The 65,745-nt window shown below is 51.0% G+C and overlaps 1 protein-coding gene across 11 annotated transcripts; it reads right to left on the reverse strand.

The window, feature by feature from the left end:
- Positions 1-18,041: 18,041 nt before the first annotated feature.
- On the reverse strand, positions 18,042-58,802 carry TNK2 (tyrosine kinase non receptor 2). 11 transcript variants are annotated; one of them, XM_037033718.1, is made up of 19 exons: positions 58,030-58,802; positions 57,800-57,904; positions 46,006-46,141; positions 45,007-45,180; positions 37,625-37,805; positions 36,585-36,655; positions 34,420-34,641; positions 33,322-33,474; positions 32,538-32,815; positions 31,029-31,155; positions 30,472-30,618; positions 30,293-30,387; positions 25,189-25,383; positions 23,692-23,783; positions 22,627-22,671; positions 20,614-21,962; positions 20,418-20,513; positions 20,134-20,261; positions 18,042-18,824 (listed from the first exon to the last, which is right to left on the reverse strand). In XM_037033718.1, exons 5-19 carry the CDS (start codon positions 37,785-37,787, stop codon positions 18,818-18,820), a joined length of 3,168 nt encoding a protein of 1,055 aa, XP_036889613.1. In that variant the 5' UTR covers positions 37,788-37,805; positions 45,007-45,180; positions 46,006-46,141; positions 57,800-57,904; positions 58,030-58,802; the 3' UTR covers positions 18,042-18,817. The 11 variants fall into 11 exon arrangements, with proteins under 11 accessions (XP_036889613.1, XP_036889611.1, XP_036889614.1 ...); XM_037033716.1 differs by lacking the exon at positions 45,007-45,180 and having other exon boundaries at positions 58,030-58,801; XM_037033719.1 differs by lacking the exons at positions 45,007-45,180; positions 46,006-46,141.
- Positions 58,803-65,745: the final 6,943 nt, after the last annotated feature.

Below are 65,745 nucleotides of genomic sequence, written 5' to 3' on the forward strand. Positions count from 1 at the left end.
TCTCACTAGCAAATGCGGCCCTTCTGGTACTGATTTCCAGGTGAGTGGGTTTGTGTACATTTTAGGACCCTATGGGTCACTCCAGTGAACTCTCCTGTGAGGCTGGGAGTTTCTTCTGCTGCCACCACACCCATAGGTTTTTTCAGTCAGAGATTCTGAGGCTTTCTTTTCCTGCGCTGGAACCCTCGGCTGCATAATCTTTCTTGCTCTCCAGTTGTTCCTCCTGGGTTATCCGCACACAAATGTGGGACCATCCACCCCGCCAGCTGCCACATCACCTGCCCAGTCCTCCAGTACCTTGCTGGGAGTCTTCTCACCCTAGCTGTCTGTCTCAACCCCTCCTACGGGTCTGGATGAGTGTTTCTTCTTTAACTCCTTGGTTGTCAGACTTCCATACAGTTTGATTTCCTGGAAGTTCTGGTTATTTTTTGTTTTTAAATTGGTTGTTATTCCTGCCTGGCTGGTATAGCTCAGTGGATTGAGTGCGGGCCTGCAATCACACGATCGAGGTTCGATTCCCAGTCAGGGCACATGCCTGGGTTGCAGGCCGGTTCCCAGCAGAGGACTCACGAGAGGCAACCATACATTGATATTTCTCTCCTTCTCTCTTTCTCTTCCCTGCTAAAGATAAATAAATAAAAATCTTTTTTAAAAAATAAATAAAATTGGTTGTTATCCTTCTTTTGGTTGTGTAAGGAAGTGAAGCATTTCTAACTATGCCTCCATCTTGGCCAGAACCTCCCAACATTCTACTTATTTATTTTTAGAGGGGGGGGAAGGGACAGAGAAAGAGAAGAAGAGAAACATCAATGTGTGGTTGCCTCTCACACGCCTTCTACTGAGGACCTAGCCCCAAATCCAGGCACATGCCCTGACTGAGAATCAAACTGGTGGCCCTTCAGTTCACAGGCTGGCACTCAATCCACTGAGCCACACCAGCCAGAGCATGGTTCTTATGGACCAGTGAAAATTTGACCCAACCAGCACTGGCTCCAGAGTGCACTTCAGGAATTGCCTCTCTAGACAAGGATTCCAGAAATTGGTGGTTCCTCCATTCTCCAATGTCAAATTTCTGTAAAAATTAATTTTCTTCAAATTATGAATGTGTTTCTGCTCCCCGCGTGCAGGAAGACACATATACTATCTTTCCTCCAGTCGTGGCTGCAGTCGAGCAGTAAGCTACTTTTGAGCATTCATCTCTTAAAAACAAAGATCTGACCAGGTCATATCCCTGCTTATTCTCCTCCTCCTTTGTCTACAAAATCAGCATTTCACACCAGTGGCTTCATGGTCCAGGCCTGCCTCACTCACCCAGGATAACCCCCAACACACAAACAGATGGGTGTTAGCCTTGCCGAACGTCAGCACTCAGCCGGTTTGCACCTCCATAGCTTCGCACATGCAGTTCCCTCCACCAGCAGTGTTTTCAGGCCTTCTCACCTTCCTGGCATATGCTGGTTCTTCCCCACCAAGTCAGCCCAATGTCACCTCCTCCAGGGAGCCACCTCCTCTGCTCTCAAGACACCTGGCATATAATCACCTGAGAGCAGAAATCATCTTGCTATAGTGTCTCAGTCTGCTGGGGCACGAATTATCTGTTCAACAGCATCCCCTCTTCAGGGCTTAACACAGAGAAGCTGCCCCGTGACTCCTCACTGATTTATTTAGCTCTTGTATTTTCACGACATGCAAATCCTCCCCATGGAACAGCAGCAGCTATGGCCAACATTAGACCAAAGGCTTTCTTTTTCCTGGCCATGGTCTTCCCCGCTGAACTATGGGTAATATTTAAAATAGCAAGGCCATGAGGGTCCAAAGCCCCAACAGTGCAGTCACCTCCCTGGGGAGAGTTTCTAAGATGTAAATAGGCAATTACTTCTGAGAGTTCACAATGGGCAATTACAAAGTTGTTAGGAGTCCCACAGGGTGAAATGAGACCTGGAGGTGTGACAGTGGTGGCCGTATTCATGGAATTGTATTCTTGAAGGAGTGCGGAGACAGGAGGCGAAGTACAGCTTTTACAGGGGCCTAATTTCAGCTCTCGAATATGTTGCCCTACAGGGGATTGTGAGAATTCAGGTAGGACTCCCTGAAGCGGTTTTCCTAACATCCAACTCGTGCTTTTGAAGTATCGTTTTTCCCGATGGAGTGGGTTGTGTCAATGCAGGTGCTATTTGGAGTGCAATTAAGATCTAATATAGTATCTTACCCTTATTAGGTAAGATACTATATTAGGTAAGATACCATCTTACCCTTACCCTTATTAGGGTGAGGTACTATATTAGACCAATTTCAGGGCTTAAATATGGATTCCACAGTTAAAGAATTGAGGGAACTTGGTGCTGGTGAGGGAGGCCAAGCCCCCAGTGGATGGATCAATAGCTCCTACATGAGTTTCACTGTAACGTGGAGCGCATCCCATGGGTTGGTTACATATAAGGGAGGTGGTGGTATAATTGAAGGTCTTCGGGGAAAGAGGTGTTAAGCAAAAACGTGAAAGGGGGAATTCCATTCCCCTCTGACCTTTAAAGAAAGGAAGGGGGCGTGATTGAACAGCGGCGGGGGAATTTAAAGCCTGCTGAAAGGAGTTATTACTAGTGGGGTAGATTCTAATTTGAGTATGTATTCCGGAGGGGGACTCCAGATTAGGGTAGCAGATCCAACAACACCTGGCCAAACTTTCCCAGCAACCATGATTCTAGAGGCATTTATTAGAGAGTTGTTGTCCCAGTCCTTAGCATGAGATTCAGGCAAGGCTGAGACAATTAAAACTAGAAGTGGGAATGGTGTGAGCCCATGAAGCCCATGAAGCCCATTCACAGCAGTGTTAACCTGGGCTGATATTTAACAGTGTGGCAAAGCAGACGTTGCTTACTTAGCTTTCTTGCAACATGGTAGGTCCTCTACTGACTCATGAGTATAGATGGGCTTCTGGGTCCTTTGCCGGTTCTGGGATGAGTCCAAGTTGACAGGCACTGGCTTCGCCCAGGAAATATAAAGCCAACTATCGTCCCCTAGTAGCTTCACGGACATGGGGGTACTTAGGATAGCCTAGTAGGGTCCCTTCCATTTTAGGTTAAGTTGATCTGTAGGGGATCCCTCTCTCCAAGTTCTGAGAAGTACCCAATCTCCCAGAGATACAGTAGTCTGGAATTCTCCTTTGGGAGTTGGCAAGACTATTTCCATATTCCTATAATGCCTTTTGTGTTTGTCCTAAGTTTATTACATGCTTAATTCCTTGATGGGTCTTTGAATCAAATATTAAATCTGGAGTTGATAAAGGCCTACCATAACTCATCTCAAATGGACCGAGCCTAGTAGCCTGAGGAGAGTCCCTGTTCTCATGAGGGCGATAGTCACTTAACCCAGTTCTCAGAAGTCTCCTGACAGAGTTTTGCTGACGTTCTTTTTAAAGTCTGATTCGCCCACTCCACCTTCCCAGAAGACTGAGGGAGGTCTCTAAGCAGAATGGAGGTAGTATTTTATGCCTAATACTTCAGATACTGATTGAGTGATCTTAGCTGTAAAGGATGGCCCATTATCACTTTGTAGGGAGCGTGGGAGACTAAATCAGGGCATTATTTCTTCTAAGAGAGCTTTTGCTATTTCTGTGGACTTCTCCATCCTTGTTGGAAAAGCTCTCTCAATCCACCCAGTGGAGGTGTCTATAAAGACTAGTAGAGGTTTAGCCCCGGCTGGTGTAGCTCAGTGGATTGAGCATGGGCCTGTGAATCACACGATCGCGGTTTGATTCCCAGTCAGGGCACATGCGTGGGTTGCAGGCCAGTTCCCAGCAGGGGACACATGAGAGGCAACCATACATTGATATTTCTCTCCTTCTCTCCTTCCCTTCCTCTTTAAAGATAAATAAATAAATTAATTAATTTAAAAAAAAAGACTAGTAGAGGTTTATATCCTCCACAGGAAGGTATTTGGGTAAAGTCAATTTGCCAGACTTCTCCCAGGTAGGTCCCCCTTCGCCAAACCAGCTTTAGCAGTGAGGGAAGGGATGGCTTTTGCCCGGGGTTGTTGTACGTACAAAGAATAAAGGCCTGTCAAATATTCTTTACAGGTGTTCGTCCTTTGCCTGCAAATGATTTGTTAACTAATGTTGTAGCTTCCCTTCCTATGTGGAAGGGGTCATGCAGGGCCTTTCAAATTTTTTCACTGAGAGGCCTGGGGAAGAAGTGACTGGCCAGGGCCCTTCCCAGATACCCGCCTTGCTCTAGCCCAAGATTTCTGTTTAAAGGTGTGCTCAGGCTTCAAGTTAGACTTGTCTACAGATGGGGATAAGGCTAATTCTGTGATAGGCCTGGGAGCTGCCTTCTTAGCCTCTTCGTCTGCCTTGCTATTTCCTTTGGTAAGAGAGGACACGCACTTCTGGTGGACCCTACAATGTATCGATGCTACTTGTTCAGGGAGTTTAACTGCTTCGAAGGCTTAAAATTTCCTGTCTATGTTTTATGGGGGAATTCCTTCTAGTAAGGGGCCCCCTTTCTTTTTTTAAATTATATTTTATTGGTTATGCTATTATAGTTCCCCAATTTTCCCCACTTTTTTCTCCTCTACCCAGCACCCCTACTCCAGCAGGCAATCCCCACACCATTGTTCATGTCATGAGTTTACGTTCTTTGGCTTCTCCATTTCCCATATTGTACTTTACATCCCTGAGGTTATTCTGCATCTACCCATTTGTACTTCTTAATCTCCTCTTCTCTTCACCCATTCTTCCCCACTCCCCTCCCATCTGGCAACCATCAAAGCAATCTCTGTAACAACGATTCTGTCTCTGTTGTTTTTGTTTGCTTAGCTTGTTTTTAAAATTCAGTTGTTCATAGGTATGTGCTGGGAACCACTCGGCCTGGTTTCAGGACTTGTAACTGCCCCCCATGGCGAAGGCTGAGTGAGTGACCTCTGAAATTCGAGCCACCAAGGAGACAAAGCTTGTCTCTGGCAGCAACGCTGCTTCTGCTTCATTTCCTGCCCCCAGCACTTGGTCAGTTAGTCTATGACAGGTAAGACCCTTCAGAGGGTGGGCAACCTAAGCCAGACATGATCACTTGGGAGGCCATCAAGGAAGGACTTGGGGGCTGCAATAAAAAGAGAATGATGGACTCTCACCCCCTGGCTATTCTGACATAGCCCAAGTCCCCATTTCTATCTGGGAGAAGCGCTTCCTGGCTCTAACCCACTTAAGCCTAAAAACCTTTGACCGAGAGGGCAGTGCAGTCCTCTGCCAGCTAGAGCAGGTTCCGGGGTCATCGGGCATAAGAAAAAATTCATTAAGTCCTGTGAAGCCTGCTTTGCTAAGAGTGTTTTCATTCATATAAGGGTCAGAGCAGGAAATGAGTATGTCTCCCAAAGTTTTTGCAACCCCCCTTTACCTGACAGACAATGACTCAGACTAAGCCCTCAGATTTCTTTGAAATGTTATCTACTGTTTGGTCCTTGACGCCTGACATTGATTGATGAGCTTTACCTGTATTCCTGTGTATTACAACCCAATAAAAGCCATTGAAGAAGAGGTTCTTGGTCTTTCTCCTCTGAGAGATTGACCACCTCCCCTCCCCAAGCAGATATGTCTTGGTAGTTTCACTTTCATCCGTGGCAGATGGGGATACTTTCTGGCAAAGTTGCCCCCACAGGTATGTATTTATTGTCATTTTATTGTTCACTGTTTTGATCTTTTTCTTAATTAAGTCCCTTTACTTTTCTCTTGTCTGGGAAGCTCTTTAACTGCCCTTCAATTCTAAATGATAGCTTTGTGGGGTAGTTGTCCCAGAGGCAATCTTGGCTGTAGGTCCCTGCTTTTCATGACTGAATATTTTTTGCAAGTCCCTTCCAGCCTACAAAGTTTCTTTTGAAAAATCAGCTGACAGTTTTATGGGAACTCCCCTGTAGGTAACTGATTGCTTTTCTCTTGCTACTTATAAGATTCTCTCTTTATCTTTAACCTTTGGCATTGTAATTATGATGTGCCTTGAAGCGGGCCTCTTTGCTTCCATCTTGTTAGGAACTCTCTGTGCTTCCTGGGTTTGCGTGACTATTTCCCACACCAAATTAGGGAAGTTTTCTTTCATTATTTTTTCAAATAGAGTTCCAATTTCTTGATCTTTCTCTTCTCCTTCTGGAACCCCTATGATACAAATGTTGGACCTCTTGAAGTTGTCCCAGAGGCTGTTAACATTATTCTCATTTGGGGGGATTCTTTTTTCTTCTTGTTGATCTGCATGGTTGCTTTTTGTTTGTTTATGTTCCAAATCATTGATTTGATTCTAGGCCTAATCCACTCTACTGTTGCTTCCCTGTACATTGTTCTTTATTTCTGTTAGTTTACCCTTCATTTCTGACTGAATCATTTTTATGTTGACGTCCTCACTAAGTTCCTTGAGCAACCTTATAACCAGTGTTTTGAATTCTGCATCTAATTGCTTATTCCCATTTTGTTTAGTGTGTTTTTTTCTGGAGTTTAATCTGTTCTTCCATTTGGGCCACATTTCTTTGTCTCCTTGTTTTAGCAGCCTCCCTGTGTTTGTTTCTAAGTATTAGGTAGAACTGCTAAGAGTCCCTATCTTGGGATGGTGGCCTAATGTAGTAGGTGTCCTATAGGGTCTAGTGGCACAGCCTCCCAGATCACCCAGCTATGTGGGCACAATACACAATACACAATACACAATCCTCTTGTCATTGAGCCTTCATTGCTGTTGGCAGGTTAATGGTTTGGGAGGGATTTGCCCAGGCCAGTCAGCTGCAAGGATTGACTGTGACCACTGACCACCAACCTCCACCCTCTGTGGAGGATCAGCAATTCAGGGGCAGGGTGGTGGTGCTCCATTGTGGTCTGTAGCAGTCCACTAGGTGCGCAGGCCCTGGGGTTTCCAGGATGGTGCAAGCCAAGGTCAGCCCTCACCTGTGTTTTTCCCAGGGCCATCCTGCCTGAGCTATAGACCAATCGGAGATGGTTGCTACTTGTGCTGGGCTTGGAGATTCCCAGGCAAAGCCAAACTGTGAATCTAGGCTGATTGTTCCTAGTACCAGGCCTAGGGCCACTTAGCAAGAGGTATGGAGGCTAGGGGTTCACTGAGACCAGCTGTTGCTTGTTTGAAAGTTGTGAAGCATGAGCCAAGACCAGCCATTCATATGGAAAAGCTACCATTAACAACAGTAAGTTGGGTGGAATGGAACCTCAGAGAACTGCCAGGTGGGGCAAACAGTGTTAGCCAAGTTCACAGAGTCTCAGCTATGGCTCCCGTCTGCAGGCTCTGTGGCTCTGGTCACTTTTCTGTTGGGGAGAAAGCTGTTCCCAAGCTCTCACCTTGATGCCATGCAGTTCATTTCCTCCCTGCATGCCACTGGTACTTTTCAAGCTGCTACCCCAGTGCTGGGGCTCAAAGGGAGTGAGTCTGAGTAAGTTTGTGTGTGGGTTCTTTCAGAGGAATGGCTTGGGATTTCAGAATATTCTTCCACCTACTCAATCCCTGCTGGTTTTTGCAGCCAAAAGTTGTGGGGACTTATCTTCCTGGCACTGGAACCCTGAGCTGGGGGAACTGGTATGGGGCTGTAACTCCTCACCCCTAAGATATCCATCCTGAATTTTTACCCGCTGCATATAGGTGTGGAATTAGTCTGCTCCAGGTCTCCATCCCGCCTGCCAATCTAGATAGATGCAGTTTCCTTAACTCCGTAGTTGTCGTATTACTATTCAACTCAATGTATGCTGGTTCTGGGTGATGGTTGTTCTATAATTTAGTTGTCGTTTTGATGTGGTTGTGCAAGGAGGTAAGCCATGTTTACCTATGCCGCCATCTTGATCGGAAGTCCCCTCTGCCTTTCTTTCCAGATGGCAGCATGAGTGTGCAGAACAAGGAAGGCATATGTGGAATCTGCGTAGTTATTAATCCTTTTTCCTTGTCCTAGAATAAGAGCTCGGGTAAGGACTGTAATTTCAGCCTTTTGGGCAGAGGTTCAGGGTGGAAGGGGTTATGCCCCAGCAGTGTCATAAACTAGCTACTGAATATCTAGCCTTTCGTTGCCGATTCTGTGCAAAGCTGCTTCCATCAATGAACCACCTTTGTCCTGGCTTTCTAAGGTTTGGTCTAATAAGACAGTTCTACTTAAATAGGTAAGATAAATAATCTTTGAGCAGGAATGAGTTAAGTCTGGAGATGATTCTGTAGACTTGAAGAAGGCTGGATTTAAGGTATTACAGGCTTTTACAGTTACTTCAGGATTGTCCAAAAGGGCCTATTATATGGTTCATCTCTTTCCTGTGTACCAGAGATGGCCTTTTATTTCTAATACACTAATGTGAAGTTAGAACCCCTAACTCTTTTGTCCAAGAGTAAACTTAGCAGCTTCTCCAGTTAACATGGCTGTAGCTGCAACTGCTCTTAGACATGGGGGCCCCCTGGTTGTTGCACTGTCCAGCTTCTTCGAAAAACGTGAAACCTGTCAAGGTTCATTTCCTAGTCACTAGACTAAGACCCTGAAGGCTATTCCCTGCTTCTCGGCTATGTATAAAGAGAAAGGCTTGATGAAGTTAGGGATGTCTGGGGTAGGGGCCTCAGCTAAGGCGTGCTTGATTTCATTAAAGGCCTTAATCATGTTCCTTTTCCCATATAATGGGTTCAGTGTCTGGTCCCTTAGTAGCCTCATATAAAGGCTTTGCAGTTAGTCCAAAGCTTGGGATCCAAATTCTGCAAAATCCAGCCCTTCCTAAAACAGAGTGGGGTTGTTGTTTGGCAGTGGGTGGTGTCAGCCCAGTGCTTGCTTTTATTCTCTCTGGCGACGGTTGTCTAGATCCTGGGGTTAGGATACATCCAAAATAGTTTACTTTCTCTCTGGTAATTTGGGCCTTTTTCTTAGAGACTCAATATCCCCAGTCCCCAAGGCAGTTCAGAATTTGGATACTGTTATGATCTGAGGCTCCCTTTGAGGGGCTACAGATTAGGATATCACCTACATATGGTCAGACTGCTCCTTCTTGTAGTTATCAATATCTCAGGTCCTTTTCTAATGCTTTTACAAACAGATGGGGGCTGTCTCTAAACCCCTGTGGTACTGTCCACATTGCTGTGGACAACAATATACCATGGGTATATTGTTGATGGGTCGTTGTTTAGGAGTCTGTCCACTCAAATGCAAACAGGTATCGGGAATTTGCATCCTGCAAAACAAGGCATCTTTTCAGTCTAAAACAGTATACCCTGGAGTGTAGTCCAGAACTTGAGTTAGCCTGGTGTAAGGGTTGGCCACAAGGGGATGAAGGAGAATGACAGCCTTAATTAACTAGCCTTAGTGACAGCCTCATTCACTAGCCTTAAATCCTGGACCAATCTGTACTCTCCTGTCAGTTTAAGAACGGGGAGGATTGGAGCCCTGCAGGGGGATTGACAGGGCACCAGCAGCCCGTGTGTTACGGATTTCCTGATGATATGCTGTAGACACTCCAGGGCCTCCTGGATGGGATGTCGTTTTTCTTGGGGGATGGCTGTCCCAGTCTTTGAACTGGTTGGACAGACTTGGCTTTCCCAGAAACCCCAGAGTCCTAAACTAGGGGGCCCACTTTTTGTAAAATTTGCTTTGGAATGCCATTTTCCTTCTTATTTTCATTGGCCAACATGATTTTAAGGATCTTACCTGAGACCTCCTGAAACTTCAAAATGGCCCCTAATCTGGCCAAGAGGTCTCATCCTAGCAACAGGATAAGGCATTGTGGAAAAATGAGGAAAGTGTTTTAATGATTGTGACAGGGGATATGAAAAAAAAAAAGTTTGAGATTTTCCTTCAACCCCCATGATACTGAGTTAGAGGAGAGAGTTCTGGTGTTGAGGACAGAGTAAGTGGCCCCGATATTAACAAGAAAATTAATTTTCTTACCTGCCACATCAAGGGTCACCTGGGATTCCTCAGCAGAAATCAAGACGCTGCTGCAGGCTGGGGCCAACCTGTTCCCCAGGCACCCTGTCCTTAAGTGCCGCCACGGCCGTAGGTGATGACCTCTTTGGGCTCTGGGAACGGGGGCAGTCTGCCTTCCAGTGCCGGGGCCAGGGTTTGCATCTTTGCACATCAGACGTGGCCCTGGGGGTTGGCCTAGGGCTGTCCCCTTGTCCAGTCAGTGTCCAGGGCATTTGCACTTAAAGCACCTTTAGCTTTTTTGCCCTTGGTCCTTTTGTGGCTTTCCCAGGTTACCTTGGGGTGACTGGATGTTGCCAATGGCGCTAACAGTCAGCATTAGTAGATTGGCCTGCTCTTCCTCCCTCTTTTCTTCACACTGGCTGCTCCTCCTTTTCCACCTCATCATGATTGTTAAAGACTGAGAAGACAGTGTCTGTCAGCTGAGCCATAGGAGTTTGTGGGCCCGTTTGTCATTTCTGTAGCTTTCTACAAATGTCTGGAGCTGGCTGGCTAATAGTGTTCTCACTGATACTGGGCCCTCCAGAGAGGTTGCTCCTAGATCAGGGTGCATCTGGGACGCCTCTGCTAGTTGCAGAAGAGAGCAGGGTTCTCCTGCTTTTCCTGTGTTATTCCTATGACTTTATCATGATTTGCAGGCTTTTAATACAATTTTATTTCAGCCCATAAGCCCTGTGTCATGGTGCTTTAACTTCTGTGGCCTCCTGCTCTGTTATAGTCCCAGCTGGGCTCTTGATCAGGTGCCATCTGAGCTGCTGGTCCTACATCATTGGGATTTTGAGCATGGAATTTGCATATTTGTGAGCCTCTTCCCAAATTTGTTGCTTCACTTCTGGAGAGCAACAAGTGTTTAAAATTATACAGAGGTCTTGCCCTTGCTGGTGTGGCTCAGTGGACTGAGTGCTGGCCTGCGCACCGAAGAGTCACCAGTTCAATTTCCAGTCAGAGCACATGCCCGGGTGTCGGGCCAGGTCCCCAGTGGGGAGCACATGAGAGGCAACCACACACTGATGTTTCTCTCCCTCTCTTTCTCCCTCCTTTCCCCTCTCTCTAAACATAAATAAAGTCTTTTAAACAATTATATAAAGGTCTCTCCGGGACACGGCAAAGGCAAGAGTTAGGGTTGGAAACTTACTAGTGAAGTGTGAGGGATCTTCAGTAATGGTTCCTAGTCTGCCTTTGCACTGCTGCGGGTCAGTTATCGAGAAGGGCACATGTACCGAACAGGGCCTTTTTTTTTTTAAAGATTTTATTTATCTTCAGAGGGGAAGGGAAGGAGGGAGGGAGAGAAACATCAATGTATGGTTGCCTCTCATGTGTCCCCTGCTGGGAACTGGCCTGCAACCCAGGCACGTGCCCTGACCGGGAATCGAACCAGCGACTCTTCGGTTCGCAGGCCCTCGCTCATTCCACTGAGCCACACCAGTCAGAGCCAAACAGGGCGTTCTGTGCCTGCTACTCCCCTTAGGGGCAGGGAGGCAGGAGAAGTGAGGAGATATGAGCCTCTGCTCCGAGTACACCCCTCTGGACTGTTTCTCTTCAGCTGGTGATTCTGGGAATGTTGGAGACTAGGGTGGAGGAGTCGGGTAGGAGTGGCTGTGACTAGGGGGTGGAGGCCCTGGGACTCTGAGACCCACTAGCCTCCCCCTGAGAGGCAGGTGGGAAACTAAGAGGGGGTCATCTAGAACACCACTGTTAGCTCCTGAAGGAGCAGCCCGCTTCAGCTCAGAGCAAAAAGGTGAATTTTGATGCAATACCATAAAGGCTTGAATGTGGAGGACCTCTGACCACTTGCCTAACCTCGGACAGAATGGTCCAACAGGAGTATGGTGCTGTAATTTTGCTCCNACTCTTCGGTTCGCAGGCCCTCGCTCAATCCACTGAGCCACACCAGTCAGAGCCAAACAGGGCGTTTTGTGCCTGCTACTCCCCTTAGGGGCAGGGAGGCAGGAGCAGTGAGGAGATATGAGCCTCTGCTCCGAGTACACCCCTCTGGACTGTTTCTCTTTAGCTGGTGATTCTGGGAATGTTGGAGACTAGGGTGGAGGAGTCGGGTAGGAGTGGCTGTGACTAGGGGGTGGAGGCCCTGGGACTCTGAGACCCACTAGCCTCCCCCTGAGAGGCAGGTGGGAAACTAAGAGGGGGTCATCTAGAACACCACTGTTAGCTCCTGAAGGAGCAGCCCGCTTCAGCTCAGAGCAAAAAGGTGAATTTTGATGCAATACCATAAAGGCTTGAATGTGGAGGACCTCTGACCACTTGCCTAACCTCGGACAGAATGGTCCAACAGGAGTATGGTGCTGTAATTTTGCTCCCATTTTCAGGCCATATTTCCCCATCTCCCAGCTTATACTGAAGCCAGGATGTACTACGAAAGAAAATTAGCCTCTTTTTCTTGAGATTTTCAGGATCAAATTTATCCCTACTTCTAAGAATGTTACAGAAAGGATCCCGCTGGGGGGCCCAGCTACAGTCACCAAAACAAGCCCCTCCCCTGGGGCCTTTCTGTACTGTGGTTCTTCTTGCCTGCCACCAGGTGTTAGGAACAGTGGCTCTCAATGCCAGAGTTTGGCAGAAAGGAAAGGAACTATTTATTTTAAAGTTATACAGGTTTAGAGTAATGGCAGAGTGTTGTCGCTAAAATCCCAGTCACTTTAAAACACCCACAAACACACACACACACACAGTCCTGCCTTCCCCTCCTTTGCTCAGTCAGGCCAGTCGGGGGGGACTGTATCTCAGGAAAAGAAACAGAAGTTTGCAGCTCAGCTAGTCTCCCGGTTCCTCCCAGTAATCTGTGCTCAGCAGGTCTGGCCTCCCGCAGTCCCCAGCACCATCAGCTGGGTCGCTGCAGCAATCTCCGCCTCTCCATCCCAAACCACATGGCACCTCCTCAAGGCCCACCGCCAGGAGTCCTTTCACCCCTTCCTTCCCACATGGTCTCACATTGTCTCCCCTTCATGGTGACACCCGCCCTTAGTTTAAACCCCAGCCTGACCGTCCTCAGTAACCCCATTTCCGACTCCTCCCACAACTGGCTACACATGCCAGCACTCTTGTATTTTCCTGCCTGTCTTGGCTGCCATAGTTAGTCTGGCAGGCGTGGCCCCCTGGCGTGGAGGTAACCATCTCTAAACTCTCACGCAGGCGCTGCAGTAAGGGGAGCTGCCTCCCAGCTGAGTTACCTCATGGGTCAAAGCCAGGCCCATCTCCCTAGTGAGCCTGCTGTTGATACGCAAAATAACTCTCAGTGGTCCATTTCCATTTCTCCCATCCCTCAGCCAGGCTTGTGGGATATCCTATATTCCTGGACACCCCAAGTTCTGGACCCTGTTACAGATCCCCTCTTTGGGGGGCCCTGGGACCTCCCAGCCTACACCCTGTTACAAGAATGTATCCCAACAGGGATCCTGTGAGAATAGAGGGAGCATTTCCCATCTTGTCCGTGGTGGACCTAGGAAAAGAAAAAAAAACCCTGTGGAACTCCCTGGCTCCCTAGAGGCGTCCTCCGCCATGTGCCCAAGTTTTCGAGTGGGTTACAGGGCGTCCCGTTATTCCACCATTCTAGGCTACCAGGTGTCTCTGGGGATACAAAGGCTGGGTGTGCCAGTCAGCAGAAGGCTAAGACTAAAACTGACCACAGACCAATCAGATCCCCTTTGCTGATGGTGAAACTGCAGGCTCCGATGAAACTGGATGCTCTCAGCAAATCTGAGTTTTTACATATTTGGCCCCGGAGAGGAGCTGGAGAGGGGACTGTACCAGTCGTTTGACACATTTCCGAGAAAGACTGGAGGCCAATGTAATATTGCTCAACCCAGTGAAATAGATCCCAATGGTGGCAAATATTTGCCACCTATGTGTCCTTGGTTCACTCTAGTCTTGGCAAGTCGACAGACTACAACACAGAAGGTGCCTAAGAGGGGGAGGTAAACCTGTCCTGTACAATACCAGAGGGGAAGTCACTGACCCAAATTGTCCTTGGTTCTTCACTGAGCAAAGAAGGGACCAGAGAGCTCGGCCTTATCTCTTCTTTCCAGGTATTTCACAAACCTGACCTGGGCTGTGGAGGTCCCCTGGGAGGACTCGAAGGCGGTCGAAACAGAAGGACTCCTGTTCACATTTAAGGTGGATTGTGGAGGGCTGAGCTAGGACTTGAATAGGGTGACTAGGGATGGCTCGGAGTCAGGTGAATAGTCTCAAGCTCTTAGACTCAATGTGATGAACTAGCATGAGGCACAGCCACCTTTGATAGCAGAGGACGAAGAGGGATCTGTTGATGACCTCTGGCCAGTGGCACCACAGGCCAGAGGTCATCAACTGGTGAGGCAATGGTGATATACACAGGAGGGGGGGTGACACCTCCTCTACTCTGGGATAAGGCTTATAACAGGGCCCCGTGGTCTGCAATCTCGGCCTAGCCCCAGAACCAAGGCAGCACTCGCCATGTCTGCAGATCCAGCAGGAAGGAAAAAGATGTACGGAGAGTGGCCAGAACTTTGAGAAGGAAGATTCAACAGGGTGGTCGTGGGTTTGCAAGAAAGGCTGAGAGCACAAGGTCAGCCTTAGTGAACGGGTACCTCTGGGAGTTACTCCCAAAGTGGCCCCTTTGGGGAGTTGAGAGTTGAAGAGACGGAGGCAGAACAAAGCAGGGAAGGAACAATGTTACATTTTACTGGGTCTCAGGAGACGGATATTGTCTTGTGCCGGGCAGGGAGCCTAGCACCTCTCCCCAGTCCATGACCAGGTAATCCTCACAAGGGAGTCTTTTCAGCAGCGAGCACCCTGTAGGCTCTTGACTGCCCAATGCCCACACAGTAGCAGCAAACTCTCTTCCAGGGGCCGGGGGCATCCACAGGCACAGGAAATGAAACAGAAAGGAGGCAGAGAGAACGTCTCCTCCATGCAGCAGGGTAGAAGGGGCTTGTCTTACGGCCCCAGCACTTCCACAGAAGACTCCCTGGCTGGCTCACCAAATGCTGCAGATGGAGACAGGGTCCAGGTTCTTAGTGGTCACAAATAAACAACTGAATGGACTATACAAAGAGTTAAGTGAAGCCAAGTGAGTTACTAAGAAAAGAACACTTCCCAAAATACGGGAATGGGCCACCTCTGACCAGAGTGGATCCTTTCTGCCAAAAGGATGCAGGCTTTATAGGGGGTTGTTTTTTTCTGAATTCCTTGTTTCATCTGGTGGGCTTTTGATGGTGCACACACAAGTAGTTATGTGACTTTTAAGCTTCTGTGCATACAATTTCTCACAATGCTCCTTGACAGGCCACTGGGGGGGGGGGGTGTCAAACCACAATGCTCATTTATTAAGATAGCATGATAATGGAACAGAGGCGAATCAGTGGTCAACTGTAGCTACACAGCCCACACGAGTCCCCTTGCTAGGCGTCCCCTTGCTAGGTGCTACGAGGCGTTTCTTGGTAACCAGGATGCCGAACACCAGACGATGGTGCCTTGGGGTTTCCTCATCCCTATTTTGTCTCCTGTCTCAGGAAGACAGGCAAGAACGTGAAGAAATAAAAGGTATGATTAGCATGGCCTATGCATTAAGCACAACATTTCACCCATCTGACCTCATTTAACCCTCACAGCCGTTCTATAAAGCAGGAGTCACTCCCCCCAGTTTATAGGCTCAGAAAGGTTAAGTAACTTTTCCGAGATCAAACAGCTGAGAACGGAACCCAGGTCTAGTAGCCATGCCCAAATGTTAGTTAACACTAGCTTTTCTTTCTTACACCATGTTTGACTAAATTTCTTAAATTGCAGTTAAATATAACTTACTTCCTGTCTTAGTGAACAGGGCAGGGAAGAACCTGTTTGAATCTGAGGGGGCCAGCCCTCCCAGGCCTCAGGGCCCACAACACAGACCAGCCTGGGGCAGAATACGAAGAAAAACTATCCCGAATGGCCTTCGTTTTGTTTTTAAGGAATCCAAGCCATCGTCTTAGTTTCTTATGATTGAGCTCTTTTCTTAAAATTCAGATAATATGGCAAAGCCCAAAAGGACTAATTTCTTTGATCCATTAAGTTTCTAAAAACCAGTGAGAAAGAGAATAATAATCTAATTTTTTTAAAGATTTCATTTATTTTTAGAGAGGGAGAAACAAAGAGAGAAACATCAATGTCTGGTTGCCTCTCACATGCCCCATATTGGGGACCTGGCCCGAAACCCAGGCATCTGCCCTGACTGGGAATCAGACCAGGAACATTTTGGTTTGCAGGAGGGCACTCAACCCACTGAGCCACACCAACCAGAGCAATAATCTAAGTTTTAAGGGGCCACGGATTTATATTTCCTTTGCTACGAGTTAACAGGTAACTCGCAGCAAATATAAATGGCCTGCCCTAGCTGGTGTGGCTCAGTGGACTGAGTGCTGGACTTCGAGCCACAGCGTCGCTGGTTCGATTCCCCATCAGGGCACATGCCTGCATTGCAGGCCAGGTCCCCAGTAGGGGGAGTGGGAGAGGCAACCACACATTAATGTTAAAAAAAAAAAGAAAAAAATATATAAATGGCCTAACTAAAATTTTTTATACGTTCCTTCTATTACCAAACGGGGGCCCTGGTCCTGAGCAGGTCTGCCCACAGCCACCTGGTAGTGTGTAGGTTATTGATGTTGTGTAGGAAAGATTTCACGAGTCCAGGTGACAATGAGTATGTTTATTAAAGTTGGAAACAGTGAGACAAGAAAGAGCCTAGGGTAGAAGCAATAGGAGAGATTCTATGCTGGGCTGCCGTAACTCACTGAGAAGTCAGTGAGTTAGCCTGACCCCTGGGGAGAGAGATTCAGGGGGTTAGCCTGGGATGAGATACTTCTGCCCATCAAGTTTGGGAGAGGCATGCCTGCGGGGGGGAAGAAGAGAGGAAGAAGGCAACGGCTCCAGCTGCTCCCCAGAGGGAGAGCCATGCTGAGTCCTCTGTCTTGAGGCTTTTATCTCTTACAGGCAGGAATTTTAGGGAAGGTCTAGGCAGAACATTCATCAGTTTTCCAGGTGTGTCCTTTCAGGGTCAAGGTCTCTGATTGGTCGGTGCCAGGGCAGGGGGTCGTTAGTCACTGCAGCTGGTCCTGGCGTTGCCCAGCTAGTTCTGCTTGTTTGGGTCTGAAGCTGAAATGCAACTGAGGCCTAGATGTTATCTCCAAGGAGGTGACCTTGTCAATCTGGCTATAAAATGCTTGGCCATTTTGTTCAGCTGTCTATTCCTCTATTCCACTTGCCCTGGCTTCTCACTACCCTGCCTTCATTCATTTATTCATTTGAGAAATGCAAATTAAAGCTAGAGAGACACTATTTTCCACTTGTCAGACTGGCTAAAACCAGAAAGCTCCATAAAACATAACCGAACTCTCACACACCAGTGGCTGGGACAACTGCACCAACCTTCACTCAGGAGAGCAATTCCGAAAGATGCGTCACTACTGCACACACTCTGCCTAGGACTTGCACGTCGGGTGCAAGTGAGGAGCAACCCACATAGCCATTCACTGCAGCAATGGTTGCAGCTGCAAAGGATTGGAAAACAACAAAATATCCCTTCACCAAAAGGGGCCTGGTTAAATACACTATGGTACATCCACACATCCATGTAACCCTAAACAACAAGGAAGCTCTTTCAGGGGCTGGGGAACGCTTCAAAATACTCTGAAGGGAAAAAACAAGAACACGAGAGAAACTAATGATTCAGTCGGCCTCTGGGGAGGGGAGCTGGGCAGCTGGGATGGGAGACTTCACTGTATACCCCAGTGCCTTCAGAATTTTGAACCATGTAAAACGTCAGTTCGTCAGAAAAAACAAAATTAAAAGACTTATACATACTGAACCCTTCCTTGTTACTAAAGTTTTGGCTCAGCTCCAGCTGAGTTACTGCGCTCTATCTTGCCTGACACAGCACTCTGGAGCAAAAACGCAGGGACTGGGAGCCAGTGACCACACCTGGTGGGGCCTCTGCCCCTCTGCCGGCCCAGGAAGCAGGAAACCCCTAGGTCAACCGGTCTGCACTTCCTCCCTCTGTCCACAGGTGGTGCTATGAGGCCTGCTGCTCTGGACAGATGGTGGTGGCCTGGGGAGCACTCAGGCTGCTGACCAACAGGCAAAGATACGCAGGGACAAATGAGTAACATAAAATAGAAACTAATTTTATTTCTCTGAAAGAAGCAAATATCCATTGCTGGGGCAGCAACTTTGGCAACAGAGGCTGGTGGCAAAACAAGGAACAGCACAGGGAAGAGCTGGGTGAGAGGAAGCACTAGGATCTCTCCGGGGCAGCCACCCCCTTGGTCTCCTTCCAACCCTGGGGCCTTGGGCCCTGGTCCCAGCCAGAGAACTATCCGGCACCAACACTGCTTCCTTAGCCACCTCAGGCTACTTCCAGGCACAAGATCTTAAGACCAGCCATGTCCCAAACCACTGTCCATGGTGAGGCCACAAGTCACATTCTGTTGGACACCCAAATGCCTGCCAAGGGCTCCCTGGAGAAGAGACAGCCCTGTGCTGGTTCACCTTGTGGTGTGGCCAACACATCCTCCTGGCCCAGGGTCAAACCTGGCTTTCCTGTCAGAAGGACTTGGGGGCACACTCCAGCCACAGGCCCTACCAGAGTGGATGAAGCCACAGGCAGGTCAGCCACAGGCCCTGCTGAGGCCCCCCCGGGGCTGCCGTCTCAGGGCAACTTCCTGCACCCAGGCCTGGGGCACCGTGAGTCGAACTGAAGTTGCAGGGGCAGTGCTGGGTGAGGAAGGGACAGGCAAGGCAGGGCTCCCAGCCTCCTGCTGCCTTGGCCTCGCTCTGCCAGTAGGAACAGCGGGTGCAGCGGGTTCTCCATCTTCCCACCCTGTCAGCTGGACAGGCTCAAGCGATTCCTCCAGGGCAGACCTCTGGCTCTGCAGACATCTCAGCGCCTAAAGGGGAAACAACCAGAAAATCTTTCCATCAACAGGAGCTGATGCAAGAGGATGGACTGACCAGTGTGGGAAGGCCTCTCCGTGACAGGCAAGTTGGTTGAAAACTGGTAGTTCCAGGCCAGGCAATGATTTTGGAACTTACATCCTGGGATGCCTTTTTTCTTTAAGAACTAAAAATAAGAGAGCAGCAGGATTGTGTATTACAGTATCCAAGGGTGACAGGCTAGCAAAGCCTAAGTTTATTTGGATGCAAATTAGTAAGAACTTCCTAATGGTGTGTGCCAGACACTTGCTGTTCAGGGTGACAGATGCATCCCTCATTAATTCTGATCGCGTCTGTGAGGCAGGCACTGTCACTCACACACATTTTACAGATGAGGCCCTGACAGATCGGGACGCATGCGGAGCTCGCACTGTGCCTGAGCCAGCGCTGGGTCCCACCCTCCACTGTTCGCCGCCATAGCCCAGCGGCTCCGAACCCCCCAGCCCACCAGCGCCTCCCAGAGTGGAGCTAGAACCCACCCATCTCAGCACTTTGTGACTTGATAAGACTTTCATAAATATATTTATACTACATATCACTGTATCTTATTTATATAACTTACTATGTTATATATACACATATACTTCCATTATTTATAGGAAAGTAGTAAGTTTTTTGGTTATTCCTTTAAAAAGGCACTAAAACTATTAAATGTTACTTAAAACTGAACTACGAAATGCAGAAATGAGAAATATTTATTAGGGCTGTGTATTTTTACTGATTTTAGAGGGAGAAAGGAAAGCGGGGGGTTGGGGGGAGGGAGAGAGGGAGCAAGCGAGCTGTTGTCCCACTGATTGATGCCTTCACGGGCTGGTTCTTGCAAGTGCCCGGTTCAGGGATCAAAACCACAACCTCGTTAACAGGAGCACGCTCTCACCAAGCAAGCTACCTGGCCAGGGCAGAAATATTTATTTAAATCACTGGGTCCTGAACTGCTGCTCCCTGGAAGCTGCTCAGGGCGCTGTGGAGGGTGGAGGGGGGGGGCAGGGAAGCAAGGCCCCTGTAACCACAGAGGCCCCAATGGGCCTCTTTGACTCATTAGTTCCATTTGAACCCTGAGACTAAAAGTCTACATAAACAGGCTCAGGAGAAACTGTTTTCACCCCCCACTGTCTGGTACCCAACCTCTCTCCTCCCAGCTGGGGAGCCCTGTGTCTCTTGGTTGTGTGTGGCCTGCGGAGGTGCTGAGCTTCTCCCTAGCATGGTGTGCTCCAGGACACCCTGAAGGGCACAGGGAGGTGACAGGGTGGGGGGCTCACTCACTTGTGGTGGACGGGGCCACAGGAGCCCAACAAGTGGCAGCCAGCTTGCTCCAGGTTCCAGTCGAACATCTCCAGCACTTTGTGGCACTCGCCTCTGGGCCGCAGGCCCAACCCAAAGAGCTGCTCCACCTGAGGAGCGGAGGGTGGTGCCATGGGGCGTATGGCACCACAGGGCGCCAGCCCAGGGTGGGGGCAGAGAACCAGAGAGGGGGAAGGAGTGACAGGGAACAGCAGAACCGGTCTTCAGGGGCCCTGCAAACCAGAGTGGGCAGGAGGTGGTGGTACCTTCAGATACTGGGCGGCCCTCTGCACGTTCCAGCTGTGGCTCTGCAAGGCCGCCTGGCACTCCTCTGTGGTCACCCCATGCACCATGGCCTGCAGCTGAGCACACCCGCCCACCTGGTCAGCACCATTCGGGCCCACTCCTCTGGGCCCTCAGGCTCCTGCCCCTCCTCACCCAACTGCAAGGCCTGGTGCTTACCATCTGGATCTTATCTGTTGGCCGTCCAGCCTCTGGCCTGACCCCGGGGCAGGCCCTCTGTGACAGCCGAGCAGTGGCCCTCAAGGATGGTGGCCAGACCCCTGGGTTGCTGTTGTTGGTGGAGAAGTTGGCCTTGGGGTCTGGGGCAGCCTGGGGCATGGGCCGAACAGTGGCAGTGGGGGCAGCAGGGGCTGGGGTGCTGGGTGGGGGCAGCAGGGGCACAGGCAGGGGGGCTGGCTCTTCGGGGTTCTGTGCCTCCCGCAGGAAGCGCTGGTAGCGGTCCAGGTAGGGTGGGCGCTCGGGCAGCAGGTAGTAGTGGGTGCTGCTGACCTTCTTGCCATCTCGGACGATGGGCAGGATGCAGGGACCAGCCCGTGGGCCAGGTGCCTGGATCACCTGTGGTGTGGCATACTTGGGGTCTGAGGCAAAGCTCTGGGTGGTGGGCATGGTCTTCCCAGGTGAACTTGAGAGCCGGGGTAGCAGCGGGGAGCTGCCACGTGGCACCAGGGGGCTGGGGGTCCTTGACCCTTGAGGGGACAGGGGTTCCCGAGGAGGCACCAGGGGAGGGGAGGCAGGTCTAGGCCACCGCCCCATCTCTTCCTCCCCTGAGAGGACTGGAGACAGCTCACCACGTGGGCGTGTGGGCCTTGGGGGGATGGGCACCCTAGGGGGCACCTGGGGCTTGTCATCTCCCACTGGGCTGGGGGAGGGCGCCAGTGAGCCAGCTGGGACCTGCAGCTGCCGCATGCACTCTCGCTGCAGCGCCTGGAAGATCTCTGCGGTCTGGGCTGAGCTGGGGGGCTTGCTACCCCCCTGGGGCAGGAGGAACAAGTTGTCCTCCAGGGGAGGGAGGAGCCGAGCCTGCTCAGGCACAAAGGCGTAATTGGTCTCACCCTGGCTGGGCCCAGGAGGGACCCCTGGGCCCACTAGGGAGCTGTTGATGGAGCAGACCTCAAAGTCATCCTCATCTTGGGCCACATCATCGTAGGCGGGAGGTGGTGGCAGTGGGCATGCATCCCAGTCCACCACAGGCGTAGGGTGCAGGGGTCGGGGCAGTGCCCTTGTGGGGCTCTGTGGTGGGGTCTTGTCCAACAAGGAGCAGGCATCCATGGCCAACTGTGCCAACGAGGGTGCGCAGGGCCGTGGGGAGGGGACCACGGGCTCCTCACTGAAGTCGATGAGTGTGACCTCACTGCCACTGCTACCACGGCCCGCCTTGGTGCAGGACACCCGGGCCGAGGGCTTCGCCAGCCATAGCCCACGGGGCAGGCTTGGCTTCCTCAGGCCCAGCTTCTTGAAGTCACTGGATAGGGGATCTTGGTCCTCGCTCACTGGGTCATAGGTTGGTTCTGCAATGGAGGGGAGACCAGCACAGAGAGGCAGGGTCAGGTAGGAGGACAGAAAGGTGGCATTGGGAAGAAAGTCAAATGTCTCCCACCAACTCCCCAGGGGACCCCTCAGGCACTACATCCTCAGTGCACAGCAACCCCTTGGAACGAGGCAGGCAGAGCCTTCTCTGGATGCTGTCAGCCTTCTGCATGGAGGGTGAACCCCAGCCTCCACCTCAGCTCCAGCAAATGACACCCACGCCCTCCTGCCTCTGATGCCCCTCCATCAGCACAAGACCCCAAAGGCCCCTGCCCCTAGTTAGTGACCCCTAGCGCCACCCCATTACAGCACACTGGCAGTACAGGCAGGGGCAACGGGCAATTCCCCACCGTCAAGAGCAACAGGCGCTCCCGACCCACCATCACAAAGCCCAGCCTCTGCAGGTCCCAGAGAGACTAAGGCAGGCCCAGCAATGGTGGAGGGAGGCAGACACCCATGTTTTTTGGGGGGGGGCAGGGGGGAGGCTTGAAAGGAGAGGAGGGTATGCTAGGCCAGGTCAGCAGTGCAAGCTCACTGCTCCTCCCACCCAAACAACCACCAGGGCTCTGTACCTTCCGGAAGAGAAATGAGAGGAGAGAGGGAGAGGGGGGTGGGGGCCAAGGCACCGAGAGCAGCCCCACTTACTCTGAGTGAAGATGGCAGGTTGAGGCGGGCGAGGTGGAGGCTCCCCTGCAGGAGGGCCATGCAGAGGGCAGAGGGGAGCAGAGCAAAACAGAGAGAGGACAGGGGAGGTGGGCAGAGCGAGACAGAGGGCAGAGCATGGACAGAGAGAGAGAGAGCACAGTGAGTAAGGGCAAGTGACGTACAAACCCAAGAGCAATGGGAAGCAATGGGGCGGGAGGATGGGGGAAACCGTGTTCCGGAATGATAGGCCCAGGATCCAGGGGGTGGATGAGGCTCCTGTCCAAGATGAAGCCCGTGGGGTGGTTTTGGCTTGGGACGGGAGAGCAGGATTAGAGTGGGTGAGGAAGGCCAGGTTCCGAGCACGGCGGGAAGGAGGAGGGCGGAGAGAGCTCAGGCAGGCCAATGCAGGGCTGACCAGATACCCACCTCGGCGGGTACAGCTGCCCTCATCTTCCACCCCACACCCAGAAGGAGCCTGACCCAGCTGTCCCCCTGCCGTCCTGACCCAGCCGTCACAGAGCCAGAACAGCTGGCTCAGGCCTGACCCGAGAAGGCAGTACCCTTGGGCAGCCAATGAACGAGAGGTTGCCAGGGAGTGGCGTGGGGGGGCTTACTTTTCACCCTTCCCAGATGCTGGGTGGGCCGGGAGGTGCTCAGTTCCACGCTCAGCAGGTCAGGAGGGNGTTCCGGAATGATAGGCCCAGGATCCAGGGGGTGGATGAGGCTCCTGGCCAAGATGAAGCCCGTGGGGTGGTTTTGGCTTGGGACGGGAGAGCAGGATTAGAGTGGGTGAAGAAGGCCAGGTTCCGAGCACCGCGGGAAGGAGGAGGGCGGAGAGAGCTCAGGCAGGCCAATGCAGGGCTGACCAGATACCCACCTCGGCGGGTACAGCTGCCCTCATCTTCCACCCTACACCCAGCAGGAGCCTGACCCAGCTGTCCCCCTGCCGTCCTGACCCAGCCGTCACAGAGCCAGAACAGCTGGCTCAGGCCTGACCCGAGAAGGCAGTACCCCTGGGCAGCCAATGAACGAGAGGTTGCCAGGGAGTGGCGTGGGGGGGCTTACTTTTCACCCTTCCCAGATGCTGGGTGGGCCGGGAGGTGCTCAGTTCCACGCTCAGCAGGTCAGGAGGGTCCATGGGATTTCCCAGATACAGTCTGTGGGGAGAGAAGCAGTGTGCAGTGGTGGCGGTGAGGAAACCTCTGGAGGAGATGCTGGGCCTGTCCCCTGGGGTCAGGCATCTGGGGGGGTCGCCTCGCCTCAGCCCCTTGCAGACATGGGTCTGAAGCACAAGACTTCTGACTCCCAAGCTGCAGAGCCAAGCTGTAACCAGGGGAGGGCACTGTGGAGAGAGGGCAGAGTAAGGACTCCTGGCTACGAGTCAAACGTCTAGGACTGTAGGGGCTCAGAGAACACCCTACAAGGGCAGAGCTGGCCCTCTGCAACCCCCACGGTGCCCCAACCCACGGCCAGTAGCCACCTGCTGGCACACTCTCGCCCCTCCTGCCAGGCCCAGAGGCATCCGGCTACACTCCCCGGTCAGGGTGGGCAGAAGACATCCTTCTGCCCCACTGCCTGGGGTACAGCCACCTGCCCTGCTCCCCGTTCACCCTAAACCCCTGTGCTGACTGTCAAGATCTGGGACTTAGTCACTGGGGCTGACTAAAGTCTGGAGGAATGGGGCGGGGCTGGCCACAGCCACTGGCAGCAGGGCAGAGGCCACCCGGCTTTCCTCGGGAGGGTGTTGGTGCTCCGCCACCCCGACTCTAGGGCCCTCACCTGGCTCTTGTGAGCAAGAGCCACACACAGGCTGCCCTCCCCGCACCGTGGGAGGTGAAGGACCTCCTTCGCCATGTCCCTCAGGGCAGAAACACGTGTCAGAAGTCAGAGGAGCAAGGATGCTGAGAGCAGGGGTCTGGAAGCCCCTAGGGCAGTAGAGAGGTAGGAAGCCTGGCCCCAAGAGCTTCCAGATAGAACTCTGGGGCGGTGCCCCCAGAGAGTGACTGAGTCTTCTCTGTGTCCTCCCCAGTTGCACCCCAATGACCTCATCCATTCACTTAAAGGAGACTGGAACCACCCCCCACCCCGGCTATCCCCAGTACAGAGGGAGAGGTAGGCAAAGCGCTGAGCTGCTGCCTAACATTAGCTCCGAAGTTTCCCCGCAGAGACTGCTCTCAGGGTCTTGGACCCCTGGGCCTGACCCAGTAAGTTCTCATGTCCCAAATTCCCTACTAGGAGAAGGGAAACTGACACTCAAATGTTGGTGGCCATGAGAAAAGCTTTCCTACTGAACTTCCAAAGGCCCCTGCTCAAGGCCCCCTGCTCAAGGCCAGTGTGTGTGGGGTTAACGCTGTAGCCCCTGTGGGTCTTTCCACCAGAGAGGAGTGTGGGTCCCTCCTTTGAAGCTCCTAGTCTGGTTCTGCCTACAGGGAAAACAGCTGGGCAATGAAAGACCCTCTGCCCCATGGTTGTAACAGGGGCCTTAGAAGCCTGAAAGAACCTGCGTGCCCAGGGAGGGGCTGCTGGTTGGGAGCCCCAGGTGGGGCCTTGCCCAGTACTCACTCATCAATCTTGTCGGGGAAGCCCCAGCAGTGGCGGGGGTCACTGTCGCCGTGCCCCGTGTGAATGAAGCTATTCTGCAGAGGCTGGCTGATGTCCTGGGCCGACAGGCCAGCCACAGAGGTCACCACATTTCGAGGAAAGGGCCCCACACACAGCGTCCGAGTGTTCTGCCCACGCCACCAGTAATTTTCAGCCCTGCCCAACAGAGATGACATGGTAAACGCCAGGGTGTGGTAGGACGGCCCCGAAGAGTAGCACTCTTTCCATACCACAATCTTTGGCTATGCTGTCTAACTACCTTAGGAGAAAGAAACAGGAGGGTTAAGGCCCAGGACGAGGCTACTCTGCCATCAGCTTGCCTCCTCCCAGCAGCCCCATGATTGCTCCCCCAGTACAGGGCTCGGCTCTTTGCATACCGCCTTACTCTAAGCTACCTAGGTAGGTCGGACAGCTTTTCCTAAAGTTTACAAAAACAAAACAGGTTCAGACAAGTGGCATGACTTGCCTGCAGTTACCAGACCCAGGATTCAAACCTAGTTGTCAGTCTGTAAAGCCAGTGCCTTTCTCACAGTATCACCCCATCTCCCTCCTCCCCTGGCAAAGCCTGGGTCCCAGTCCTTTTCTGGATACCTGATCGCACTCTTCAGCCCAGTTCCAAGAGCTCTGAGCTGCAAGGGCCCCAGGGAGCACCGTGGCCTCAGCACTGGGTTTGAGGCCAAGCCTTCCAACCACATGCAGCTCTTCACACATCTGGAACCACTTGGGGGAGCCCGCGACTTCCTGTCACCAGTTTGTGTATCCCCAGTGTCTTCTAGTAGCACCTGGCAGGGCTGTGGGGCCCTTGCCCTGGCACTATCCCCCCCTCCTTGAGAGGAGCCTGCCTCCCATCTTCAACAAGGCATCCAGGAGGGAACAGCCTCCCAGTGTGGCTGGGCCAGCTGCACCTTGATTTGACCTTAGACACAAAACCTGTTAGGCAGCCTAAGCCCCCTGGGTGGGGATGGGGGTAGGGGTAGGATGGCAAAAAGAACAGAGTGCCTTCCTGGACTCTGCAAACGCCAAAAGGCCAGCAGGGCATGAGGCTCCTGCATCGGCGGCTGGGACCCCTCACCCTGATGTCATGGGCAGAACCTGAGCTAAGGCAGAGGTGGTGACAGGCACACACTGCTGTGGACACATGTGACACCAAGCTGCATGCTCTGTCAGTCCCCCACCTGCATGTCTCCTGTCCACGGCCAGGAGTGTAAAGAAAACTGTAGCTGGACTGGAGGCTGAGAGGAGGCGGTGAGACTGAGCACCTGGACTCTCTGATGTGAGGTGATGTGACCCACTGGGGCAGCGTGAGCCCCAAACAGCCTCTTCTAGAGACCAAAAGTCAAACCCCATGAGCACAGCAGCCCTTGGGAATCCAAGAGGTAAGCTGAGGGAAGGAGAAGAACTCAGCCTTCTTATAAACAAGGCCACTGACCGGCCCACCACAGACACAGCAACCCTGAGATTACCACCCTCTGAGTGGGAAGGGCAGGAAAGGAAGGAAGAAGTGAGGACAACAGCCAGGAAGGGAAAAAAGCCCATACGAAAATTGCAGGGCCATTCCAAGGAGAAAAGTGCTCCCCTATCCCACCCCAGGGCTGGCTGAGGTTGAGGACCGCTGTGAGGAAGTTGGGGAGGCACGCCTGGCACTGGGGACCCTGCTGCTGCTCCCCCCAACACTCGCCGGCTCCCTGGGTTCTTTGTGCCCCGCCACAGAACTGTCCCAGACATCAGCCCCAGGGCTGAATGCCGGACTCTGCTCCCTGCACCTCTTCGGAGGTGCTCATTAACTTGGGTGAGAAACACAGCTGAGGTGGAGACACAGTACAGAGTAGAATGGACTCATGTCCAAGGCCATGACCATGCCCTCCTTGGGTGGACCCTGAGCAAAGCCAGACTGGCAGGAGGTCACTCTCCCCGCCCCTTTCCCTTTGCTAACACAGCCAAACTCCGTCCATAGAAGCCTGATTTGGACTCACTTCTGAGAGCAAGAGGGGATACCAAGCCCACCTCCCTTCGTTGCGGGTGCACGGGGTCCTGACACCACTTGTCAAAAACACCTTGCTCCTGGGAGGGGCAGTCAGAGTGCAGAATGTGTGTGAGAGAAAGAAGCCCCTTGGGAATTGCACCCCAAGCACATGGGCCTGGCAAGGCTCAAATGTGATCCTGAGAGAGCCAATGAGTTGGCCAGCGCTGCATCACACTGCACGCCTATCTCCCTCTGAGGCAGGGGGCTGAACACGGCCGAGGTACCAGCAGCCCAGAGAGGACAAGCCCAGTCCTTCCCAACAGCATGCACCAGCCACACCCTCCCTTCCCTGTCCACCAACAAGCCAGAGCCTCCACAACACCACCACCAGGGTCCGGCCCACCAGGCCACCCAGCAGTCACGACAGCAGAGACACACACAGGCACAGGGGCAGTTCCTAGGAGAGTGAGAAGAGGGCCCAGTACCCCCAGCAAGAATTTTCTACTCCCCGCTTCCTGTCAGCATCCCGGGACAAGCAGAATGTGAAGCAGCAACTGGGAAACCAAGGTCTGGGCTGAGAACTGCTAAGGTGGTCCCAGCTCGACTGGGAACCAGCCTCTGAAATCTCAGCCCCTTGTGCCCGTTCTGGCCCAAGGTGGTCCAGAAATGGCTGACAAATGTGTAAACATTCTGCTCAAAACACCACCCCACCCACCGCTTTCTGGGTGTCCCAGGAGCCCCTGCTTGAGGAACAATAAAGACCCTTGCTTCCCCTGCTCCGCCCACAACAAGAATCAGCGGCTCCAGGGACCAGGTCAGGCCAAGGACCTGCACAAAGATTCCAAAACCTCTGCCCCCCTTCCCAATTCTGTAGACACAGAATATATAAGTGCTGCCAGCCATCTCATCCTCCAAATAAGACCCCTGGAAAAGAACTGTCATCGTCGTTCAAGTCTAGACCAAATCTCACAAGTGTGGCTGACAGAACATCAACGTGCCTGTCTGCCTGCTGCCTGGGGCCGGGAGAAGCACTGAACCTGCAGAATCAGCCAGAGCCAGAGCAAGGGGGTTCCCAGACTCTGGACTAGGAAACAGATACAGGAGACAGCTTCCATCAGAAATAATCCAAGACTCACAGAAAAGGGCAGATATGGAGAGAGCTGAGCCTGGCTAGGAGGAGATGGAGAAAGAGCCAGCAACCACACATACAGTCACAGACCCAAAGGAACACACACGCACACACACACACAGTCCATCCACCCAGATACACGGAAACAGGGCCTGTCAAACAGAGACATTCAGGCACCGAGAAAATGAGGGGGCAGAGTGAAAGCCCTGGTACTACTGACACACAGGACCACCCCCAAAGCCCACCAGCTGTCACGGCCTCCTGTCTCTCACCTCCCACCTCCTGAGAAGCTCCAGGGACTGTGGCCCCAGTGGGCTTTGGCCCTGGAGGAGGGGCCCAGCAAGCCCACACTAGCAGAAGGCAGGGAGCCTGTGACACACTAGCAGAAGGCAGGGAGCCTGTGACAGGGCATGCCCACAGCCACCTGGGAGGAGTGACCCCAGACGCCTCCCTTACCCCTCACCCCGCCTTGTTCCAGAGGTGATCCAGGGCGCCAGCTTGGGACTCACACCTTAGAAACACAAGGAGCTCCTGAGTCATCCCCTGGGGAACACTGGGCCCTGGCACACAGAACCTCCGAGAGCAAGGGACAGGGGAAGGAGGGAAGGCCTAACTGGGGACCGTGGGGCACAAAGGGATCAGGGTCCTAAACTCCTGGAGGTGAGAACAGTTGCAGGCCCAGACTTCCGGACTGCAGTCCTGCCATGTACCTCTGGAGGGGCCCTCGTCCTCATCTTCCTATTTCCAGGATGTTCTCCAAAGCGCCAGGCCTGTAGTATAATCCCTGGCCCCTGAGCTCCAAAACACAGACCACATTCCTTCCCGCCCCACAGGCCTCACCCTAGAAGATTTCTGCTTCCATCCACTGCCACTGACTTGTTGGTACGTGATTCTTATTCCCCCACATTGTGCCCCAAAGCAAGGGGAGCCCTGGTCTAGGGAGAGGTGCTGGGGCCACAGCAGGCGCAGGCCACGTTCTTCCACTGCCAGCCTGGGGTCCAGCACCGACCTCATCACTGACTCAAACCCAGAGGCTGTCCAAGTCACTAAGCCCCAGTCAGCGTGAGGTTTAACCAAAGGCCCAGACCCCCAAACCTGAGGTCCAGGGAGAAAGGGCTTTGCTGGGAAATAGCCCCTGCCCTCCCCCCTGCCTGGCTCTGAATCAGAGCAGTTTGGACCACAGGGAATTTCCTCTGCCTCCCTCCCTGTCTGGCTGTCCATGCTCACCACTGACCACAACAGCACCTCAAGCCTGCCCTGCCCCAGCCAGTTCCTCAGACACTCCGAGGTTCAGATAACAGAGGGCGGGGTGAACGCTGGGTGGGGCTCCAAGGCAAGAACCCTTGGGGCTGGAAGTAGGAGATGGGATGCAGGAGATGCTGTCCATAGGCAGACACACGTGGCCAGGTGTGAAGGGGAGGAAAGGACCAGGAGGAGAAGGAAGCCTGAGGGCAGAGGCCAAGGTGAGAGGCCCAGCCGAGAATGGAGGGGAGCCCTAGGAGGAAGCAGTGAAGGACTCAGTGGAAGGGTGGAGGCTGCTGGGAAGAAGGGCAGCTGCTTTGGGGGCACTAAAATGCACCCAGATGTGTAGTTACAGAACCCGTATCCTGGGAGGAGGTGGGAAGAGAAGGGCAGGGCGAGGACTAGAGGAGGATGTTTGGGAGTTCCAGCATCTCCATTTGTGGCCCCACGGCCTGGCTGCCTCACTACAAAGGCAGTTGGGTCCTGACCCACACAGCTGAGGCTGGAGCCCAGTATGAAAAGGGCGGTGGAGGCGGCACTAGGTAGGGAGAGTCCCTCTAAGTGACAGACCTACATACTTGACCCCAGTCAGACGCAGACCCAGGCCTGTTCCCCTGCTGTTGCCCAGCTCAGGCCCACGACAGCCTGTGTGCTGCCACGCGGACCATTGAGGTAGCCCCTCCACCCCGTACCCTTCAAGGCAGTGCAGGTGCAGCCCCCTTGATCCCTACCTGCCTTCGATGACAGTGATGACATCATTCATTTGGATGTGCAGCTTGTCTGGTTCCTCAAAGTCCTGAAGGGCCCGCATGTCCGTGGGCTGGGCCTGAGGGTAGAGACAGGTCACTTCCCACTCTGGGGCTGACCCTTGCTTCAACACCCAAGCCCCCGCAGGCAGACCTGCCCTTACTTCCAGCAGGAAGTCCCGCAGGGCCACAAAGGTGGGTCTGTCCTCTGGTTTGTGAGCCCAGCACTGTACCATGACATTATAGATGTCTTGGGGGCAGTCTTCAGGCCGGGGAAGACGCTCCCCTTCCTTGTCAATCTTATGCAGGATCTGGAGGGGGAGTGCAGTTTGAAGACAAGCAGAGCCCCCAAATCTTCACTTCCCATCCTCCCTCCAGCCTACAGAACAACTGGAGCTTTGGGCTGCCATGCCTGTACCCCCCAAAAGAGGCCTTCTGAGGGCAGGGCCTATCCCCAGGCCTCAGACTCCACCCCCAGGTCCGGCCTCCCGACAGTGAGCTGTGGCAAGGGCTAAGAATGGGGGCAGGCCCCACCCACCCCTCTCCTGACTGCTAGAGACCCTTCTCCCTTCACTTTGCTTAGCGCTAGGAGGCCACATGCACACAGAGCCTGGGGTACAAGACTAGACAACAAAAGCCAGTTCTGACAGGGCCAGGTTGGGAGCCAGGAATCAAAGCAACCCCCACCCACCGCGTAAGGAGCGCATCTTCAGGCCCTCACCTGACTGCCATTAAGGCCAATCCAGGGCTCCTGGCCGTAGGTGAACATCTCCCACAGTGTCACCCCAAACATCCAGGTGTCACTGGCATGGGAGAAGGTGCGTGTCTTCAGGCTCTCCGGAGCACACCTGGGCAGAGGCAGGGGTCAAACAGAAGGCCTCTCAAAGCACCCCAACCCACATCAGCCCCAAAGGACACAAAATGCTCACTCAACAAGCACACTGTTGCCCCATGTGCCAGGCTCAACAGCAGGCACTAGGGACATGGTAGGAAGGGCGGGTGTCTTAACAAGGGCGTACACAGACTTGGAGAAAACCACCAGTGCTCAGGTCTCTGACCCACATGCGGCCTGGAGCGGGAAGAGGGTGAAGCTGCCAGGTCAGGAAAGCAGGGACGGAAGAAGGTCAGAGGCTCTGGGAGGGGAGAGGGATGCAGCTCAGGCTGTTCTCTCATTGAGGTGGGAGGACGACAACTTCCAGATTTGGGGAAGGATCCTAGCACTTGGGTCATTTCAGCAGGAAGGTGTGGGCGGGAAATTTGGACAGGGCCTGGGAAAGAACCAAAATGGGCGGAAACAGTCACACTGGCTGTGTCCAAATATCTGCACACTGCTCCTTGGGTGAGGAGAACAAATGTCGCCACAGGGAGGCTGCAAAGGGGTGTCCGGGGGCTGGGGCAGAGACTGAGGGGGAAGCCCCTCTGCGTGAGGAGCTGAAGGCACGCTCACGGGAAGGGAGAGCCAGCCCTGCCACTCAGAGGCGGGTGGAGTCCAAGAAAGTCACTCAAGATCTCTTAAGTCTCATATTCCTCATCTGTGAAAGGGAAATAACAATAAAAATTTGCTCACTTCACAGCTGTTTTCAGGGGGCTGCATGAAAACAATTGGCCTTATAATTTACCATCTGAACCAGGATCCTTGAGTATGAAAGGAGGTGCTATTAATTACTCCAGGATGACAGGCACAATCCGGGGTGTCTGGTCCCCGAGGTATAAAGTTTCTTACTTGGAAGGGTGACCACACAACCTGGATTAGAAGGGTTTTCTGGCAAGCTGAAGTGGACCAGCTCCTTACTTCCTGACCACCCTTCTCGGAGTGCCTTCGACAGCAGAGGACCTCTTCGTGTACAGGTGAACACTCCTGCTCACAGTCAACAAAGCCCAGCCTGGCCTGGCCCTGCCTGCCACCAGCTCTACCGGAAACATGCTTACCAACCAGTCTCTGCCTGGCTAACTTCTCCAGATATTTCAAGAGCTTAACACTGAGCTGTCCAGGAAGCCTTCATGCATCCCCCATGGGCACTGACCCCCGTGTACTCTAGTGCCCGGCACATGAGAATTCCTGGATGAATGAGTGCATAAATGGGAACACAAGAAGGGCACCTCAGGCCTGGAAGAGACAAGGGCTGCTGTGGGTATAAAGGCCTCAGATACTCTGAGGCTAGGTGTAAGGGGGACTCGGTAGGACAGGGTGGGGTCGAGGCCCTGGGAGCTGAGGGCACCTGCCCCTCACCAGGCAAAGGGCACCTTGCGATGCTCCTGCATAACGTAGTGGTCGTCGTTCTGGGGCAGTGCTCGCATTAGCCCGAAGTCCCCAATCTTGACCAGGTCGCGGGTGGCCAACAGCAGATTGCGTGCAGCTAGGTCACGATGAATAAAGCGCTTGGACTCCAGGTAGCCCATGCCCTCAGCCACCTGCACGGCATAGCGGCTTAGAGTGCCCAGAAGGAAGTGGCCCTGGTGCTTGCGAAGCCGGTCCAACAACGATCCCAATGGTGCCAGCTCTGTCACCTGAGGCCAGGAGGTGGGAGGAATCAGCATGGCTGAGCCCCGCCCCTCCCTCAGCACCCGATGCGGGGCGCCCAGGCCTCTCCTCAAGGCCTGCCAGGTCAAGCTTCACGCTGCACCCTGGCCTTCCCTCTGGGGACCTCCAGAAGTCCCACTGCTTCCCAAGCCTCTCCCTCTAAGCAATGTGAAAAACTAAGGCCCAGAGAAGCAGCCCAAAGAGGCTCATGTCAGAAATTCCAAACATGAAACTCTAGGAGCAGCTTCCCCCATAGGTGTAACTCTACCAGTGATACAAGCAAAACACAGAGATGGACATGGGCTCTAAGGAACCCGGTCAGTATCGGGCTAGGCCCCTGGGAGCTTCTTTGTCACATCAGGTGGGGGACCAAAGCAGGATCTGGGGGACCTCTGACCTTCGTCAGGATGAAGGGAGTCACCACAGCACAGGAAGGAGAGGAGGTGGACCTCAGTCCCAGAGACCACAGGCCCCTCCCACATGCAGTGCTCACCATCTTCATGGGTGGCGTGAGCACCACACCATAGAGGCGAATGAGGTTCCGGTGGTCAAGCGAGTGCATGGCGTTGACCTCCCGGATGAAGTCGTCCATGGCCTCTGGCTGGCTCAGCACATCTGGCTTCAGGCACTTCACAGCCACATTCACCTGCCCAGAATGGAGACTGTGGGGAGTCAGGACAGGCTGCAGCCCCCAACACTCTGAGCCAACCTGCTCCTCCCTCCAACTCAGCTCAAACATCACAGCTTCAGATCTGCTCATCTGGGTGGGTTAGCGAGTCACGGGTTCCTTGGCCTGGCTGGGGAAGGGCAGCTTCTGATGCCCAGAGGCTATCAGCTGGGCTCCCCTCCCTGGGGGAGTGCCCAGGTTAAATAAATGACCATTAGGTAAGAGATGACTGACCAGTATGATAGGGTATTGAAACGTCATACAATAAAATATTAAAAAGTTTTAGTGTAGAAAAAAATGCTTTAAATATGCCAAAACACCAATCTATGGCGACCGAAGTGGGGAGAGTGGCTTCCCTGGAGGAAGAGGTACTCGGTGAAGAGGCAGGAGAGGCCCATGCGCTGGGAAGGTTCTGTGTCATGACCTGGGTGTGGGGACCCGGGTCTTCGTATACATACAAAGTCACTAAGCTGTGCACTCAAGAACTGCAAGTTTTATTGTCGACACGCTACTGATCCCTCTGGGGAAAAATTTTAAAGACAATACCAAGAGAAAGGGCAAGATTTTAAAAGTTGTATCTAAAGTTTGTATCTTAACTAAATTCAACAAAATACCTACCCAGAGGGGAAAAAGGCAGGAATGCTGACTCTGCTTCCTCTAAGTGGTGAGATTACAGGCGTTTTTCCCCTTTGTTTTTAAAATAGTTTCTGAACTTTTATAAGTTATTTGTATAATTTAAAAAAGAAACAGATGTGTCTAGTTAAACCTCAGTGTAGAATTCAGGGCAAGCCACTGAGACCTGTCTCAGCCCCCTTCACATCCTGTCTGAGGGGACAGTTCCACCCCCGAGGGCAGAGTGGGGCCTCTGCCAGTCTCTCTGGTGCCCATTCCTTTGCCACATCCCGCAGGATCCAGAACACTCACCGTCTTCCCCGAGGGGGCGTCCCACTCCCCTCTGCGCACCACACCGAAGGAGCCGTCTCCAAGCTTCTCAAAGAGACGCAGGTCCTTTTCCCCGATGAGGCAGGTGAGACTCTGCAGGGGCCCTTCCCCTGCTGGGCCACCAGGGGTGGGCGAGGTCTTCCGGAAGGTGCTCTGAGAGTGATGGGGGGGGGACTCAACCTCCAGCCGCTTTCCACTGAACACCTGTTTGAAGGCAGCCAGGAGCCAGATGAAAACCCTGAGGCCCAGAGGCAATCACTCCACCCAGTCCCAGCTGGTCCGTCACATAGGCCTCCAGGTAAGTCCTGATTTTGCCAAACTTCCAAGGGGGCAGCCTGCCTGGAGGCCTGTGCCCCCTCCTGACACTCCCCCCGCCAACAGGAACCCAGAGCCTCGATGTGGCTTTGGCATGTGTGCCAGAAATGGGCTGACAGGCACGTAGCCTGTGGCTACTGCGGCCCCACACCTGGCGGGGGCCCGGGGGCCGGGAGCGCGGGTCTGGGATAGACCAAAGCCCTTCTAGGCACTGCCTTCTGCCCCACTTACCCCTTCCTGCACAGCCCCCCTTACCCAGCCCGGACTGCAGCCCTAACCAGAACAGATGGGTAGGAGCCTGAGGGGCCTGCCACAAACACCTCTCTGTCCATTTTTAGCTTTGGCCCCTTCTCTGGGCTGCCCATTTGGCGCTGTCTGTCTCCACCCTCCCCAGGGAGCCCGCTCCCCTTCATCCTGCCAGGGGAGAGGATAATTTGAGCCTGAGGTTAGACTGTGAGTGTGTGGGGTGCAGATGAAGCAAGGCCTTGCTGGTGAAGGGCCTGGGAAGACAGCTGGGCTTCTGGAGGGGCGCCTAGAGCTGAGGGCTGAGACAGAAGGGAGACTGGAAAAGAACTCGGCTGCACCCTGGGCTGGAGAGGGAAGGGGACAAAGACCAGGGAGCAGGAGGAAGGAAGCCCTGAACGTCAGAGCTGGCCTGTCGGTTTGACTTGGCCACCCCTACGAGGGCATCCAAAGCCTTGGCTTCACACTGCAGAGCCCGCCCAGCTGGGCCCCTGCCCCCAAGGCTGGCAGGGCCTTATCTGCACAGAGTCTCCAGTCTGAGGGCCTCTTCTGGCGGCTGCTCTGTCCTTCCTCCCAGTAACTGGAATCCCTTACGTTTGCAAACAATGTTCAGCTGACAAGGTTCCTCCACATGGCCCGGTGAAGTGAGGTGAGCTGGACTAGTGTTCCCAGCGCTGTCTTACTGAAGACATGCCTCAAGTCTGGAGAGGCTCACTGACCGCCCAGGAACCTCCTGCGAACCCTCGGTGGATCCAAGACCCCTGAAACCTGGCACACTGCACGGCTCTTCCCTTCTGCTTTCACTTGCCCAACATGCTCATCCTTCCCTAAAACCTGGGCAAGGGACCAGGACAGCGTCCCCAGAAAAGGCCACAGGATCCCAAGAGACAGCCCCTTTGCCAGATGGCAGCCAGGAAATCTCTGCTGCCCAATCCCAGTCCAGTTGTTCTGCCCTGCCCGCCCCCTACCCTAGCCCTGAGGCCAGAAGTGGGGAGGGAAGACCCTGGCTGGTTCATTTCCTCCCAAATTGTCTTCCAGACAATGGGCAAAGTTCCACTGAGTTAGACCAGGGACACACCACTCCAAAGACCCAAATCAGGACAAAGTGGGGGGTGGGGGAGGCAGAGAGACAAGGGGATAGGGGGAGACTGTAGGGAAGGAAAGTGTCAGGAAGGCCAGATGACCAGAGAAACCCTCCACAGATCTGGGAGAAGAGAAGCAAAGCAAGGATGTCCTGGGTCCAGACAGCCCCACCCCATGCTGGATACCGGCCTCAACACTCAGACAGAACAAGGGCTCAAGTTACAGTGTGCTCGTCAACCAGGGCCTGTTCCACACTCAGCACCATTGCATAGTGAGAGAGAAGTGAACCACGGTTGTACACAGGCTACTCACATGCTGTCTCTAGCAGGGACAGACACCCAGCCAGGAAGCTCTACAAGCACCCTGACCAAGAAGACCCCGGAGGAAGGAGGTCTGTACAAAGTGCGAGATTATACTGCCCGGGAATGGGGGAAGTTTCCTAGGACTGACATCAGAGTGGGACCCCATGAGGCGGCCCCAGCCTGTCTCACTTCTTGTCCACCCACCTTGCTCATCCAGGACTTCCGCTTGCACATGGCCTTTCTCCTCTTCACAGCCTCCCACAGCCGCCGCTGGCCTGCAGGAGGGACACAGACATGGAACCCAGGGCTGTTAAGCATCATGTCGCTAGGAGAGGCTGCTGCCCATCTGTGGGCTTCTTCGGTCTCCTGGAGTGGGTCTACCGCTAGATACGGCCCAGCACAATGACGCCGAAGAAACAAACCATCCCCCGACCAGGAGCTGCAGCACATCAGATGGTCACTGCACTCCACGTCCAGGCTCTTGAACTGGAAGGAGGTGTGTAAGCACCAAAACTGAACAGCAGTTCTCTGTTCCCAACTCTCAGGAAGAAAGGAAATTAAGGTAATAGATAGAATTTTCCTAATTTTGAGGGGTTTTCCCACAAAATTTTACTATGTTACTGGCATCATCAACTATCCAGGCCAAAAGTAGGATTAAGTCCATGTCTAATTCAGCACATTATTACTTATTTAGCTGCTTTAAGTGGAGTGCGTAAGTTTCCATGTCCTGTAAGAAAAACCGTGAGTTCTAGGTACTGCGGCCACTACTTCTCAGGATCAATACGTAGAAAAGAAATGAGTTTAACTCAGAGCAGATCTTTGCGAGAGAGTAAGAGAAAGAGACAGATGAACAGAAAGTCAGCAAACCATCTGAGGGTTTTCATCTTCCCTTCTTCATACAAATCTGTAGACAAGGAGCCCTTAGTGAGCAGACCAGACATTCTACATGTACAGAGAGGGAGGAGACAGAGGAAACACATCCTACAAATGTCCGAACAAACAAACGGGTGGTAGTTGGTCCTGAGTAGCCAGAGCTTTTTAAGAAAGACTCCTCAGAGTCCAATTCACCTCCATAAGTGCAAACTTCTCATGCACTCACTGTGTGCGGCATGTACTGAGGCCCCTCCACCCCACCTCAGGGGCTCTTGGACAGGCAGTGAAAGTTCTCAGCTATGCCACCCCAGGAATAAAGGAGGTAAATGGTCAGTGGGGAAACAACGAGCAAGGCCAACATCCCCACCTACCGGGCCGGCCCATGCCAATCTTCTCCAGGTCTTCATTCTTGACATACTCAAAGTGGGACAGGCGGGTCACATTGAGGTCGTCGCGGAGCCGTAGGAAGTACTGCTGCAGCTGCACCTCAGAGAGCAGCTCCAGCAGCCAGCCCGTGCCCTCCTCCGGCTGCATACTGCTGCTCCCCAGCCTCTGTGGGGCGGGAAGACTGAATCAAGGACCCAGGGATGCAGGGAGGTAACGGGGACCCTGCCCAAGTGCCCTGGGCTCACCCGCATCCTACTATGCTACTTCCGGGAAGGATTCGAATCACCACTTGCTCTTCGACATGGCGGTACAGAGGAGCCTGTACCTACCTGCCCCCTCTCCTGCCAGCAACAAAGGTAGAATCAGGACAGTCGGGATACAGCCCAGGTGCTGGAGTCAGGGTCTCATTCCCAAAATCCACAGCCCAGTGACCTGAAATCAGCCTCTAGTGTTCTCAGGTTTCCCGCTGGCTCAGACTCTCTTGGGGTCATAAGTACTTTCAGAATCTGATGAAAACTATTGATTTATTTCTCCAGGACAAATACACATTCTAACCATAAAGTTTCAATAAAAAATATCAGGGGTTACAATGTCCTTTGAGACCCATCCATGGGCCCGAGACCTGATGGACCCCACGGAAAGCACTCGGGCCTGGATGAGGCCTCCCAGCGCCTGGCGCAGCCTCTCCCCTCAGTCCAGGCATCTCTCCCAAGTGCCTCCAGGACCACAGCGAGCGGAAGAGGGCAGGGCAGAGGCTGGGCTGGCTCTCAGACCCAGCTCACAGAGGCAGCCCTGTTCAGCTCCTGTCGACGGTTATCACAACAGACTGGCCCAGTGTCATCAAGGCTTTCAATTTTTTCAAGAAATACTGGCAATCTGAATTTATCTTGCCCTTAAAGTTTTTTTGAAAATATATGTACACGGTAAAATATTAAAAAGGCACACAGGAGCCACAAAGTCTCCCTCCCTCCCCTATTTTACAGCCACCTAGCTCCCCATCCCCAAAGCCAGATGCCATGAGTGACTTATATACCCTTCCAGGCTTTGTGTTTCCCCACATAAACATTCATTCATTATACATACCATTCCGATCCTCGTTTTCATTTCACATTATCCTTGTCCTGGCTTTTTAACTGTGTTAACTAGCTGACATTTGAAATACACACACCTCCCAACACTCAGTGTTGGCCAAAAGACACACGTAGGTGCAGGCCACAGCCAGCCAAAAGGCCACCAGGGAGTGACCTCTGACTTACACTTTCTTGGGCCCAGAGAAAGAGGCTGGTGGCATCTCAAAGCTAAGCAACCTGACCCACCGGACCCCAAACCCATCCCTGGCTAAGTAAGACACCTCAGAGCTGAGGGCTCAGCCAGGCCAGCTCTGACCCATGTTCGCGCCCCATGGATGAAGCAGACAGGAGGGAAAAGGCCAGCTGCCTGAGACCCCTCCTCCCAACTCAGAGGTGGCCTTGTCCCCCCGCTCTCATCACAGGTCATACTGAGAGGCAGGCGTTCATAGCCCGGGCCCAGCATGAGCCTCCTGCCCCCATCGTTCCCAGAGGTTCTGCCAGCTGAGGGCCAGGAGTTCAGACTTTCCCAGGCAGCTCAGGGCAGTACGAAGAGCAACAAATGGGAAAGAGAGGACCTCAGTTCAAACCCCGGCATGCCCAACGAGGCGGCTGGGCCAGAGGGGGTTTCCAAACTTGAAGCTGCAACCCTTCACCCGGATGGTTCTCACAAAGGCTGTACAGCCCCCAGGCGATGTTTTTGGTTATCCCAACGTTGGGGGGCCACTAGCGGCCTTCAGTGGGTGGTTGGGGACAAGAACGTGAGTTACCCTGGAATGTGCAGGACAGTTTCACACACTGTCCAAATCCCATGCAACTTAATTCAGGGAAGTGAAAAATTTGTGTATAATCATCTGAATCTAGAACTGAATTCCAATTTACATTGTTTTTAATCCTCACCCAAGGATGTGCTTATTGGTTTTAGAGAAAGCGAAGGAGGGAGAAACATCAATGTGAGAAGCATCGATTCGACTGCCTCCCGTACGTGCCCCAAGCAGGGATTGAACCCGCGCCCTAGGTGTGTGCCCTGACCAGGAGTCACACATGCAACCACCTGGTGCACAGGAGGACGTTCCATCCGACCGAGCCACCCAGCCATAGCCCATTTTACATGTGAACAAGAAGTATTTTTGCAGTTTTAATACACACTGAACTTTCTTGGAATGGAACTACTGTGTAAACGGAGGGAAAACTGGCCTTTATTTTGTTCAGAATTTTGCAAAAATTATTCAATATTCAAAAGAATGTCACTGAAGGCAACCCGTCCTTATTATTTCAAAACTCCCCCCTCAGCACTTACAGACACTGCCATCGTGGTGGTTCCACAAGAGGTTTTAGTGCCCACTGCATCCTGTCAGAGTGTCATGTCTGACATTAGAATACCTGAGGTGGTGTTATTCCTTTTATTCCTCTTTTATGTTACAGGTGGCACTACGTTTGTCAACCGACATAACATCCACGTGTGCACGGTAACCAGCTTATGTTTCTAGTAATTTTAAGAAGACTAACAATAAAAAATGACTCTAACACTTCAACTGCACTTACTATGCACTGGGCACGGTGCTGAACATTCAGCTGTCCTCACTCAGTGATCTTCAACAAAACCATCTGTTACAAACAAGGGGGGTGGTGGGCTTAAGAGGGCGGGACACCACTGCTTTCCAGAAGAACATCCCAAAGGTGCACTGTGAAAATCACTGACCTCAGCCTGGTCTCTTCATAGCTTGACAGGGCTAGCATTTCCACCGCTACTACCCTGTTCCTGGAGCAAAGTGACCCCACCCTCAACAAAGCTCAGCCCCCAGATGGGGCTTGCCACCAGGGCAGGTGGTCTGAAGATCCTCTCCTCTCCTTCCCCAGTCCCTAAATTCCAGGACTCCAGGCTCCCCAATCCTACCCTCTGAGGCAGGAGGCAGGAGGCAGGAGGCAGCCAGTCCTGAGAATAGCTCAAAGCCATGTGCTAGTGGTCAGGGCTAGGGAAGACCCCAACACCCCTCCTCTGAAAAGCAGTCTAACCTGTTCCTTTTCCCTGAAACACCAGCTAACAAATCACCCGGGCTCAGCTGGACACTTTAGGCCGCTTGGTGCAGAGGCACGCACGTGTGGGAAGGCTGAGGAGGACACTGGGACCCCAGTGAGAAGAAAGCAGCCAGAGTCCCAGTCACGCCCCTAACCACTAAGCCCGGGGTGACCCTGGACAAGTCCCCTCCCCACCCCTAACCGCCACCTCCAGCCCCAGTCTCTCCGTGGAGCACAGAGCACTGCTGCAGCTGCCCCCACTAGTCACTGGCTCTGCCGGGGCCCCAGCAGGGCCCACGGCCCACACACCTGCGTGGGACACGTGTACCTCTCACAGATGCATGCACACTTCCAAAACACAATTTTCTAACACCCGCCAACAAGAATGCAGCAGCCGAAGGAGAGAGGCCACTCAGGCCCAGAGTCAAACCCTCACTGGAGGTGTCCTTCAGCCATTCCCAGTCCTGCTCCCTGGCCCTCAGTGAAGTGCTGGCTCTGAGGAGCTGGTCCAGTCAGTTGCCCGGCTCGCCCGGCCCTGGCCCCGCCACCCCCCACTCACTGTGTACAGTCTTCGCCGTAGTCTGGCCAGAAGAGGAAAGGAGAGCTCTAGGCCAGGGAACCGACGAGCTGCTGGCATCTTCACGGAGCTGGGCCCCCTGACTGGGTCACTGGGACTCTGGCTGGAGAAGTGGGGGAGCAGGAACCTCAGAGCTCCTGAATTTCGGGTTCTGCCCAGAAGGGAAGTTGGCCAGAGGTCTGCCCCAGGGGTCCCCCAAATCTCACACCAGGGGTGGAAATGGGGCAGAACAATAGGGTGGCTCCCTTTTCCCTGCTGCACAGCTGTTTCTACAGCTGGCTTGTCTGGCAGAGAGCAGGTTCGCTCTTCTGACTGGCTGCAGCCTGGGTCCTCTGTCCTGTTTCTCTGCCTCCTCTCCAGTGCAGTGGTCACAGCTCCAGTCCTACTCCCGGGCTCCCCCACCCGACTGCCCTCCCTCCCTCACTCCTCCCTCTCTCCCCAGCTGAGCAGCTCTGACACTGGCTGAAAAAGGACCTTTCTGAATCACTGCCAAGAGGGCGGCGGGAATAGGGGGACTCTTCCTCTCAGCCACCCGCACTGGCCCCCCTGCCTCCCCATACACAAGGCCCCCTGTCTCTGGCTTCCACCCCAGCCCCCACAGTTGTAGACAACCCCTGGGATTTTAGGGTGGGGGCTACGTGAATCAAGCAGCAATGTACAAAGAACGGTTACAGGCCCCCATACAGGCTCATCTGGGACTTAGGAGCTAGTGCACAGTCTGAGTTAGAAGCTGGGACCCCAGAGTCATTCCTAGACTCTACAGGAGACCCTTCAGAGACCCTCCCCCATCTCCCAGTCGCAGCGTTGGCTGGGCGTCTCCTGGCTCAGGCCCTAACGTGGCCCTGTTACCCTGGTGCCCGACGGAAATAGGAGGCCGGCAGCCTGCCAGAGTGGGGCAGTCCAGCCAAGACTGAGAGAGGGTGGAGGGGGTGGAGGGGGTAAGGAATCTCCACCCTCTTCCCGGGGGTTGCCTTGTCTGCTGCCCACAACACCCAGGATGCCTCCTCCCGGACCAGTGGCAAAGATCCAAAGCCCCTCAAAACAAACAGATATGCCCCTAGACCCTGCTGGGACTGCCCCCACCCCAAAACTGTAAGATTCCTAGCTACAGGATGTCTCTTGTGGAGCACCCCTACACACAAACAACAGCCCAGCCCAGCTAGCGGGAACTGGAGACACTCCATCAAGCCCCTGTGGGCCCCCCACGTCCCTAGAGCAGACAAATGATCCCTCTGCCCCTCCTCAAGGGCGCCAGCTGCTCGTACACTCCCCCCCGCCGCCATGGCCCCCAGACACACCTGACAGCTGCAGGAAGTCCTCTTGTGCTCCCTCAGCACCCCCACCCCACCCCCAGCCATGCCCAGGGAGCCCCTGTTTCTTGCACACTGCTCTCTTGTCCGCATCCAGCTGGTGACCAGTGCTGGGAGCCCCAGCTGGCTAGTGAGGCAGGCAGCTGGGGTTGAGAATTTGGGGACTCAGCATCCCAGGCTCTCTCTCCAGGGCCTCTCTCAGTCTCTGACCTCCTGGCAAGGAGGTACCCAAAGGGACAGCCATTTCCTGGTCTGAGTCACAAAAGGGGCAGGTGGGGACATACCCTAGCAATCAGTCCCTCTTTCCCACACCCATCATCTTACTACCTAAAGCTTGTAGAACCAGCCAGGTACAGCCTCCTCTCTGTCCAAGTGAACTGCCAGTCTGAGGCTAGAGTCACAAATAATGGACAAGGTCAAGCAAGGCCAAGGGCATGCTGGAGCTGACTTTTCCCCAAACCCCAGCAGAAAATGTCCATAGCTCAGACAGAAGCCTACTGCCTAGCTCCCACCAGGTACCACCCTGAAGGAGACCCAGGGACCTGATCTCAGGGGGCAATTAAAGCAGGATTACTCCCTCCACTGCAACAGGGGGGCTGCTGGGTCAGAATGGCCAAATTAAAAATTCTAGCCACCCCTGAAAGATATGCCCCAAATCCACCCGAACACCATGCCCAATTCTCCCTTGGACATCAGGTAAGAACAAGCTTCAGCAGCTTGTGCAGCAATCCAACTATGGGGGGCTGTAAAGAGAAGCAGGTCATGGTAAGGGGTCAAAGCTCAGGCCAGCTCTTGGACCCCTTTCTCCCAGCCCTGGAAAAAAGCTCCCCACCTTTCCATCCACCTTTCTCCTATCAGCTACTGCCCTCTGCTGGCTGACAGAAAAAGTGCTCAATCTCCAAGGGGAAGGGGAGTGGTCCCATAAATATGGTGATCTTTTTTTCCAAAGCAAACAGGGAAGAGGTCCCATGTATCTGGCGATCCTCTTTTCTAGAGCAAACAGAGACATCTGGCTTGAATGGAAGGCCAGTAAGCGGGAATGTCCTGGGCACAGGAACTCAGTGCCCATAAAAGACTAAACCCAAACTCTAGTGCTTCCAGGGCTCTCAGGGGCCACTGAAGAAAGCCCAAGGCGCAGCTTAATTGGGGACCCAGGGGGCTCAGAGACACTGAGGCAAATGTCAGCACCAATAATTCACCAGCACTGATTCACCCCACCCCCCTAACTCTCCACCGGAACATTCAATCTTCTTAACCCAGCCTCCCATCTCCCAGGATCTGTCCTAGGGTCCAGGAGCATTAGAAACCCCTCACTTTTGGGAGGCTGCTGCGGAGAGCAGCGGGGGGCGGGGGGGGGGGGGGAGGCGGGGAATGGGACGCTCAGCCGATCAGCAGATGATGGAGGCTAGGGGCCTGGTACCTGGCTATCCCTCCTCCATTACCTGCTGTCCCTTTTCGCCCCTTGTCAAGCGCTGATATGCAGATCTCTCCCCCATGGAACCCATTAAGGCCGGGAAGAGGAGCAGAGACCTTTAGCAGCCTCCGCCCCTCCAGCGCACGGGCAGCGTCACGGCTCTACGTCCCGAGGGGCCGGGCCTCAAGCATCCTGAGTCTAGTCGGCAGGGCTGCTAAAGCGCCTCCGCCGGGAGTCCTGGTCCTTGCTCCCACCTCCGCACACATCCCACATCCTTCTACAGCTTTCTAACCGCCACCGGCTGGCAAGAGTCCCGGTGGTCCCTGTCTCTCCTGCTGGGACCGCGGAATGCGCCCTCCCCCAATCCCGTGCCCTCGCAGTACCCTAGGCTGACCCCCAAGAGACCCAGATGCTAGGTCCCACCTTCACTGACGACGGAGTCACAGCGCCCCTCAACCCCTCAGCTGTCTCCAGCACCTCAGGGCCCCACAGCCACCAGCTTGGTTCTGGGGATTCAAGGGTCCCCATATTCCATGATAAGTAAGTTCACAGAAGAGAAACACCTCCTGTCCTGACACATCCTGAGACTCTTCCCTCTAGAGAGCAGGGCCTGAAGCCTAGCCCTTCCCAGCTTCCACTGAGCTCCAAGAATGAACCCACCTCCCGGGCTCCTTGCTGCTCCATTCAGCTCAAGCCACTAGATTGACTCCCTCTGAGCTGTGAACCTGCCCAGCCCACTCCTCACAGTGGTGGAAGCCACACCTCCAACACCGGTCCCAGCCCCCATCCCTGTGCCTCTTCTCAGCCCCCCTGGATGTTTCCCTGCCTACCCAGGGCTCCAAGATAGCACACGCTGTGTACGCAGGAGGGCAGGGAGGAGTACTAGGGCTGCACACCCGTCCCGGCCTCAGAAGAGTGCCTCTGTTCACAATTCCCGCTGGAGCAGCATATCCAACACCTGTCCACGCAGAACTCTCACCCAGCACTCAGGTGGGGCCCCTGCCGGCAGAGGAAGTCCTACTGCAGAGGCTCTCTTCTTCTTCCAGCCTCCAGGGCCCCAAGGTGCACCGCACACCCTCTCATTTGGCTGGCATCTGAAGCATCACCGACTCCATAGTACCAGGTATTTAGGGCTGAGCTCAGGGCACCTTCCCTGCTTCCGGGGTTGGAGCAGAGGAGGAGAAAGAGGCCGAGACACCCCACCCCCCTCCACATACACACACTTCACCTCAAGACTGAGGAGAGGCTACAGGAGGACACTCGGTAAGGATCAAGCTCCTTCCCCACCCTGAAGCACGCTGGGGTAGGGGAGGGCCCTGCCAGGCCAGGGGATTTATTCTAGGTAGAAGCTCCTCTGCATGTTACTGAAACTATGGCAGCACCTAGTTTTGAGAGCAGCTGCAAGAACCCAAAGTCAGACACTGGAGAAAGAGAGGCTGAAAATGCCAGTCCCATTCTTTCTTCTCCTGGTTGGGTGAAGGGTTTGATCCAAACCATTCCTCCCTCCTGCTTTCTCCCTACCTCCTCCCCCATCAGCCTCCGGCCGTCTTACTATAAGGCATCCACAAGACCCAATCTGCCTCTGGGATGTGGGGAATCCAGTCCATATGCACACCTCTCTGGTCTGTAACTTGCTCCCTTATCTCAAGAGGGAGCCTGGAGTAGCCAGGCATCCCCTCCCCCAGCCCCTCCAACAGCATCAGTGAAGTGACAAATCCACACTGAGGAGCAGACATGACATGTAATTTCCGGCCAAACAGATTTTTCCAAAACAATCTACCGTATTCTTGGGAATATATGCCAACCCCACCTCCAAGCCAGCCCTCTCCCACCTCTGCCCTCCCTCTTCTCCAAGACCTGGAGGGAAAACAATACATGGGGTTGGGAGGAGCATGGGGGCTTATAGCTTTTCTCCCAGCCATAGGATTATCTTGCTTCCATATGCGAGTTCCACCAACCCCAGCCAGCCTCAACTCACCCTTTGTGAGCAGGACTCAAGCTTCTGGACCAAGGCCAAACTGGTTCCCCTCAAGACCTCATCCCATGAGAACTGCAGGCAACCCCACACCTTCAGGTCAGTCCAGGTCTGACATCACACTGGTCCGGGGAGCAGGCTGGCCAGGAGCCAAAGAAGAGAAGGGGATGATTCAGACACATACCACGCTGTTCACACCTTCTCCATCTCCGGGACACAGGGGCCCACTCCCTCCCAAGGGAACTTGGCATTGGAGGTTCCGAGGAAAGGCAAGGCTGAGGCATACTTGCCCACAGCGTTGCGCCCACAAGCCCTGAGTGCAGCCCTAAAACCTCTCCACCCTTCTCTTCAACCGTTGGTGCTTCCTAAGACTTCTGAACTCTCCCTTCCTTTCTCAGGGGATGCTCTGCTCCCTGGAGATCATCCCCTCTCCTACGGCTCCACTTACCACCCTGCGCTGTCTGTCTCTCTTCCTGAGTTCCTGAAGCTCTAGACCCCCATTTATACACATTTACAGGATAGTCCCCCCCAGGAGGATGCATAGGTACCACAAATTCTGCATGTCCAAACTGAGCTCATCATCACCCACCACAACCTAGCTAATGTGTACCCTGTATCCTGACTGAAAACACAAGCAAACACCAGTCATGCAGGCTAGAAACCTCACCCTGGCCCTTCCAACCACCATACCTTCCCCACTGGGCAGGCCACAAAGGCTTGTTGTTTCTGCCTCCCCATTATTCCTCCTTTCGATACCATTGCAATCAAAAGTCAGACAGACCTGGGCTGAAATTCTGGCTGTCATTTTCTAGCTGGGCAACTTTTGCGCAAATCACTTAATCTCTAAGCCTCAATTTCCTCTTCTGTAAAATGAGGATAGACAGTACCTCCTTCATATAGTGTAGGTTCAATAAGATAATGAATAGCGAGCACCGGGCACATAGTTGCCCACTGTTATTTTTTTCATCTGAACACGGTCCCTTCCCTGACTATAGTCTTCTGTAACTCCTCACTGAGCCAAATACAAGACCCTTCAGGGTTCACTCCTTGCCTATTTGTCTAATAGCATCTCTTACCACTCCCTTCGAACGTCTCCATGCTTTCAAATCTAGTAAAGCACCTTCTCGGGAAGAGGGGCTGCCAGTCTCACCACAACTACTCCTGCCCCAGACCCACTAGGCTACTGCCCTGCCCACAGAGCTGCTTCAGCCCCAGGGACAACGTGGCCCATCACAAAGACAGGAGAGTCTCGAATATGCCTTCCTCTCTCACGGGAAACAGAAAGAGTGGAGGAAGAGAGGGAGAAAGGGCGGGGGGGAGGGGGGGAGGACTGGAGGAGGGCAGAGGAGTGAAAGGGAGGAAAGGCAGGGCAGAGAAACAGGGGCAGGCACATCGGATAGATGGACCCTCCTATACATCATCTCCCTACACAACAACAAAAAAGGTGTAACTTTCAGAGATGAAAGGATCTGACTAAACATCAGTGACGCAGACCAGCACTGAATTCAGCACCTCCCCACATGTACTAACTTGGTCTTGGAAGTATTTTGTAATTATTTCATGCTCCACCAGCTAAAGACTGGCATGCCAACCCTGACACTCAGAGACAGGACACAGGGAGCCCCAATGCGTTGTTCCTGGAGCACTCCCCTCCCCCGCACACAAGGGCCACTCGAGTGCGAGAGGATGAATTCCGGCGGCTGTCTGGGTCTCGGGCACGTGCACATCACACACGCCGGACCGCTGCCCCTCGCCAGTCCTCTGGCCCAGCATCATCACAGCACCAAGGCCCAGCAGTGACTCCCAGGAACGGAGGAAGGATCAAGTCCCAGATGCCAGCCCCTCCCAGAGCTCTTCCAGGGCTGGGCAGAGGACACCCAGCTAGTCACCCTGCCTTGCCCCACCCCCACCCCTTGGAGAGAGCACAGAGCTGAAACAGCCTATTGTTGGGCCCTGGAGGTGGGGTGGGGAAAGCCAGAGCTGTGTATTGTAAATCATTTACTCTGCAAGAGGGACCGCTCATCCGGAGGGACCATATCCACATCAGAACCCTGGGAGCTAAGAACGTCCAGTGCAGGGGAGGCCCAGTGGGGCCCAGGGGAGGAAGAGTCTGAATCTGGAAGTGAGAGAAATGTCAGGGATTTCCACATATTTAAGATGCCTTGAATCCCACTACATCTTGCCTACCAGTTTTAGCGATGGAGAAACTAAACTAAAATCCTAAATTGGAAGGGACTTGTCTGGTCCAAGTCCAGACAAGTCCCTTAAGAATCTGTCATAGGGAACAGATCTCCAGGAGCTGCGGGAAGTCCACAGTTGAGAGTGATGGTAATTCTCCTCTGGCCATGGAGGGGCCACCCTGGCAAGGTCAGGGACTGGTAACGGTCCAGGGCCCAGAGAGGAGACCCTGACTCGGCAGAAGACGCAGCACACACAGCACAGGCAGAGACAAGAGCCCAGTGTTCTCACACCCAGCTGATGTCCTCAGCTTCCAGGAGCTACGGCTGCTGAACGGAGAGACCAGGTCAAACTTCTCATCCCATACTTGTCCTCAGTCACTTACCATGTACCTATTATGCTTTTACCCTGGTGAAAACTGGATTTGGGGGAAGGAGAAGTCACGGACTGGGTTCTGGAGAAAAACTGTGCAGTAGTTTCTTTACTAAAAGCTTTATTTTCATTGAACAATTTAAGACCCCTCCCCTTACTACCCTATCTTATCCCCATTTTACAGATAAGAAAACTGAGGCTCTGGAGAGGTGACCAGGGTCACCAAGAAAGCGGGAGATGAAGCTAGGATTCAGTCCATACACAACAGTGTACCACACTTGGCTCAAGGATGCGTGCCCACGGAGGGCAGAGCTGGAGTCTTACTCATTGAATATATACTGGATACTGAATAAATTCATGGATTTTTTTTAGTATGTTTAAAGAGGGGATGGAGGTTCCAGGAGAAGAGTATAGATTGCGTGCATGCACATAATTTTGCTCCTTTCCAAAACTCCACCAAAACTACAATTTAAAAAAGAGAAATTTTTGGATGGTATAAGTCCTCAAAGATGAGAACAGTAGAGACAATCACAGCAAAACTCTGGAAGTTGGAAAGCAGGTGGGCTAGTGACAACTAAGAGGAAGCACTCTACCGACACTACAGAGTAAACCAGCAAAGACACAAGACACAGGAAACAGGAGACCCAGCACAGAAGGGCTGCGAAAGAAATGCCAGGATGCTGGAGAAAGATCCCAAGAGGAGAGCTAAACATCATGATAGGAAGCAACCAGTCCTACACTGCTTCAGGACACAAGGTTCTGAAACTTCTTCAGGAAGATGAATTTGATAGAATATCTAATAAAAAATGACATCTTCAGAAATTTAGACAGTTACTAGAAAGTTTGATCAAAGTAAACTTGGACAGATAGAAGAAAAAATGAGATATACGTAGAGCAGATAGACTGAATGATGGGAAGCATTAAAGGGTAGAAAGGTGGGAATGAGGGAATTACTGCATTTTGCCATGTATAAAGCACACTTCTGGCCCAAATTTTTAGGGAAAAATAAGAATGCACCTTATACATGGGAATTAGTATTAAAACATAGCTGTGCATTATATACAGGAGCACAATTATATCCAGCAAAATACAGTGCATCAAATATTCATCTATGACCAAGAAGGAATAACAGAGATCAGATTTAAGCTCTGTACTGAAATAACAACAACAAAAAAGGATAAAATATACAAAATGGTTTAAAGACACCAGACATCGGGAAAACAAGAAGACAGTGATACCTCTGAGACGGGACACAAAGGAGCTCAGCCCTGCAACTGGGTTTCCAAGCTGCAGCAGAGGGAAGAGAACCGGCTGGACCTCAAAGAACTCCCTGAACTGGGGAGATGCACCTGTGAGTCTAGGGAGACTTGGGTGGCCAAAGTTCACAGAACAGATCATCAGAAAGAGAGAGCACCATAAAGGTTCGTAAGGGGCCCCCTCAAATATTCAGCTGAGAACTGACCATCCCATGAATGTGCAGAAACGACCCACAGCCAGGAGAAAAAACATTGTCACTTCTAATTCTTCTAAAAAAGAATTAGAAGTGACAGTGCCTCATGCTCACAGGCTGGGAAAAGTGACTATTCCTAAGTGCCAGGCTGGAACAGCTAGGCATTAGGTAGAACACACAAACGAGTCTTGCCTCAGCAGTGGGGAATCATTAGCCCTACACTGAGCATACCTGTGATCCCATCTAACAAATCTTACAAACAAGACCCAAGGGGCTCATACTGTTGCCAAGTCACTTAACTACATCCTTGAGTAAAGTTCAGGAATATGTATAGAAATTTAAAAAAAAATACACAGCAACCAAGAAAAATTTCACATTGCCTGGCATCCAATAAAAAATTATTAGGTGTGCAAAAAAGCAAGACACTATAATTCATAATGAGGAGTAAAAGCAATCAATTAAAACCAACCCAGAATGCACACATTAGAATTAGTAGACAAAAATATTAAAGTAATTATTATAACCATTTAAAAAACTATAATTAAGCTTCTAGAATAAACACACTGTATGAGATGAAAAAATAAACTGAATGGAATTTAAGGCAGATTAGACACAGCAGAATAAAAACTGGGTGACCTTGACGACACAGTAACAGAAATTCCAAAATGAAACAGGAAAAAAAGAGATTCTTTTTTAAATGAACAAAATATCAGTGAGCAGTGGGACAATTTCAAGTGACCGAAGACATATAATTAGAGAGAAGAAGAGAACTGGGAACAAAAAAATATCTGAAGAACTTACAGCTGAAATTTTCCAAATTTGATGAAAACCCTAAGTTCACAGATTCAAGATGCTCACTAAACTCCAGGTAGAAGTTGGAGAGCATTGTGCTAAGTGAAATAAGCCAGGCAGTGAGAGACAAATACCATATGATCTCACTTTTAAGTGGAACATAACCAATGAAAGAAAGAAGGAAAATATAACCAGAGACACTGAAATTAAGAACAATCTGACAGTAACGGGGGTGGGGGTGGGGGTGATAATTGGGAGAAGGGTTTTCAGGAACTATTGTAAAGGACACGTAGACAAAACCAAGGCGGGGGGGGCGGGGGTGGAAGCAAGAGAGGGAGGTAGGTTTGGCTGAGGTGGAAGAGAGTGGTGGGGGAAAAAATGCAGACAACTATAACTGAACAACAATAAAGTAATTTTTAAAAAATATTTGGGCTACACAGGAAAAAAAAGAAGGCACATGAAGGAAACTACATCAACACACATCATAATCATTCTGACCAAAACCAGTGATAAAGAGAAAATCTTAGAAAGTAGCTGGGGAAGGGGAGGGAGACATGTTACACATAGAGAACCAAGGATAAAGATAGTATCAAATTTCTTGCAGAAACAATAGAAATGAGAAGACAATGGCACAACATCATTAAAGATCTAAAAGAAAAAACTAACTAGAATTCTATTCCAACAGAAATAGCTTTTTTGTTGTTAGTTCACATCTTTTATTAACCCATATATAGTTACTTATCTTGTTTTGTTAAAGCAACAGGCCAGACAACACTTGCCACAGTAATGTCTGTCAAAGTGGCTGCCAAAAAATTCCAGCACCACATTCAACTGAAGGGAACGTCCAATGAAGGCAATTGACTTTGCTATTCTTATCCATCTTGCAGTATTTCAGGACAGCCAGCTTAACCTTTTTTCTCTTATGCTTATTCTTCTAGGCAGTGGCGTTCAAGACTTTCTCTTCCTTTTCTTAGCACCACCACCAAGTCCCAACACAAGATGAAGAGGGGGCTCCTTTGGAATGTTGTAGGCAGACAAAGTACCTCCATCTCCCAGTTGCCTGCTAGCAAAGACCAATCTTTGCTGATCAGGAGGAATTCCTTCCTTATCCTTGACCTTGGCCTTGACATTTTCTATTATATACAAGAGTTCACCCTTGAGAATGCTGGTCTTCCCTGTAAATGTTTTCATGAAAATCTGCATCTTGGCATTGGTTCTACTGCAGATGGTGGATCAGAAAGTGAAAATATCTTTTCAAAATAAAGGCTAAATAAACTTTTTAAACATATAAAAGCTGAAAGAATTAATTATCAGCTGACAGATCTACACTGTAATAAATGTTAAAGTCCTTCAGACAGAAGGAAAATAATACCATATAGAAATATGGATCGCTGCAAAGAAATGAGCAGCACTGGGAACAGCAACTACATGAGTAACAGTCAAGATCATTTCCTTATTATTTAAATTACTTTAAAAGATAAATTAACTTTTTAAACAAAAATAATACTGGTGTAGTATGGCATTTACACCATGTATAATTTTGACAATAATAGCAAAATTTTGTATTATTTTAAAATAAATACAATAAATATTTGTATAAATATTTATATATTTATAAATAAACAAATATATTTAAATAAATACAATAAATATTTGTATAAAATATTTATTGTATTTGTATAAAATACAAATAAATTTGTATAAAATACAAATATTTTTGTATTATTTCTCTCCTCCCTTTGACAACAAAGGGAGGAGAGAAATAAAAATATACTACTCATAATTTACGGCTCTTATACTATCACTTGGAGGCAGACTATGATAACAAAGATATATATTATAAATCCTGTGGACATTACCAAAAAAGAAAAAAGAAAACTATCCTCATAAACATAGATCCAAAAATTCTTAACATATTCTTCAACAAGCAGATTTCAACTATATATATATGTGTGCGTGTGTGTGTGTATGCATATATATATATATATATATATATATAAAATAAACATACCATGACCAAGTGGAGTTTGTCTCAGGAATGTAAGGTTGCTTTAACATTTAAAAATCAATCAATGTAATTCAACGTATTAAAAACTAAAACAGAAAATTTTATGATCATTTTGACAAACAAAAAAAACATTTGACAAAATGCAACATCCATTCCTATTAAAAATCTCAAATGAGTAGGAATAGAAGGGAGCTTCTTCACCTAATCAAGCTCATATATGAATAAATGGCAGCTGACATTATGCAAACAGTGAAAAGACTAAACACTTTCCCCTGAAAATCAGAAACAAGAAATCTAATGTTCTATTCAACATTATATCAGAGGATATAGCCAGTGCAATCTGGCAAGGAAAAGAAATAACAGGCGTAAAGATCAGAAAGGAAGAAGTAAAACTATCTTTATTAGCAGATGACATGACAGTCTACGTATGAAATTCAATGGAAGCTACAAAAAAGCTGTAAGAATAAGGCAGCTTAGCAAGGTGGCAGAATTCAGTGTAAATATACAAGGAGGGACAATATACAATATTGCTGATATGCAATATCCTGGAGGAAATTCCAGGAAAAAAAACCTGGAATTTATTTATTAAAAAACTGTGTATTTATTCTTACACATTTAAACTTCAGTCTCCTTCAACATACTCTCCATTTGATGCAACACTTTTTTTCTTTCCACTGCTCAAAACAGTTTCTGAACTCATTGATTCGGATGCCTTTTAGTGCTCCTGTTGTTTTCGTTTCACCTCTTCCACAAAACATTTCCCTTTCAGGACTTTTTTCATCATGGGAAACAAAGGAAGAAACATAAAAGGTCACTTGGGGTGAGATCAGGTGAATAGGGAGGGTGGGGCACAGGAGTCATGCCGTTTTGGGTCAAAACTGCTGAACACACAATGCGGTGTGGGCAGATACCATCCATCATGAAATGGGCAAAAGAGTCTTCAAAAAAAAAACTCCACTGAAGCCAGACAGAGCCTCCGTCAACAATGCAAGCTGGTAGACCGATATAGATGGGCTCCTAGAACATTTACCTAGCAGGAGCAGCCTGTATTACAAGGGGCCCACCCCCCAGAATTTCAGGTTTGGGGGCGCCCACTCCCTGTACAAAAATCAATTGTATTTACATATACTAGCAACAAACAATTGGAAAGTGAAATTTAAAAAAGTAACACCACCACCTTACAGCAGCACCACTGAAGCACATTAATACAATGTATTATCCAACCTGAAAAAGGAAATTCTGGCACATGCTACAACATGGATGAAGCCTGAACACACCATGGTAAAAGTAAAGAAGTGACAAAAGATTAAGTGCTGTATGATTCTACATCTACGAGACATTTGGAGAAGTCAAATTCAGAGACCGAAAGTAGACTGATGGCTGCCAGGGGCTGCGGTGGAGGGAGGAATGGGGAGTTACTGTTTAATAGGTACAGTTTTAGTTTTGGAAGATGAAAAAAGTTCTGAAAATGGACGGTGATGATTAGTGTACAATAATATGAATGTACCTAACAATACTGAACTATACACTTCAAGATCATTAAAATAGTAAATTTTATGTTATGTGTATTTCACCACAATTAAGATAAATAGAACTTTTAAAAATTAAAAAGAAACAGCACTGGCTGATGTGACTCAGTGGATTGAGTGCTGGTCTGTGAAGTGAAAGGTCACAGGTTCGATTCCCAGTCAGGGCACATGCCTGGGTTGTGGGTCAGATCCCCACCTGGGGGGCATGTGAGAGGCAACCACGCATTGATGTTTCTCTCCCTTTCTTTCTCCCTCTCTCCTCCCCTCTCTGAAAATAAATGAAACTGCTAAAAAAAAATTTAAACAAATACCATAAAAATATCCTTTACAATAGCACTGAAAAAAAATATGTGAATGCTTAAGGATATATCCAACAACCGATGTGAAAGATCTATATACTGTAAACTATAAACCATTAGTGAAATTCTTAAAAATCTAAATAAATACAGAGATCTCAATGTTCATGGGTCAGAAGGTTCAATGCTGCTAAGATGTCAATTCTCCCCTAACTGATCTATAGATTCAATGCAATCCCAAACAAAATTATCAGCGGGGGGGGGGGGGGGGGGGGGGGGGGGGNGGGGGGGGCGGCTAGAAATTAATACATTGATTCTAAAATGCATATGGAAATGCAAAGAACCTACAATAACTGAAGCAATATTGAAAAGGAAGAACAAAGGTTAAGTTCTTACCCTGATTTCGAGACTTACTATAAATCTACAGTGATCAAGATACTGCAATAAAGAAAGATAAATGCATCAATGGAACAAAAGAGAGTCCAGAATTAGAGCTATACATATATAGACAATTGATTTTTCACAAAGGTGCAAAGGCAATTCCATAGAGACACAAGTATTTTCAACAAATGGTGTTCAAACAACTTGAATCTCTGCATTAAAAAACTCGACTTCAACTCATAACTTGTACCATATACAAGAATTAACACTAAATGGATGGGAGACCTAACTGTAAAACCCATAACTATCAAACTTGTAGAACAAAACCACAGTGCTTTGGGTTAGACAAAGATTTCTTCAACATGACATTAAAAGCACAACGCATATATATATATATATATATATATATATGTAAATTAGTACGTCTCAAATTAAAGAGACTAATTACAACAAGTGTTGANATATATATATATATATATATATATATATATATGTAAATTAGTACGTCTCAAATTAAAGAGACTAATTACAACAAGTGTTGACAAGGAAGTGGACAAACTAGAGCTTTTATACACAACAGGCAAGTGTATAAAATGGAAAACTGATAGTTTCTTAAGTTAAATGTACACCTACCGTATGATCCGATCCAACCATTCCAGTCCTAAGGATTTATCCAAGATAAATAAATAAAAAGCATCTGTCCATACAAAGACTTCAACAAATGCTCACACTTTTATTTGTAATAACCAAAAACTGAAAACAACCCATCAAAAGGTGAATGAATGAAGAGACTGTGGTATATACACGCAATGGAATACTATTCAGCAATAGAAAGGAACAAGCTATTAATATCTCCAACAACATGGATGAATCTCAAAATAATTATGGTCAGTGAAAAAAGCCAAGCAAAAGAAAAGAGCACATGCTGTGTGGTTCCATTTACATAAAATTCTAGGTACTATAAACTAATGTATGGTGACAGAAAGCAGACCAGTCTGTTACCTGGGGAAGCAGGGATGGCAAAGGAAGGGTGAAATGAAGATGACAGAGGGGCCCCCCAAAAAACATTCGGAGGTTTGGGAATAATGAGTATGTTCATTATCTGAATTGCGGTGGTGGTTTCATGGGTAGAGACATACATTAAAACATTAGCCCTGGCTGGTGTAGTTCAGTGGATTGAGTGCCACCCTATGAACCAAAAGGTCGCTGATTTGATTACCGGTCAGGTCAGGGCACATGCCTGGGTACTGGGCCAGGTCCCTGGCTGGAGGTGTACAAGAGGCAACGGTTCCACATATCTCTCACACATTGCTGTTTCTGTCTCTCCCTTTCTCCCTCTCTTCCTCTCTCTCCAAAAGTAAATAAATAAAATATTAAATTATGTCTTAAGTATGTTCCATTTACCGAATGTCACTATACTTCAATAAAATTCTTACTGAAAACAAATGAAAAAGCACATCATGTTCCAGAATAAAGTATAAGGCAGAAGGGTAACTGTGGGTTTAGGAGACAAAGTAAAACATCTGGGAGCACTGGCCCCTCTTCCCCCAAATCTGCCAGCCAGGGCTCCTGGGGAGGTGGGCACCAGACTGGTCTGAGCCCTCTGCACCCAGGACACACTAGGGAAAGGCATGGCCCCCACACAGACAAGGAAACTGAGCCCCAGAGACGTTATCTTGCCCCAGGAATTACATAGCTAATAAGTAATCTAAACCTAGATTTGGCAAAATCTTTCTCCTCATTTTCAGCCACCAACAAATTGAAAAATGTTGACATGAAATAGGGTGAAGGTGTGTGCTTGTGCGCACGTGTTTAGAACAGACAATTTTTCTGCATTGAAGCCAGAGACAGAACCAGTCTGGACATCCCAGAAGAGCTAGGCAGAGTGGACACAGCATGTGAACTTCAGGTGTACGAATGTTTGGGGTGGCAGTGAAATAGGCAGGAGGGGAATGAAGCTGACAGACAGGTTTGGGTTTGACTGAGGGGCAGGCTAACCGGCTCCTCCAGCGCAGTCCCAGCAGCTGTCTGCCTAGCCACCACCACTCCTCTGGTTCCAACTATCTCCACCCTGCCTGCTTCAGTCAGGGGTCAGGAAGCCATGTGACTCTGAGCCAGACCTTGGGATGGGGCAGAGATGGGTCCCAGCTAAGGCCCTGAGGCAGGCAGCAATTCTGCACACCGTCCCCGCCCTAACCCCCAGCCCTAAGGACTAGGGAAGCAAAAACCCAGACAGTACCACATTAAGAGGTGAGCATCCCTAGGAAGACCATGGGTACAGAACCCACGATGCCAGTGCTGCCCATCTGTCCACCTCCACAGGGTGAAGCTGAGGTCTAGGGCACAAAGGATGCCGAGAGTCCAATGGTGTAGATACCCTGTCCTCTCCCACCCCTTTCAGGCTAGGGTCCTGACAGCCCAGAGACAGAAAGCCTACCCAGGAGCTGTCTACCCTTCTGCCCACTATTCATCCTTGGATCTGAGCCCTCAATATTAATCAGCTGTGACAAGAAGGTGTGACAGGAGCAGGTCAGGCTTGTGCCCAAGTCACTGGCTGCCTCAGCTCACGTGAGCAACAAACAAGGCTGCAAGATAAGGTTCTGTTAACACAGCGCTGCCCCCTTCCCTCCTTGGAATTGAGACAACAAACTATGCCGATTGCACCACCCCAGCTATGGCAAGAAAGCACGCCCATCTCCACAGGTACAGGGATGATTACCTCCTCTGAAACCTCGGCCTGGGGCTACCCCTCCCCTCCCTCTGCCCAGGCCCAGCAGCCACCCAATCTCACCTCCAGTCTAGACTCTAAGGAAATGCCCCATCACTCTAGTTGGCATATACAGCACTGGGGGAAGTCCTGCTTCGCTGCTGAAAACTGCACCGCTTCCTCTCTCCCCTGGTTTAAACACAAGAGAGTGAAAGGGGGCAGTCTGGAGAACACCCGCACCTCAGATAACTGCACCCCCCACCCTGATTCCAAACACACCAATTCCAGATGAGAGCAGAAATGGACTTCCCTACCTTCTGCTGTCTTTCTGCAGACACAGCTTCGATGATGTCCAGGCTGAGATGGCAGAAGAGGATCCAGCAGGACACAGCCGCTGTCAGTGCTCTTCTGCTCTCCACTCCCCAAACCCCTACATCTTGTGTTCACTTCAGTCCTGGAGGGATCCTGATGCTGGGCTGCCAGCCTGGAGAGATGGGGTTACCACCTCCTCCGCCGCCGGCGCCTCCGGATTCTGTGCCCCTCAGGAGGTCTCTCTCCCTCCTGGGACCCCTTCCCGTCTAGAAATGTTTCCTGGACAGCCCGCACCACCTGTCCCTCCTGCACCCCGGGCAGCCAATTTGCTTCCTGCACCCCCAGGCGCCCCTCCCCCTCAGGCCCCTGGGGCCCGACAGGCCGTGCCCTCCCTACCAGCTCGAGTCTCCCTCGGCGAGCCGGGGCCTCTCCTAGAACCACCGCCTCCCGTCTGAGGTGCCTGCAGCTTTCCCAGTACAGCCCGCCCTGCTCCCCGGAACTTTCGAGCCCCTTCCCGCGCTCCCAGGCGCGGTCCTCGAATTCGGACTGCCGCAACACCCGGCGTGGGCTCCCCTCCCCCCGTTCCTGCACCCCGGCGCGGACCTCCCCACGCTCCTGCACTGCGAGGCTGCTTCCCTTTTCCTGGTGCTGCTTGCGAGCCCCCAGCCCCTCCTCCTGCACCACAGGCCAGCTCCCCGAGCCCGTCCACAGCGGCGGGCGCCTCCAGTCCGCGCCGTCCGGCGTCCCCCACACCACCCCCAGGCTGGGCTCTCGGCCGCGGCCGCCCCGCTCCTGCACCCCCGGGCCCACCCCGCCCTCCTCCTGAACTGCCGGACCCACGCCCCCCTGCTCCTCCACGCCGAGCTTCAGCCCGCGGAGGTGCTGCGGGCCCCAGCTGAGAACCCCGACCCGGTGCGGCTGCTGCTCCGGCAGCGCGGGACTAAGTCCGCCCCGCTCCTCTTCCGCGAGCCGCTGGGGGTCCCCCGCCCACACTGCCCAGCGCACTCGCTTGCCCCCCAGAGGCCGCGCGGTCCCGCCTCTCCAGATGGTGCTGCCCTCGGCGCTCGCTCACACCGACCCCCGCCCAGCTCCTACCGCTCCCTTCCCCCGGGTAGAGGGCTGCGGGGTCACGTCTCTCCGACTAGCTGACCCACCCGACTTTCCCTGCAAGCCTCCCCACCCTCTCCTCCGGCGTGGACGTCCGCCCAATGGACGCCGCGTCCTACGCCGGCCCCCGCAGGTGCTGCGGCCCCGCGCGCCGGCCAGCGAGCCAGGAGCGCCAGCCCTCCCGCCCGAGTTCCTGGAGCCCACCTGCGCCTGCGCTGCCGGAAGGGGGGGCGGGGAGGCGGGGCCAGCCCGCCCTCTTAAAGGGCCTCGTCGCGCTTACTCCTCCTTTTCCTCTCGTTCTTTGGTTCCCTTACAACTACCCCTACTTCATTTCACCTCAGCCTCCTCCTTCAGGCTCTGCTGGCGTCTTCCTGTGATGCCAAAAAAGGAAGTGGAGGCGCAGCCTAGGGTAGGGCGTCCACACTGAGAAGGTGTAGTCAACCACACCCAGTAGAGGAGCACTGAAATAGGAGTCTTGAATTCTAAGTAGCAGTTCAGCTGTGCTGATTTACCATGGGACAGTGTAAAAGTCACTTCCACCTGGCCAAGTTTGCTAAAATGAGGAGGTTGTACGGTGGATTGAGCGCCGGCCTGCGAACCAGCTCGTTTCCAGATTAGGGCACTTGCCCTAGTTGCGCGCCTGGTCCTGAGTTTGAGTTCAGAGCGTGTGAAAAGCAACAGATAGATGTTTCTCTCCCTTCCTTCCCTTCTGTCTGAAGATAAATAAAATCCTTAAAAAGAGGTTGGATTACAAAATTTACAAGGTTACAAGCTAGTGAGTGTTTGACTGCAGAGAGGAATTTTAGTACTAATCTATTTTAGTACTAAACCTGGGCCCACCTCACCCTTTCCCAAAGGGACTCAAGTGTACTTCAACAAGGAGAGCGCCCTCAGCCTAGGCCAGTGACCCTTCCTTCCTGCTGTGAAAACCGGCAGAACGAGCCCCAGGCCAAAAAAAAGTGGGGGGCCTTCCTTCCTCCTAGACTACTCCCTCTTGGACCCTTTTCTCCCTGCACCCCTCCAGAGGAGAAAACTTTAGAGCTCCTCCTCCCAGTGATAGTGCAGCCTGCACGCTGGAGGCAGGCTCAGGATGAGGAGTTTAGAACCCAGAGGCTTAGAGCCAGATGGCCCTGCTACTCGCTGTCTCCAAAATCAGACATCAGGGAAGTGTGTAAGGATGGCTCTTAATACACTCCCACTGGCCAGACAACAGTAAGGCAAAGAGAAGGCTACGTGTTTCAGACACCTATGGGGAAGGAGGCGGGGCTGGACTGGATGGATTTGGCTGATTGCCTCTTACCTTGTGAGGTGGGCAGAGCACAACTTTCTACTAAATCATTTCATAGCAGTGTATATAACAGCTGCCCTTCCCCATGGAGCCAGGGCTGCGGAGCAGGAAGTGAATGTACCCTCCCTTGCAGCAATAGAGGGTCCAGGATAGGAAGACTCTTGACCCCACCAGGTGGGCAGTCAGGCTAAGGTCTTTCCCCTTCTTGCCTAAGCTCAGGGAAAAAGTCAGGAGGAAGGAATCTGAGGGGTCCTCTCCCCAGCCCCCATCACACTAGGTCAGTAATGACACTTGCTAAGGTTTTTGGAGCCTTCCTATGGCATTTATTCACATCCGACCTGCACTGGGCATTCATTCACATCCAACCCCTACCATGACCCAATGAGTTATACATTATCATCCCCATTTTACAGATGGCAGAACTGAGACTCTACATGGGTAAGTAACTCGCTCAGGGTTATTCAGCTGATACTAGTGACACCAGGATTCAAATCCAGTTTTCTGACTCCAAAGTCTGTTCTGAACCACTAAGACACAACAAAGCAATAATGCCAAACCCAGGAGCCTCACTTTGAGAAGTATTAGTTCTAACTAGATTTTTAGGGTCCAAAGATGCAAACAACTGATTCGGAGCAAGCTTCTCTGCAGGTAAATCAAGCTCCAAATCAAACAAAGCAAGAGATCAAAGTACCTGCATTCTGGTCAGTCCTGATGGGTGATTCATTAGAGGAGCCCAGCTCCCCATTCTCCCGCTTCTCCTCCTGTTACTCTCAAGAGCCAAATGCATCCTAAGTGTAGAGTTATCTTCAGCTTTAGGGTCACAGAAAAGAGGCCTCCCGCTGTTTCCCCATCCTGCCTAGTCTCAGCTCCTGGACTGTCCCCACCAACCACCATACTAGAGCTTTGCTGGGAGAAATCTCTGAGGCTGTCTCCTCCTCTGCACTGTTCTGTGACTCCAGGACCATACCTCAGGGAGCTGTCAGCATAACGGAGCAAAGGACAGTCTAGAAGCACAAGACTCACAAGACTCAGGAGGTGGCTGAAGCCATAACTCCAACCCTCTAACGTGCCTGTGCCAGTCTCCTCCCAGATTTGGAATTTAAGGAGAGCTGCCCACAGCAGCATGACTCTGCAGGGAGAAGGGCTTGTCAGGTCTAGTTCTAAGCAGAGGTTTGTGATTGTGCCCTTAAGAATCTCCACTGTGAGATGGTTGCACTGCGGGGAAGGCAGGGAAGGCGACTTAGGGTGGTGACTGCAGCCTGACTAACATTTGAGGCAGGTGCTTAGCCAAGAATGGTGGATGCTGCCGAGGGCTTCAGCTGAAAGTATTTTTGTTCTGTTTTGTTTGCTGAAATAGAACTATGTTTTTAAACAACTATAGGAGGGGAACTTAATTTAGTGGGTTTTGACTGGCTTATTGTTTAATGAAAGAGGACAATAGAGTAGAAGATACCAGAATGTATTTTTTGAACTTTTTATTGAAGCATAACACACATCCAGAGAAGTGCAAAAACATGCAAATTTTACAAAGTGAGTATATCTAGCACCCAGATCAAGAAACAGAACCAGCATCTGAAAGTTCCCCACATCTCCAGATGTATTATATTAATCTTCTAACATGCCCTTTGTCTGAAAGGAACACACTTTCCTCTACCTCCAAGGTTCTTCTGGCTGCTCTAATAATCAAACAGACGTGAGATAGATGAGCAAGAGAAAATAACCAAATTTAATGCATACAGGCATATGGGAACCCTACATACATGACAGTCAGAGTCCCCACGTGCAGGAGAGGTTCAGAGACAGAAAGGGGGATTGATGTATATAGGACATCCTGAGCTAGGGATGAAGTCAAGTACCTTAGGGACTTCAAAGCGTCATTGCAGGACGACAAGAACAGACTTTTTAGTAAAAAGAGGTTTGCCCTGCTGGAGTTTCTCGAGGCTGAAGCTAAAATTGCCTTTTAGCTCAAAATAATATGCATATCACGAAGGCACATCTTGGAATGGTCAGTTCTGAATTCTCATAGCTCCATATTAATGACTTTTAACTTTCTAACCTCCCCCCATACAGAATGTAAACTTCACGAAGATGGGGATTTTCATCTGAGAACGGACTGACACAGGCAGAACAATGCCTAGCACTAAGTAGGTGCCAGCCACATCTATTGAATGGATGAGCGCACCACAGGGAGTAAAGGTATTGCGACATTTTGTTGTATTGTGCATGCTATGTCTTGATATGCAATCTGTTCCTTTCTGTAGGTCACAGTCAAAAACTTCTGCAAGCCACTGCCCCAGCTTGAGAACTTGTGGAGGCTGTGATGCAGGCCAGGGCAACAAGCATGGGTGAGGCAGAACCATATGCTGAGATCCATGCTTCTCAAACTTCAGGGTGCGACTGAATGACATGAAGATCTTGTTGAAATGCAGATTCTGATTCAGTGAGTTGGGAAAGGGATGCTGAGATTTCTGAATTTCTATCTGCCTTGTAGGTAGCAAGGCTTTGGACCCAGAGATTCTCAGTAGTGCTGCACATAAGAATCACATAGGAAGCTTTCAAAATCACTGATGCCCTATGCCTCACCCCAGAACAATTAAATTGGAATCTCTGGGGTGGGGCTCAGCATCCTCAGGTTTTAAAAGCTCCCCAGGTGATTCCAATATGCAATCAGAAATGGCAGGTGCTTGGTTCCCTAGTGTCCCCCAACATGTAGAAAATGCCAGAGCTGAGATGGGAGAGAAGTGAGGTGTGGGATCAGGACTGGTATATGAGCAGACAATCTGATTTGATGAAAGGCAAAAGATTTCTAATAATCTTAAAAAAAATGAGACTCTCTAAAAAAAAAGACAACAGTTCATAAAAGTTAAAAAAAAAAAAAAGATTTCTTAGGAAGGAACCATTTGCCTCTGAGTGAAGTGACAGGAGGGATATCTGAAGGAATTCTTAGGCACAGGGCTGTTTGCTAACCCAGGCCGTGTCCTCCCAGGACCAAGAACAGACTGTACCTTCACCCTATCCAACAAGTCAGAACTCCCCTGAGCTGCTTAAGGAGACCAGGCTCACATGCCCCCAAGCAATTGTTTCAAAACCTTACTCGGGCAATGGGAAGAGATGCTGCCAACTGCTCCCACATGTATGCCCCCTCTGCCCAGCCAGAGAGAAAGGGCCAACTGAGCCAAGAGATTACTAACCCTGAATCAGCACGTGCTATTTGGAAAAGAATTCCATAGTCTCCATAGTCCTGGGCCCTGACGCCCCCTGGAGGACACCTAGAGTTGAAGGTGGTGACCAAAGTCCAGAGTGAGGTACAACCATCTAAGACATAGCCAGCCCAATAGGCATGATCAATAAAATGTACTGGGAAAGACAAGACTAAACCTATGAAGGACTGGCTCCTTTTATTCACCTACTCCTATTCATCCACAAAATCAGGCTTCCCCTGGAACTCACTGTATCAAGTTTAGAAATGAGAAGCAGTCAAGGCTTACCATTAAACAGTGAGGTATTTTTTTTCACGTTTGTACTTCCCTGCTATCCTTTTTTCTTTATATTCTCCCACTTAAAAAAAAAAATCCTCACCCAAGGATGGGTTTTTATTGATTTTACATAGGTAGCTCACATATTTGGGGGGGGGGGACAGTCCTGCTGTTTTTAATAAAAACCAATGACCAGTTGGATACCCACATGCAAAATAGAAATCTACACACAAACTATATACTATTTACAAAGATTAACTCAAAATGGTTCATAGACTCAAATGTGAAGTGCATACCAATGAAACTCCTACAAGATAGCAGAAAATCTAGGTCATGCTGGGTTGGGCAATGACTTTTAAGATAAAACACCAAAGGCACAATGAATGAAAGAAAGAACCCAATTAAAAAGGGGGCAAAAGATCTGGACACCTCGCCGAAGATATACACATGTACTTCGTAAACAAGGATATGAAATGATGTTCAACATTGTATCAGGGAAATGTAAATTAAAATGAGATCCTACTACAAAGCTATTAGAACGGTCAAAATCCAAAACACTGACACCACCAAATGCTGGGAAAGATATAGAACAAAAGGAACTTTCATTGCTGGTGGGAATGCAAAATGGCACAACCACTTTGGAAGAGTTTAGCAGTTTTTTACAAAACTAAGCATGCTGTTAAAGCATACGAGGGGGGACCCCCCCCAAACCAGAATTTATTTATTAAAAAATTGTATACTTATCCTTACATGTTTAAACTTCAGTCACCTTCAAAGTACTCTCCATTCAATGCAATACACTTATTGAGACTTTTTTCCACTGCTCAAAACAGTTTTTGAACTCATCAATTTTGATGCCTTGGTGCTTCTATCATTTTTTGTTTCACCTCTTCCACATTGGCAAAACATTTCCCTTTGAGGACTTTTTTCATGGGGGCAAGGGGACAAAAAAGGTCACTCAGGGCGAAATTGGGTGAATAGGGAAGGTGGGGCACAGGGGCACGCCATTTTGGGTCAAAAACTACTGAGCACTCAGCATGATGTGGGCAAGTCTGCTCGTAAAGCACCCAACATGAAATGGGCAACGGCATTGAAAGTCTTCAGAAACATTCACCAAAGCTGAACACCGCCTCTCACAACAATGCCAGCTGGCACACTGATACAGAGGGGCTCCTAGAACCTAGCAGGGAAAGCCTGTCTTACAAGGGACCTGCCTTCCAGAAGACTATTGTTTTGTATTGTTTTGTTTTTTGAGTCCCCACTTCATGATGACCCAGCAACTGCACTCCTTGGTATTGACCCCCATGAACTGAAAATCTATGCCTACACAAAAACCTGTACATTTCTCAGGTGAGGATTAAAAAACAAACAAAAAACCTGTACATGTTATGTTTATAGCAGGCTTTAAATTTTTTAATTTTATTTTTAAGATTTTATTTTTAGAGAAAGGAGGAAGAAAGAGAGGGAGAGAGACATGCATGTGTGGTTGCCTCTCATGCGCTCCCCACTGGGGACCTAGCCTACAACCCAGGAATGTGCCCTGACTGGGAATCAAACTGGTGACCCTTTGGTTTGCAGGCTGGTACTCAATCCACTGAGCCACACCAACCAGAGCTATTTATAGCAGTTTTATTCATAACTGCCAAAACTTGGAAGCAAAACTTTAGCATAATTGCCAAACTTGAAGATGTCCTTCAGTAGGTGAATGGATAACTACATTACATCCAGATGATGGAATATTATTCAGCACTAAAAAGATGAACTAGCAAGCCATGAAAGACATGGAGGGACCTTGAATACTCATACATATTACTGTGAAAGAAGCCCATCTGAAAAGCCTACATACT

The sequence above is a fragment of the Sturnira hondurensis genome, unplaced genomic scaffold (assembly GCF_014824575.4).
Source record: "Sturnira hondurensis isolate 20B ecotype Veracruz unplaced genomic scaffold, ASM1482457v3 Scaffold0021765, whole genome shotgun sequence".
Taxonomy (NCBI): domain Eukaryota; kingdom Metazoa; phylum Chordata; class Mammalia; order Chiroptera; family Phyllostomidae; genus Sturnira; species Sturnira hondurensis.

Excerpts from the sequence above, each read along its gene's own strand:
- TNK2 (XM_037033713.1), bottom strand. The coding sequence starts at position 41,363 with ATGCCAGCAGCTCGTCGGTTCCCTGGCCTAGAGCTCTCCTTTCCTCTT. Across the intron at positions 34,642-36,584 it reads GGAAGTCCTGGATGAGCAAG|GTGTTCAGTGGAAAGCGGCT; the intron begins GTGGGTGGACAA and ends GCCTTCAAACAG. Across the intron at positions 22,672-23,691 it reads GCATCTGGGAAGGGTGAAAA|GGGAGCCTCCACCTCGCCCG; the intron begins GTAAGCCCCCCC and ends GCCCTCCTGCAG.